Source organism: Amblyomma americanum, chromosome 11 (genome assembly GCF_052857255.1).
Source record: "Amblyomma americanum isolate KBUSLIRL-KWMA chromosome 11, ASM5285725v1, whole genome shotgun sequence".
Classification (NCBI taxonomy): Eukaryota; Metazoa; Arthropoda; class Arachnida; order Ixodida; family Ixodidae; genus Amblyomma; species Amblyomma americanum.
In genome coordinates this window covers 41116051-41185108 of record NC_135507.1, presented here as the reverse complement: position 1 = coordinate 41185108, position 69058 = coordinate 41116051, and the positions used below count along the sequence as shown (strand labels likewise).

Sequence of the window (69058 nt, the reverse complement as noted above, 5' to 3'; positions counted from 1 at the left end):
GCCATTTCCTTCCCCAAACACCAATTTTTATCATTATTATTATTATTATTACGTCGTGGTAGCAGCATGAAGTAGCCGCGTTAGATTTTCGTCCATCAGGGTCGCCGGCTAATTTTGTTTCACCAATTACGTACATTGACACATTGTTGAAAAGAGTGCCCCACAGGAGTAGGTATATCCAAGCAATGACAGAATTTTGTGGCCCGCCTGCTTGACGTGGGGACACCTTTCTTCTAGAACCTGCCACCAGAATTCAGCCGTCATCGCAGATGGCATCATCATCTTCAATCCTTCGTCTTATTTGAGCTCCGGGTGCTCCATTTCGTACGCTCCAACATCATCGGCAGTCTTTCAGGATTGAAAAGCCGCTACTCAGCACATCGACCATGAAAGAAGTGGTTAGAAATACGAAAAATGGCTTGAGGTGTATGAAATCTTGAAACCGCGATTCCAAGTCGCTCTCAATCTGCTCAAGCTTGGCGATATATTCCCTAAGCTTTGCTGCGGTCAGATCAAATTCATGATTAGCACCCAGAATGGTTTCAGTCCCGCAAAGTGGAGCAGTTAACAGTACATTCAAAGATTTAAAGTGCGGCACTATGTCGGCGAGGTAGCCAAAATCGATTAATCTGCGTCACGAAGTGCAGGACATGACTTTGGTTCCTCCCGCAGAACAATTTCAGTCGGCTCCAAAAGACCTAGAAACCTTGACTGCCCGTTGGTTATGAACGGTAGATGTACCGCACAAAAAAATAACATGGCTTTAGGCGAATCATCAAATTTCAGTTCGTAGAAAATATTCCGCAATTCCCCGTGTGTTTTCGCATTTTATCGTATGCAGTTGACAACCAGAAGTACCGCCATCACAACACTTTCTTAGCGGAGGTTCCTCGCTACCAGGTGCTCAAGATATATAATGCAGTGTATTACACAAGAATTCGAACTGCAGCGGTCGCGGCTGCGAAGGCCTAGCAAGCTTGCACTGTTGAAGCAAGCCTGCACTGTTGCAGCGGAACATCGAGCCTTTGCAATGCTGTTAAAAGGCGACGTCTATGTCAACACCAGGAGTGGTTTCCTTGAGGGCAACCATACCCAAAAGTTCTTCCTTCACGCTGTCCTCGGGTGAAACGTAACTAAAGAAAATGGACAGTTTTGGCTTTTCCTGGATATCCGTAGATTCAACGAGTACTAAGCTGAAAGCTTTACAGCTATTTACGCCACCCGTAAGCTTGTTGACGCCTTCAGTTCTGAGCTCGTAAACGCGCCTCTCGACAGAGTGCCTTTAGATTGGGAGCTAGCTGATCAGCGTTTGAAGTTCCTTGCTTTTCAAGACCAACAGTGCCAAGACGTATCAGATGTTTTCTTCACCAATTCCTCTTCAAAATAGCAGCGCTTATCAAGAACGATGTTCAGTGAAATCGCCAGGCTAGCATCGGCTGCTTTTTCCGTTTCCTTGCCGAGGGCCTGCATCAGGGAGTCCTGGTTTCTGAAGTCAGGATTTTAGGGCGAAAGCCTTTAATGGCTCATCGTTGTCCGCGAAACCTGTCAAACTGTGACGTCATCAATGGCATAATTGCTGTAACCAATGTATTCTTAGCAATTATTAACTAATAGGTGTTCATTAATCAGTCAATAAATATTAATGGGTATTTAATTAGTGATTAGTAAAATAACACGCAATTAGAAACTAAATTAAAAGAATAAATAAAAATAAATCTACTAAAAATGACAATTAAACGAATAAAGTTGGAAAACAGAAATGAAAATAAAAAGTAAACGAAAATTTTACAAAACAAAAATATAGAAACAGCATTAAAAAATTCAATGCCTACCAGCGCCGTTTAAAAAAACCCGCGTTCCAGAAAGTTACATGCTTTTCATTACTGCACGAAAGCAGAATTAAGTGCCCTCAGAATATGTTAGCTGCGCCAATTTCGACCTTAAAGTGACGTCAGAGGTTGCGCGCCTTGTAATGTGAAAGCGCAGCATTAGAAATTTTACAGACGGGTTAATCGTTCTCTTGCGTGAAGGCTAAATCTCATTCCCATTCAGGAAGAAAAGTACGGCCTTAATCTTCGTACTCTCATTTGCGTTGGATATAGACGCCATTTTGCTGGGATGGTCAGACGAAATGTAGTATGTAACTTCTTGTCTGTACAGTGAAGCTAAAACTTTGGTGTTGGAGCTGTAGTGGCGCTGTCTATGCGAGATCGCGTCAGATTGCAATGGCTAGAACGGTTGGGCCAAATAGATAATACTAGTTAGAAACTGTAGGCTCGACAGGCATTTCGCGAAGTCTCTGCGATATGGTGTCAGCTCGTAATGGATGGACCGGCGGGACCACAGGGGCAGTATTTGGAAACTAGGAGCAGCACAAACATCATTTCGCGGATTCACTTCGGAAGGAGAAACCTGGATCCCACAAATTTCACCGGTGGCAACGGCTACCCTTGCAGGGCAGTGGTGACATTCGATGGTACCCATAAAAAAGGCGTTGACATGCAACCCTGCAGGTGGCAGTTACATTACTGACTGGTCGCGCGAGGTTGCCTAAGAATCGCAGTTTCCACCGGTGAAAGCACCTGCCAGACCAGGTCAGAGGAGCACCGCTTAACCGCAGCACCACTGCGCAAAAGTGTCTCTGCAGAGCTTTACTTTATATCGACATCACGCTGAACATTTTCGGCAATAAGCGTCTCCAGGTGTCTGAAACACGTGACAGAAGGACCGATGAGGAGGTAGTAGATATTACGTTATAAGAAACAATATCTGCGCAAGAGATGGGTCATATCAGATAAGAATTTTACAGCTGAACTCTCCGAGAACTCGTATTTGCAATTCTTAGATTCGAGTTTGGTGCTTAATGACGAAATTTTTTCGGCTGCATTGTCGTTGCGGCTGCACGCAGGCTGCAGGTGCGTGGATTCGGTTTTCAGCACCGAGATGCAGAAAAGACGTTGTGTAATAGTGTAGAGTAATCGAATACTGTTCCTTCTACCGTGCTTGTAGCACTCTGTCCTGGTATAGTACACATAAAAAAGAAAATGAATGAGATAAGTGAGTGACAGAATTAGAGAGTAAAAAAATAATAAAGAGGATCTGTTAAATTGCGCCGCTCTGATATCCAGAATTTCTTGAATATAAGCTTGATGGTGGATAACATCATCTATCAGGTCATGTGAAACACGCCGTACGTGTTTTATATCAAAAAATTTTATAGTTTTGGTTTAGCTATAGAAGCCTGCGTTGTACATTGAAATTTAGCCCACAAGATGTCAGACCTTAATTATTGAATAAATGAACTAATTGTAATCACGAAACTAATTTTTCAGTTGCCGCTACCCTTCACCTACCCGCACCTGCCACATTTGGTAGGTGATAAATTCGAGAAAGGAATATACCCCTCTCAGCGCTTAGAGAACACGTGGACAGATCGGGTTTTGCTGATTCCCATGAGCGCAGTTCAGTTTTCCCTTAAGGTTGAGTGTGTATGCTTCATGGCCAAATGCAGACAGGAATGGCTAGACCAAATGTATGGCAGCTTTCGGTTATTATTGCATTAAGCCCGTGAGCTCAGGTCTGCATTTTTTCCACCACTATCACGAACTATTCTAACCATCGTAATGACGATGAAGAAATGCACGCATATACTTGAAAAAAGAAAACAGCATCCGGCTAAAAAGCCAGCCTTAAGTGTGCCGCCTACAGATAACAGGAAGTTGATGACGTGTTGTCATCACGCAACATCGTGGAGAGAACACCTGTCGAGCCTTATAAATTCGTCGTCTCGCGGTATTGCTATGCAGTTCTTAGCGTCTGCAAGCTCTTGTCACGCCTGGCAATGAAGACGTCTCATTTTCTGCTAGTCGTCGTCTTGCTTCTTGCCCACCAGCGCCTGCCTGCGTCAGCATCGGGTAACAGACGCTTCAAATGTCCATTCCTGCTTGACAGCAATATCTCTGGAGACTACCTTTGCTTGTCTTGGCTTCGTAGATGTCCACATCATTGTTGCGGGCTGTTCTTAAGGGTCAACGCCTCCCCGGCTATTACGGTGGCATTGAGCAGACCAGCTTTCAGCTCTTGCGTTGTGCCATCCCTCTCTTGCTCGCATCTCTGCCGGAGAAAATTCTTTTTAAGGCATTTCACTCCCTCCTTTACCCTTAACTTACGGCGCATTTAAGATGTCCGCTGATATATGAGACATATACTGCGCCATTTCCTTTCCCCAAAAACCAATTATAATGCAGTTCCACAAAGATTAGCATGCACCCATGTAACTACTTCTTTAAAGCTTGCCAAAATCTTTGTTGTGGCTTCTTATGGGGGTGTAGCCGCGGATATATTGCACCAAAAGCAAGAACACGAATTTTGACAGAATGCTTCGGAAAGACATGAAAAATCTGCTTTTCGGAGAGCACACTGGCGCCTTTGCACACGGGCGCCTTTGCGTTTCGCCTCCATCGAAACGCGGCCGCCGCGGTCGGGTTTGACCCCGGGTACTATTGATCAGTGGTTAGGGCGCCCGGCTACTGATCGGGGGTACCCGGGTTCGAACCCGACCACAGCGGCCGCGTTTCGATTGAGGCTCAACGCAAAGGCGCCCGTGTGCTGTGCGATGTCAGCGCACATTAAAGATCCCCAGGTGGCCGAAATTATTCCAGAGCCCTCCACTCCGGCACCTCTTTCCTCCTTTCTTCTCTCAGTCCCTCCTTTATCCCTTCCCTTACGACGCGGTTCAGGTGTCCTCCGAGATGTGACAGATAATGCCCATCCTTTTTCCACAAAAAATTTTCTAAACCAATTTCATCGGGGTGCAGGGGAGACTTTCAAGGCCAAAGGTGCCAGTCTTACTCTGGACCCTCTCAGATTAATTGCAGAAAATGAATGGCTCTTAATCGCACTGTCCCAAAAATTTGCCTAAATATTCTTCAGAAAAAAAATTTGCATTGATGTGACAAACCTTTGAATTTTCCAGACCAGTAATAAACTAGCTCTCAAAAAATAACTTGAAAAAAGTGCTGAGTACTTTCTGCACATTTTTTCAGAACAATGTAAAAACACTGTATTTTAGCAAAATTCAAGAACTGTCTTTGGGAATTGATTTATGTTTTAGGGCCGTTATTTAACTAGCAAAATGCCATTTTTGGTGTTTTTTTGAGAAAACCGATGCTACAGATGTGAGCAATATAAAACGCATTTTGGAATGTCTGGAACATGTAATATTTGTTTTTTTTTGTTTATGAGGGTTTAACGTCCCAAAGCAACTCGGGCTGTGAGGGACGCCGTATTTAAGGGCTCCGGAAATTTCGACCACCTGAGGTTCTTTAACGTGCACTGACATCGCACAGTACATGGACCTCAAGTATTTCGCCTCCATCGAAATTCATCCGCCGTGGCTGGAATCGAACCCGCGTCTTTCAGATCAGCAGCTGACCACCATAACCACTGGGCCATTGCGGCGTCTATATGCAATATTTGGTGAATACATTTGAACCACAAAAAAACAAGAATACTTGGATAAAAATAAAATCCAAAAGGGTAAAAAAAGTGTCATTATGCGCGGTTTCAATCTTAATATTTACATTGAGCTGTTCCTTGTAAAGGTGTATGATTTCGCACAGCACATATTCATATTGTTACGTGTCGAAGTCTGCTGCGGGAGGGGGGGGTGTAGTAAAGCCACCAAAGGGAGGAGGAGAGACACCTCCAAATCTCCAGGAAACCTCCAGGAATTTTTTTTTCGATGAAAATCGTTGAGCGAATTTAGTGATATTAGCCATCGAATAAACAGCATTCTGTATTTTAGTTGGACGCTTAATTGTGCAATTTAGGGTTGAATATGCTTTAAATCTCTCTCTCTGGAGGGTCGGGATTTTTTTGCATCAACTTATACTCTTCTATCAGAGATGGAATTTTTTGGGGGAGCAGTAAATCTCCCAGACGTTCACAGAAACAAATACTATGGTAGAAAAAGTCGGCTGTGCTTTCTCAAGAAACTAAGAAGGGTACAATTTTGGATAAATTAAAGACATTCAAATACATAAACCATCATTTGTTGGTGCTTTATTTTGGCTGATACTAGAGTGGAATGCTTATAAGTTCTTCAGGAAAGGTATTAAGAGCAGAAAAACAACTTTTTTGCGAATTTTTGTTGAGACCTAGTTTTCACCCGACCGGAAAATTCGGAGCGTGTCAAAAGAGCGAGATATAGCTTTATCATAAATAATGATAATTTCCAACAGTGCGAAAAAGTCCTAAATTTTCTCTAAAAAATTGAGGATAATCGGGCGCAAAATCTGGTGTGTTTGGCGTGCAATGACACAAGAGTGTTTTGTTTAGAGTTCAGTGAAAATTTTGCAGTCAAAATTGATAACTTTGTGTGTGGCTGGACTGCTGGAACTCACCTTTTAGCAACCACCCGGATGGACAGCGGCATCACCCGGAATGGAGTACTTAAGAAGGCAGCTCTGTCCTCACCGCTTCACGGGACACGGGAAGGGTTCTCTCAACACTACGATCAACCGTTTCCCCATAACCCTGCAGGTGGGTACAAACCTTCTTTTGTATGCGAGGAGGAGTAATGACGTATGCTTGGTGCTGTTCCCGTGTCCGCGAGTTTTGAACGAAGTTTTTTTGCGAATGTTTTTCTATAGCCCTCTTGTTGCTAAGCGCCGGTGACATTGAGAGCAACCCCGGGCCCCGAACCCTGCGCTCTGAATCGCTTCTTGACATCGAAACTTTGCCGTCTGATTTCGCGGATCAAATGAAAGAGATTTTCCAGTTGCTTAAAGATGTTCAGACACAGTCTGTGCAAAGCTCTTAAACTCAGACAACTTGTAGCCGCTGTTAAAGCTATTAAAACGAGACAAAAGAACATCGAAACCAAAATCACGGCTATACAGAATCGTCTAGATGTACTAGAAGAAAATTACAAAAAGCTAGAAGTCAGTCATGAAGTTTCCAGGATAGAAACTCAAACTGAAGAACTTTCTGAGATAATCAGCACTTTACAAACACGAATATACGACCACGACGACAGGTCTCGACGGAACAACTTAATATTCTACGGTATTCTTGATTCTGATGAGACATGGCAAGAGACAGAACTGAAACTAGCTTCTGCTCTTAACAAATGTCTAACTGGCCCCCTTCTTCCTTATACGTTCGAACGAGTGCATCGCTTGGGAGTTTTCAGGCCGAATTAATGTCGCCCCGTCGTAGGCAAATTTTTAAATTGGAAAACAAAAGACTCCATTCTCGCTACACGTAACAGTCTGAAGGACACTAATATCACCCTTACTGAAGACGTCTCAGCTGCAAGAATAGTCGCTCGTGGAAAGCTTCTTCAGTTTGCTAAACGCCGACCAGGTGTTCCAAAACACAAATGGCGCTGCAACAAGTTGCATAACAGTGACAGCTGCTACATGCATGACTCGGCCACGGACGCTGTCGTGACCATTGCGATACACAGGGCAGGTTCTGGTTCCTACGCAGCAGGTTGCGAACCGAGGACATCCTAGGCACACGTCAGGGGTAGTGGTCGGGCATCTAAAGCCTTTTTATTCGTTCTTTTCACTAACATCATAAGTGTTCTTAACATATATAACTCGCTTTCATCAGCTATCGACACGTGTTCTGCAAAAATAATTGCTCTAACAGAAACCCGGCTGTCCGCGCATGTCCGTGGTTCTGATATCTTTCTTAACGCTCATCGTTTTGCGTTCTTTCTTTGTGATCGTGGAACACAGAGAGGCGTAGGCATGCTAGTTGGCGATTTCAAACGATATCACTTCATCATTTGCTCATGTTCAGACTGACTTGGAAATGGTATGGGCAGCAATAACGCTTAATTACCAAAAAGCAATAATAGGAGTCTGCTATCGCCCACCATCTTCCTCCCCCACATTCTGCAACGAACTTCACGACGCCATCAATTCTGTCACAACATGTTTTCCAGGCTGTCCGATATTTCAACTAGGTGATATAGATTTTCCCTGCATCACTTGGAGCTCCGACATTCCTAATTTGTCGCCATTCTCGTCTCTAGCTAGTGAATTTTTGGATGTATGCTCAGTTTTCTCATTACAGTGAATTTGCACGCCTAACAGCCAATGATACCAAAACACTAGACTTAATCCTAACTGGTCAACCCGCAATAGTTTCACCTATAAGAAATATGCCTTGCTTTAGCGATCACGCTCTCCTTAACTTTTCCTTGACTTTTCCTTTCCTTGACTTGTCCAGAATCTAACAAAAAGGTAACATTGATAAGCAATTATAAACTGGCCAATTTTGAGGTAATAGACACTGAACTCTCTTTTATTGACATTTTTCTCGGTGGCTTTGACAATCATAATGTTCAATCTGACTGGAACATGTTTTCGTTCAAAATAAACCAGTTCACAGAACGGTTCATTCCTCAATATATATCTCCTTGATATATCAAATCACATCAAGCCCTTATACAATACAAAGAAGCGACTTTATCGCATCGCTAAGCTTTCCTGCACAAGAGAACGTTGGGTTTCGTACTCGGCAGCGTCGAGGCATACGTGTAGGCAGTTAAAGACTCAAAGAAACACTTTCAGTCACAGATTCTTCCGTCTATGCGCAACTCAAATATAAGAAAATTCTAATGTGTTATTAATCCTACGACTGATGAAAATATCGTATTAACCGACTCCTCAGGTGACACCATTCCTTCAGACCTTGTTGCTACAATTCTTAATCATTCAATTGCGGAGAACTTTTCCGTCATACCTGCTGCACATATGCCTACAACTTATAATCACCACTGCGCAACTGTCACCAATATTATTTGATACTTTTGGTGTAATTAATCTTTTTGATAACCTCAATCTTCATTCCGCTCCAGGTTTTGATCTTATTAATGCTATGTTTTTGAAAAGCCCTTCAGTCAATGTTTCCATTATGCTAGCAAAACATTTCCGGCAATCTTATGACCAATCTATCCTACCGAAAGAATGAAAAATTGGGAAGGTGATTCCAGTCTACACGTCGGGTATATAGCAGGAAGTCGGGTGTATAGCGGAACACCTCCCCTCAATTACTGTCCCATCTCTCTAACTAGCACATGTTTCAAAATGTATGAGCACATAATATTCACAAATCTGGTTAATTTCCTTGGATCAAACGCTTTGTTCTCATTGTCACAACACGGTTTTCGAAAATTTTACTCATGCGAAACTCAACTAATATGTTTTACACGTCCATTAAACCGTATCCTTGACCAAATATTACTAGCTGACTACATATTCTAAGATTTTAGTAAAGTTTTCGATAAGATATGTCACAGACTCCTCTTATTGAAACTAAATAACCTTAATATTGATCCTTATCTTCTGGAATGGATTCAGTATTTTATCCTTAATCGCTCACAGTTTGTTACCGCTAATGGTTTTAATTCTGATTTTACTGCTGTACATTCAGACGTTCCTCAAGGCTCAGCCCTTAGGCCTCTTTTGTTCTTAATCTACATCAATGATCTTCCGTCACTTGTTAACTCTCATATCCTTCTTTTTGCGGATGATTGCGTTATTTAACCAAATCACCGATACTAATGACAGCTGTCTACTTCAGTCTTACCTCACCACTGTAGCTAACTGGTGCAAGAAATGGTCAATGCAACTAAGAATTAACAAATGCAAAGTCGTGCGGGTTTCAAGAAAATCTACCGCCCCGCCTTCGCATTACATTGATAACATTTCTTTAAGTCTGTAACATCGTATAAATACCTTGGCGTTCACATCACTGATAACCTAAGCTGGTCTCTTCACATCGAACACGTAATCAACAATTCTAATCGCGTGCTAGGCTACTTATGTCGCGATTTTTTCAACGTGCCTTCTTTGAAACTTTTGCTATATAAAAGACTGATTCGCTCCAAACTAAAGTATGCAACATCAGTCTGGGATCCTACTTATGACATTCATATCACTGCTCTTGAGATGGTTCAGAATAACTTTGTGCTTTGATATTCTCACTAATTACAACCGCACTGCAAGCATAACTACAAAGAAATCTAGTCTTTATCTTCCATTGCTGTCACTTCGTCTCTAAGTGTCTCGTATCGCTTTGTTTCAAAAATTGTACCATCAACCCATAATGCGTGGTCGCCTTATCTCCCAGCAGTTTTATCTATGCCACCGTACTAACCATCCTCATAAATTCGGTTTTGATTCTTGTAATACCAAATATGTTTCTCATTCATTCTTGCCGCGTACCTCACTCGACTGGAATCACTTTCCCGCAGATATTGCCGACCTTAATAATTACGAGATGTTTCGCAAAGCCATAGCTAGCATTGTATACTCAGGTGTTATTTAAATTTGTCTCTGTTCTGTATTTTTCCAACTTTTACTCTTGTTTTTACACTCCCCCTCTGTAATGCCTCTGGCCCTAAGGAGTATAATAAATAAACAAACAAATAAACAAACAAATAAATAAATGCATTAATAAATAACTGATTAAATAAGTGAATAAATAAATAAATTTGATAAATTGGATTTCCTTTAGGCAAACTAGTCTTTTTACAATGCTCTTCATGATTATTGCTGTCCGGCTGCGTTACCACACGCTGATAGTATTTTTCGCGAAGTTTCCTGACGGTACACGAGCCTCATCCCTGTAAATTAGCCGTATTACAATAGCCTATAACTTCCTGGTTTTAGTAGTTTGGCAACGCCTTGTCGTGTATTTCTTTTCTCTTTACAATTCGGCTTCATATTTTGAGCACACTCGCAACTACAAGAATGTGTTTGTTTTCCTTTGCAGTCAACTGCCCAAAGGCTGGTTTTCCCAGTCCAGGGGTCCGGAGTAAAGTACGCTTTTTTATTATATTCCTACTCTACCGCAGCAATCATACTCTGTATTGTCTAAACTGCAAGCGCGCAGCATGCAGAGAACATTTCAGCAGGACTTCTCAAGTATAATACGGTCTTTCATTTTTTAAATTCTTCAAGAAACTCCATTGCCAAAGGTATGCATAATCATACTCCATATCTGTTGCCCTTTCTTTCCGCAGTTCCGTAGACGCGAGAGTTGCTTCAGCGATTCCGTGAGTACAAAATTTGACCGCAATCACTGAGGTCTTAAAAAATTACCGACCGATCACCTTAGTCTCCGTTGCCCACAAGGTCTTTACTAAGGCAATTCCTAATAGAGTCAGGACAACCTTAGACTTTAGTCAACCAAATGATCAGGCAGGCTGTCGTAAAGGCTGCTCGACAATAGAATACATCTACACCATCAATCAGGTGATGCAGAAATGCGCACAATATAACAAATTCCTATATATATAGCCCTTGTAGATTACTACAAAGCATTTGACTCAGTAGAAACCACACCGTGCTACCGCGATGGCTATGTGGTTATGTCGCTGGGCTGCTGTGGTCGCAGCGGTCGAATTTCGATGAAGACGAAATTCTAGGGGCCCGTGTACTGTGCGATGTTAGTGCGCGTTATAGAACCCCAGGTGGTCGAAATTTCTAGAGTTCTTCACTACCCCGCTCCTCATAGCCTGAGACGCTTTGGGACGTTAAACCCACATAAACCAAACCAGAAACCTCAAAGGTCATGCAGGAGCAATAAAATCACGGTGTAGATGAGCCTTATGCAAAAATACTGAGAGATACTTGTACCTCTAACGGCTCCACAGCCATAACAGTCCTTTGTAAAGTCAACGGTACAATTCTAATAAGGAAGGCTGTCAGGCAGCTCGACAAGATCTCGCAAATGCTTTTCACCGCATGTTTACAGGAGGTATTACTAGGATTGGTTTGGGATCAGTTGGGAAAAAGAGCTCATGGGGAGTACCTTAGTAATCTGCCATTCACTGATGACATTGCCTTGATAAGTCACTCAGGGAATAGATTGAAAAGCATGATCAATGACTTAGGCAGAGTAGAGCGCTGTGTTTAAAAATTAATATCCGGAAAAACAAAATAACGTTCAGCTGTCTTGCAAGAGAACGACACTTTACATTTGATAGCGAGGTGCTGAAAGAGGTAAGAGCATACGTCTACTTAAGGCACATGGTGACCACAGATGAGGATCATAAGTGGGCAACAACCAGAATAGTAATAGGGTGGCGCCCATTCGGCCGGTTGTCACATCATGAATGGGAGCTTACCAATATCTGTCAAGAAAACAAACATGCAACATCTATCTCTTAGCGGTAGTCACTTGTGGGGCACAAACGTGGAGGCCAACGAAAAGGCTTCAGCTTAAATTAAGGACAACGCATCGAGTCAAGGAAAAGAAAAAGATTGATGTAACGTTATGGGGCTGGGAGGGGGCAGAGTGGGTCATAGGACAAACATGGGTTGATGAAATCTTGTGGAAGTCAAGAGGAATAATTCGGCTTTTGCAGGGAATGCAATCCTAAAGCAAGATAACAGGTGGTCCTTAAGGGTAAAGGAGTAGATTCCAAGAGAAGACAAGCGTAGCAGGGGGCAGCAGAATGTTACGTGAGCGGAATAGATTAAGAAGTTTAAGGGGATAAGGTTGGAGTAGCTGGCACTTGACAGGGTTATGGGAGAGGCCTTCGTCCAGTCCTGCAGTGGAGGTATTCTGGCTGATGATGATGTCAGTGATTTGTAGACTACTTCTGGGCACTCTTTCTCAAAAAGAGCGAAGCTTGCGAGAAAAAATAGGGCTAGCTTGAAAACAGCAGTTATCCCTTATGTTCTGTAAGGTGCAAGGAAAAAAACTTCTAAGAATTGTTACCGCTGTGTAATGACAGACACTGGGTCCACTTGGGAAGCAGATTCATTCCACACTATAATAAGGTAAAACATTCGAGAACGACGCGCATATGTGTGTACTTATGCAGTACTCTTTTTAGTTCTCTACACAAATCATTTGTGCGTCTAGCGCTCCTATCTAGGCCATCGTACCAGGCTCGCGGCGCTACAATATAAACACAAAAAATACCTAAATGGGAGTAAAACGGAAATAAGCTCTCCTGTGGCGCATTGTATTTTACAAGGGTTCGCTAGACCTTACTCTCTTTTTACTCCTATCTGTTTTGAATGCAACGTCATCTGAGCATCTCCTAAGGCGACGCGTTCCGCAGTAGATACCAGAGGTGTATCAGGCCACACTCCTCTGCTCCACGGTAACCACCCTTCCCATGATTCCTGTGGCAGCCACCTTCTAGTTGCTCATTCCTCTCCCTGACCATACCCTCCGCCGTCCACAGAAGCCACCCTCTGGTTGGCTCCCGTGGTAACCATCCTTTCGTTACTAATTTTTCGGCTCCCACCCTACACCTCTCCTGCCCGTGTGGCCCTCTTCTTGGTGGCTCCTGTGGGAACCAACATCGCTCTATCAGTACCCTCTTCTTTCCACGGTAATCACTAGCTCACCCCGTAACCTTCTGTTATACACTGCTACTACGATGCGAAATCTATGGGATGGGGACTTAACATTGCTCGGTCGAAAACGAATGGCAAATTTTCATTCGAGCCTTGGTTCTGAACAAAGCTGCTCAGGCAGACGTGGTCAATGGGATTGTAGAAGACTTCCTTGTGGCGAAAGGTATAGCGACGCGTATATTTATCCTGTTGCAGTTGGATGTGAACGGAGGCCAATTGGCGGGCCTCCTCAGTATGCTCAGGAAAGTGTTCAGCTTTGAAAGCTAGCGGATGATGAGCTGGGCACGGCAGCATTCCCCCAGCAGCACCAGGAGCATCAAGCCGCAGTCAGTCCGAAAGAAAGTGCACCATATTATTAAGTGGAGTATCGCATTCAACCGGTTTAAGCGAGTGAGACCGCTGCTAATTTTTTCTTCTATTTCCGCATGGGCTGGACATATACAGTTCTTAACGCGTAATCTGCCTTACCTCTTCAACGTAAGTAGTCTGCTTTTTGTTTTTATGAAACATATATTTAGTTTTAATGGCATGAGTTTTGTATGGATATATTTGAGACCGCAAACCGTATATTAATGCCAGAATCAATGGTCCTTGACCAATCCACCCAGGAATCTCCGCTTCAGAAAATGACTATCCCTTTGGTCACTTCTCGAATGCAGACGCGCCGGCGGGAATAGCCAGTAAAACTTTCCGGCATCCGTCAATAATTCGAGAAATATGGAAATTTAGAGGCTTATTTTAGCTTTGACTTTAGTTGGCACAAAAGCTTTCGATAACATTAACCACCGTATCCTTTTCGCAAAACTAGAACCTTATGGCATTCGCGGAGCACCGCTCAACCTGATCATATCATATGTAGGCTCAAGATCTCAGTATGTACAAACTGACTGCTACTGATCTTACATACAAGCCAGAACAAAAGGCGTACCTAAGGTTATTATTCTAGGTCTCTTGCTCCTCGACTTATATAAAATGATATTCCTAATTTGTACGACACAAGCCTTATCTTTAGCTCCGATAACATCCCATCACTTACAGGCACTGAAAACCAAGCTCTATCTGCTTTAGAATCATGTTCACTCAACAATGCTCTCAAAATAAATAAGAAAAAAAAACTGCTGCGTTAGTTTTCTATCCCTAGGGAAAGCACATGCTAAATGCGCCCCCAATTTATTTAGGTCATGATATTATCAGATACTTAGATTGACTCTAATCTCTTGGCATTCTGTTCTGTTTATATCGACAATGACATGGGATGCCCATGTAGGAGCTGTCTCTTTTACCCTTTCTCGATCTATTGGAATTGTCTATCGCCTTAAGCATGTTGTACCCTTGCAGGTCATGATGGATCTGTATTACGCGTTCTTTTGTTCGTCTTTAAGTGACTGTTTTTATGTGTTGGAAAATCCGACTGTGATTAATTTTCACAAATTTTCGATTCTCCAAACAAGAATGCTGTGTGCTGTGGCCAATTTACCTAATGATTAACCGATTACGCCAATTTTCCGCTAGAACAGGATTGTTTCCGTGAGACACTTGTTTGATTACAGGTTTGCATGCTTTTATAAGCGAACAATATCCAAAGATAACACCTACTTTTCCAATCTTGTTACACTTACACGCCGCCAATCTTATGACATTAGAAGCTGTGGCTCGTATGGTTTCATGATGCTCGGGTCTATCTTACCTCGGTTTATAAACACATATTTGTCTAATTAACTTAGTACCATGTCACTCTCTTCAATCCGCAACCGCAATTTGGAATAAGATCGTACTCTGTTATTTTTCTATTTCTACAGTGGCAACAGGTATTATCAATACATGACGCGCTTGTATTAATGTTGCTGTCATGCCGATTTATTTTGTACCGATTGTGGTTTCAATTTTATACTCCTGAATGCTCATACATAAGTGAATGTCTATGCATGTTTTTGTGCATCATGTGGTGCTGCCAACGTTCAGGGTCGGTGAGGCTTGTCAAGCAGTGGTGGAACACTAGATTTCTCTCGCCGTCCCCAGTTTTTTGTATTGCGCGAAAAACTGGAATAAGGAAATGGATTAATGAATGAATCATTGCATGGCGCTCTCTAAGACTTTAATAAAGCTTACAGTGGTTAGCACGGGAGTCAGCTTAGTCTGATCACCTTTGAGCACTAGCCCCCATGGAGTTCCCTATTGCTATTCGATATGTGTATTTTAGAGTTTGTAACTGGTATTATCATATTACTTCAAGACAGCATAATTCAAAGAAACTCTGCACTTTTTGTACCTGAGGTCGTAGCTCTGCTTGGTAGAAGCGCAAACTACCGATAAATTCCTTGAGTTGCTTAAAATTGCCGAATTACGGAACTGTATTCAGCGCTCACCGTTGCGAAGCTGGCTGACAAAAACATGCTCTGAGCTCAACGTATTTATGTCTCGTTCCAAATCCGTATCTGTTTGAAGTCTGGCACTCGGTCTTAGCCCATTGTGTCTATGTATGCAATATAGCCTAGCTCTCAGCAATTTTGTCTTCACTTGCACGAAGAGGCTAGACGGCAAAATTAGACGCGCATTGGTGATGCACCCCTTTACGGTTTCACGGAATAACTCATCAAAATGTACTGTTTTCAGGCTACGTTATATGCTTCGCACTGGGAATCTGGGGAAGCAGCTGCCAGTGTCTTAAAAGACGTTATCTTTAAGTTAGCTAAAGCACGCGACGCTAATGGTGAGTATTTTTGCTGACGCTCTAAAATCTGCACTCGGGCGGCACAAAATAATGGTACATATTGTTGTTTGATGAATAGTACAGATTGAAGGAACGCACTTGATTTTCTAAAATTGACGGAGCAATTTTGTTGAAGGAAGCCAGTAACCAGGACAGCAGTTGTAGAATGTGAGCTTCAACACTTGCTTTGATGACCAGTGGGGTAGGAAAGAGCTATTACAAGACAGCTGTATTTATAGACATTGGTGTACTGACACTGGCGCAATAGCCTTATTTGAAATAAAATTTGTACACGCAAAAAACAAATGTTTCACACAAAGGAATTAACCTTAGTTTTGCAACAAATTCTATCATTTTCTTAAAATAATCGAATGTTATGAACGGCGGAGTCTTTTGTTTTGCGATTTCGCAAAGTTTACTGCTAAAATCACACAGAACAAAAAGAAACAAGTCTGGGCACCTGAATTTTCTTTTTTACTTGGCATATGCAAGTTTTGTGTAGGAAGTAGGACGAATTACGTTCTAGCTTTTAAAAATTAGGAATGCAAAAATTGCAAAAGAAACACAGAAAAGAAAGGAAATTTTCAGGACTATATTGAAACAGACAGAGAACATGATGCCGAAATTGTTTGTTAGAATTAATCAGTGCTTTGTGCTTCCGTCAGAGAAAATTCATAGTTTTAGAGAGTGTTTTTCTATTTACGCTTTGAAATCATCTGGAGATAAAAAAAATGGCCACCTTCCAACTCAACTGAAAAAAAAAATCATCACCGATTTTCATTTCACTTCACCTGTAACATCTTTACTACGGCGGTAAATCTAGATGAACAGTAAAGTGCTGTAATTTATTTAGTTAATTAAAAAATAAACATATGCATGTGGAATTTTGTTTTCTCTATCACCGGGTATCCTCTGTTAAGAGCAGTAGCAATAATGGCGCCGACTTCGAAATGAGTGCATGTGTTTGCATACACTGCAAAGTGCGTACTCGCTCCGGGTCTGGCTAATGGTAGCAAAAATGAATATTCTGTCCTTCCTTACCTTAACGGTATTAGTTATTTTAGTTTAGTTATTTTTCGAATTGCTCATTATGTATTTATTAGTTTTTTTGCTTAAAAGTACATTTTTTTAGCGCTGACGTTTATTGTATTTTTAAGCCTGTCTGTAAATACTTCAAAAAGTGAGAGTTCAAAGCAATGTATTTTCTTATAGTTGCATCATGCCTCATGCCTCAATCCTTCTAAAAAATATCGTGCAGTTTCGGGAAGCAATCCTGTGTGGCCTTTCTTCAAGGTTATTTCAATAAAATTGAGGTGTCTAACCATCGCATTCCGTTTTAAGTTCGCGCCAGGCGTTCGCGGTCGCAACAGAATTCAGTTTATTCTAAAATAATTGTATAATTTTGAAGTTCCAATTCAATGAGAATGCAAGTGACCCCAGCTTGCCGGCATATGCACAGAAGTTTGTTAGTTTAGGAACTAAGGGGATTTTCTGGCTCATTTTGAACAGCTTTCATCTATGCTTTACGAAAAAGTGTTGCAAAAGGACTGCGAAAGTTTTAGCAAACCGTTATATAAAAACGTGATCCAAAGTCAATCTTATTTGGCATATGTTTGGGATATGGCACGTTCATTGCCTGCAGTAGCCAGACTTGTCGATGCTACACGTCGAAGCAAACTGGACCATTTTTTACCTGTCAACGAAGTGTACACAGAAAAACATTCCTGAAAAGTATTGTCGGAAATTGTGCCATTGTGCTTACTAAATGCAAGCACACGCACTTATTTGAAAGCCTAATTTTTGAGCGTTAATATTTGTAAGAAAAATAAACAGGGCGGAGGGTAAGTAATCAAGGCGGAAAGCTGGGCTAGTTGGTGTTTCATCATGAATTAAAAGACTAGCGCAAATAACAAAGACACAGACATAGAAGTAGACAGGACGAGCGCTCGTCCTGTCTACTTCTATGTCTGTGTCTTTGTTATTTGCGCTAGTCTTTTAATTCAGGAGGGTAAGTATCCGAAGGAATGTCGGGTACCTCCCCCTCGGGTACTTCCCCTCTGTCTAATTTTTTTTTCTCATTGTCCATCCTCAGCGGCTAAACAAACGGCGTGTGCAATACTGCACAATGCAAAGAGGCAACATGATTTTAGGCTTTTTTTTTTCCTGCTTCCCCTTTTGTTGCTTCCCCTTTTGCTGGGCCAGGAGAAGCGACAAGTTCCCTCATTTTTCCACGAAGGTAGCTTCACGGCCGCGCATGCTGTAGACCATCTCAGCTCAGCTCTTCACGCCTGTTAATAAGCAAGCAAGCAGTACCTAAAGTAGGGGTCGCATCTGGATGTGTTTATTCCCTGCTCCTTACATGTTCTGCGCACTCGCCATTTTTTTTTTTTGAGCGGCACCAAGTCCCCTTTTTCCTATCCATACTTATTTCTTTATTTTTACTTTTATCTACTTATTTCTGCCCTCTCTATCCGTCTCTCGCTCAGCTGTTCTGTGTCCTAACCCCTATAAAAGGGGATACACCAGCGAAGACAAACCATTCTCGGAAAAACAGCGATCCTCGGATCGAAACGTCGAGTCGCTAAAAGTGTTTCCTTTAACGAAGAGCATACTTCGCTATTTACTATAGCAAGTAAACACGTCATGCTGTCGCAACCTATATATATATATATATATATAAAATTAAGAGTAGAAGCTCACGACGCTTGGTAGAGAAGCATTTTAAATTCAACGTTTCGGCAGGAAGCTGGCCGAAATGTGTTTAGACTGTAGGTATAGATGAGATGTATGCAGAGAGGCAGCGACACGGGGAATGGGGAGAAATGGAGAGAGAAGAAAAGAAAACAAGCAAAAAAGAGAGAAAGAGGTTCTGTTGAATGCGAAGCAGTGAATACATGGAAAAATAAAGTAAAACATTAGAGGGTTGTCTACAAAAGTGTACAAGTGGGCAGACACTATTGCTCGTAAGAAAAGTCAAGATGTTTAAAAACAAATTTGAAAATCAGGAGGGGCAGAAAATACGCTGTGGTGAGAAGACAAGAGGTTAATCGGCATGAAAAGCAAACGACGCAATCTGGGAGTTGTAGCTATATAAAATTTACAGTGTGTATGCACAGAACATGACATTATTCGAAGGTCTGTTTCCTTCTCTTAAGGGTAGCGGCAAGTCAGATATGATAACAGAGCTTGAGTGTATGGTCCATCATCGATCATCCGGCTACTGTGTTGGCGTGATAGGAAATGATTATTAGGTTTCGAGTAGGCTTAGTTGAGCTCTTCTGACCGCTCGCATGATTGTGACGTGCGCAGCAAGGCTAAGCACTGAATTTTTTTAATTTTTGATCACTTTTACCTGGGGCATATCGGATATTATATATACACACGCTGGCAGTGTGGCAGTAATAATGGAAACTGACATTTTCATTTTCTTCATTTTTAGTGGCGCAAGCACTCAAACAGCACTTGGACGGTTTGCCTAAGCCTACAAAAGACTTAAACTGCTCATCTTTACAAATGATTTATATGCCAAAGGAACTAGCTGAGGTAAGCACATAACTGACGTCACAACATTTCGGTCTGTGTATATACGGACCGTCTCAGTGCTAATAAATCAACCTCAACCCAGTCGAAAAACACAACAGAAAAAAATTTCGTCGTCACAAAAAAAAATATTTTTGAGGAAAGCTTTCTAAAAACAGAATAGTTTGAAGTAACGGCAGAAATTGAGGTTGCTACTACAGAAAAGCGCTACAGAAATAAATTGCCCAGAAAAATACTACAAAACAACAGAACATTCTGTCCTTGCGACAAAACTACAAAATATGCTTTCGTATTTTTGACGAGCTTATGTCGTCTTTTTTTCTTCTGGGAGTAATATTTTTATGTACGTCTGGCTTTTCAAACCTCAGTGGGAATTACCGATGTTCCCTTATTCAACGAGTATGCAGTTTTGCAGGGACAGCATAAGAAATGAAACTATATTTCGGAGGAAATCCCGTGGAGTCCTGCACCTTAAAACAAAATATTATTGACGCCATGGCTTTCTTTTTAGGCCATTTTTCAGAAATTTAGCGCCATAAAAGATTTAGTTCCCGCTTTAGTAAGTGTTGGATGTTTGTCATTTTATGATATCAGTTGGAGTGCTTTCACCAGTGAGCCGGCCGCTTTGAGTTATGGTATGCTTGCTTCTAATAATAATAATAATAATTGGTTTTTGGGGAAAGGAAATGGCGCAGTACTCTCTAATCGCTGATGTGGTTTTCAACGAGAAAAAGAGGCAACTTATTACTTATTTAAGGGATTCCCTGAATGCAGTCACTATTGACGTGTAGCAATAAACCCCTGCGCGGAAGATTTTACAACGCTTCCTTTGCGGAATTTTCCCAGATGATTGTTCTTTCGACATCAAAACGCAGTTCCTCTTACCTCTATATGGCTGTTTTTAATAATTTCATTGTAGGTTTTGAAATAGTATTTTTCTTCTCACTCAGCTAGAAAAAGCACTTTACGATTTCACTCCTGTAACTAACTAGATATATTTAGCGGCTTCGGGGTTTGCGCGGCAAACAATGAGAGCCTGCTGAGGCTCGAGTGGTTCGCTCCTGCCTCTCGTTTACGGCGGCTTGCGAACGTTGTTAGGTAGGGCGACGACTTTTTTTTTCACTAGAATTGGTTGGCAAATTGTTAGGCTTAGAGACTTCATTGGCACCTAAGACTGCAACTTGCAGTTCGCAGATCTCGTTGTTGAGACAGATAGTAGGCGAGTCCTACAGCAGAGGACTCCCATCTCCACATAAGTTGAGAGAGCAGAAATGTTGGGTTTCGCAAGAACACTGCACTGCCGAAGATATTTGTGACTCGCAAGTTTTGGGCCTCTTTAACCGAACGCCGCTGTTTAGCAGTCAAGAAGCTTAGGTACGCAGGCAGCGGTAACTATTAAAAATTATAAGCCGAGCGCCATACATCAGAATAAACTTACTTGCACAAATGTGAATATTTTTGGGTGTTTCCCTTAAGAGGACATCAAATCCTGACTGTACGGAACACACTGCCTTTTACGTAATTTTCCTAATAGCTATGCCATTGTGTCAGCTGGCAGGGATGCAGGTGAGTTGGCAAGAAGCTTCTGAATGCAAGAGCTGACCGCTATGACACTATAAACGGTAGTTCGAACAAGCCTATTGATAAATGAATAGACATTTGAATGTTTGAGATTTCAATATCGATGTCGCATAGGGGCTTTACACTGCGTTCATTCTTTAATACTGTATTTAGTCTTAATGCATTACAAACCATATTTCACAGCATTTTAGAATTGAACATAATTTTTTACTATAAATTTACCTCACCTTTACGATTCTTCTCTCTCGTGGCCAGTAGCAAGAGTTTTTTAAAGGCACATAAGGTTTATTTGACGATATTTGCATTTTGTGGCTATTGCGAGGATACCATAACTATGGAATACGCCAAGTTCTCAACTTTCTTACAACCAGTGAAAATGGCCTTAAAGGAGAAAAAACTTAAAGTAAAAAAAAGTATTTTGCTTGATCTCATGCGGGTGCTAATAACTTGGACCGCTTTTCATCGGGCTGCCTCGGGCTGCTGCTTCTGAGGATGCGTCAGCAAATCCGGGACGCGGCGGCCGCGTTTCAACGGCTCCGAAATGCGTAGGACATTCATGTGCTCTTATGTTTGTGTGGTCGATTAAGAACCGTAGGTGGCTCAGGCTAATTGGGAGCCCTTCACTCTAACACGTATTTCTCTCCGTTTCTTTTTTTACTCCATCTGTTCCCTCGCAGAACGCTCCGCTTGTTCACCAAAAATGAGACATATAATTCGTCTTCCCTTTCACTATGTCGGTTAATAACTAGAAAACATTAGATCGCTCATCGACAGAAAAATCAAGGGTCGCTTTAAAAAGGGGAATTACCAAAGTCGTGATTCGTCGAGTTGATGTGACATCGCCAAAGGCAAGAAGACACAAAATACTAACCCTAGAACAGCACCAACAAGAAAAACATAGGTTAGAATTTGAACAGAATTGAAATATAAAGGAAATATTGGAATGGGATTAGAATAGAATTGGAATGTTTTCGCATTACTCGCACGTAAGTTCCTAAGGGGTCTCTGTAACATTTTGTGATTGTCATAATTCGTAATAAATGATAGCAGGTACCAAAACTGCTGAAACAGTTACAATAGTATCTGCTGCAAGCGTGTCTGCTAGGAATACACCTGTATGTGCTTGGCATACTACTGCTTTGTTACTAGACGGGTGCACTAAAAACAGTGCCTCACCTGCCCGCTACATCACTGGTCTCTGATTCAGTCTTTTTTTGTTTACTGCAGTGCATCAAGGAAACAGGATCTTGCTACGTAAGTGTCCGGTGAAATATTCTGTGGCTGTGTCTGAAGTCCAAATTGATTTCGGAGGAATCCGTGGTAGCGCTTAAAAGAAGACGTTTTTTTAAGGATTTGGATATTCAATATTGCGTACTATCAGCGAAATCAATTGATGTTTTTGTGTTTAATAGCTTAAATGACTGCAGTGCAATATTTACGCGATAAGAGAAGAATCCTCACGTTCTTGTAAACTCTACGATAATGTTCAAATTCAATTTGTAATAATATATTTTTGTGTTTACTTCGTGATGAAATTACTGCGAGCATTTTACAGAGTGGGCGAAAATTATATACCGAATATATATCGAGGATGTAAGAACAGAATGAAGGCAATGCGTTACGAGCAAATCTTTCCTTTAAAAGATATTCGGATCCACTGCGCCAGGGTTTATGTTCCTGCGAAAAATCTGATTGGCGTTTTTTGAGTACCCGCCGCGGTGGCTCAGTGGTTAGGGCGCTCGACTACTGATCCGGAGTTCCCGGGTTCGCACCCGACCGCGGCGGCTGCGTTTTTATGGAGGAAAAACGCTAAGGCGCCCGTGTGCTGTGCGATGTCAGTGCACGTTAAAGATCCCCAGGTGGTCAAAATTATTCCGGAGCCCTCCACTACGGCACCTCTCTATTCTTCCTTTCTTCTTTCACTCCCTCCTTTATCCCTTCCCTTACGGCGCGGTTCAGGTGTCCAACGATATATGAGACAGATACTGCGCCATTTCCTCTCCCCAAAAACCAATTATTATTATTATTATTATTTTTTGAGTAACCAATGACTAACGAAGCCCTTTACAAATTCATCAATTTGTTTTTTTGTACGATGCTCGTCACACTAATAACCGAATTTTATTACCAAGTTTGGAATGTTTACATGAGGATAAAACCGCGTATCACTGCGCTCAAATCATAAATGTAAACCTTGCACCTCAGCCACGTGTGAGATTGCGACCGTCCTGAGCAGGCTTTATTGACCCCCGCAGTTTGGGACAAAGATGGTGAGGAGTAGAGACAAATCAAGATGATGATGACACACAATGCTTACAGTAGATTCAAGTCCCGAGTTTCTCCTACCGCCGGTTACGCCTGAACAGCCTTTTTCATGTTTGCCCCGCGTACGCCCGAATAACCTAAGTTTGCAATAAAATGTAATAAACCATTTGTTAAAGAGAAATAATTTTGTAACTGGAAGCTACTCATAACATTAGAGAATGTAATCGTCCATCCATTATAAAACAAACTTTATGTGGAGCATGGCAGTCTCAAGAGAATCGCAAGTTTCACCAAGCATTATTGGCAACAACGAAGCGATACGACCCTTCTTCGATCGCTGCGCGTGAATTCATACTTTTCGCTAACATCAGTAGCCTGTGCAAAACAAGCATGATGCACTTCATTCTGTTATCGACCCGTGTGTCCCTGATATGACTGCAGTAGACGAAACACAGCTTCTGTCTCAGGTAAACAAACGTGAAATATTTTACAATACTTCCCATTTCACAGTTGATTGACATGACTCTCCTCTTTATCTATATAGAGGCACTCGACAAGGAATTTCGATAGCTATTCAGTCGTACCAAACTTTACATCCAACTATCGTCGACTCTTTCCACCTATGCGGTAAAATCTGACACCATTTTTTTTAACGTACATGCTATCGACTGCGTAATGGCTTTTCCTGCTTCTTTTTTGAGCTCCTCGACCTCCATAATACTGACGTCGAGCATAAAGCTGCGCTGTGACTATTCATTCTCGGATACACCACGTTTTGCATTATTGTGCTGTGCATTTTCCTTCAGAATGTAAAAAAATGAACTTTTGCTTCCCATTCGTTACATCTGTGTTCAGTTTCACTTTTATTTTTCTTCCAGGAACGAATGGCCGCCACCTTTTCGGTAAGTACAGAAGAATATAGGTGGTTCGCTCCTGTAAGTGAAAGAACACCGTTAATAACGTCACCACCATATCATTATTACAAAGAAAGAAGAAATGTTATCCTGAGAAGTGTTCAAGAGAACTGTAAGACATTGGTACGCAAAAAAGAAAAACAAGCAAACGGCTGTTTACCTAAATTAGGTTTCATGGTGTCAAGTTTAACATTCAGTTTACGTAGTAGATGTTTAATCTCAGCACATACAAATGTTTCGTGGCCTGTCTATGCACAGATTGATTTCTGTCCTCCAAGCATCACGAGAAATGTCACTTAACGTTGATATCAATTGCGATACGCTGAAAAACAAGTTTAAAGAAAAGCATCTGATACAGCAGTGATGGTCTGTGCCACAGGCTCGGAAGCAACGTTAATTCCGAAAGGAAATAAAATTTAGACCAATAAAACACCCTGACACACCGTGCTAATTAATTTTTTTTTTCACGTTCACTCCTCAAATTCCTATGAAAAGAAAATATTCTCTGAGTGGAATTCTACATGAAAGCCAACCGAAGCATACCGAGCAAACAAAACATGAACACTTCTTTTATAACTTCTTTTCTTGATTTGTCACGTGATTTATTACCACAAAGCGTTTTGCAAACTTAACAAAAAAGATAGAGACGTGCTCAAACTGTGATTTTCTTCCCGTTCTTGGGAAATGCTACCAGCTTATTTTGCCGTTTATCTGGATTTTGCCGTTTACGTTTTACTTAATCTAACACCAGGCGAGAGAGAAGATGGGCAGTAAAAAGCAATTAAAGCGAAACAAGTGGGTTGCAGGGAACAACATGAGTGAAGGATTGGCGTAGGAGTGCAGGTTAGGTAGTCCTAGTAAGGACATGAAAACCACGTAAGCAGCGTCAAGAGTAACCTCATAACCCCGCTAGCGTGCTTATTACTATTGTATTTTCTTTAATTACTTTTGTCGGTGTTAGTTTCGGAAAAAGCCTGAATTTCTACTCCATGCCGAAGCATTAACAATTGATTTTTTAATTACATTGCTTCAAATGCCAAATTAAACGGGGGATAAACGAAGGAGCAGATTTCTGGCCTCGTGATTCTCTCTGATTGATCTGAAATTGTACCTGAGGTCATTTCGCCCCATAAACAGCGAACAAAAGTTAACGACACACGCACAGGTCTCCGGGCAAGGCGAAGCTAAGCGGCATTCTCTTTGTTCATGCGGCTGGAGAAGTGTTCCATACAGCTGATCATACTCGAGCTGTAGGATTGGTACTAAAGCGTGAGAAAGGGTTTTGATATGTTACGATGTTTTGCTAAATGCAGAAGTTGAGCATTGCATTTGAGCGCACTTACACTCGCTTCAGATGAATACGTCCAGTAGATTAACCTGCCGAGTCGTTTAGCGTGGCTTGTAAAATATTAGAAGGGTAGCTTAGATGGGTGTCAGAAGCTGTGTATCACTATCACTGTTCGGGTGAAACACATTTTGACCCCGTAACACTGTATACTAAAGCTTACAACAAATGTACTTATCATTCTTCATTACATTTTATCTTTGTTACCTTTATTTGTTCGTTTTTCTTGCTCTTACAGCTTATGCTTACTTATTTTTCTGAATTGTATAACCAGGAACATGACGCTTTTAGGTTGAATTTCAGTTTTTGTTCTTTTCGCATGATTTATAGCCACGCCCTTCTGAAGAGCTTTGTGCCTGAGGGTATAAAATATGAATAAATAAATAAATATATAAACAAATTAGCTAGTAATATCACTTAAATAGGCTGTGCTATGGCGCCGTGCTTGCGGAAAAAAACACTTTCTTATGGGCTGCATTTTTGATCTCGTACTCTGCCACATGCTTCAGCGCACACTTAAAAAAATTTTGAAACACAGGCTTTTGGCCCAAAAATATCACTGTGCTGAGTAGCGTTGCCTGTGTTTGCGGACAACAGAAAACGGGTGAATCTTCTTAGCGAGTAAACGGGCCAACTAATTTTTAATAATAACTTTGTAAATAGTCGAGCTAGGCCGTAGTTGAAATTTGAGATTTATAGCTGACCGTTAGTAATAATCACATGAGTTTCAAGAATCTCGAAAACGCAATTACCCTTGACGCTGCGGCTCGGCAAAATTTTGCTTTTTCGACTAGTTACATGCACTACAGCTAGGGGTTGTTTGCCAGCATATTTTCGAAAAGCATGCATCTTCGCACGATGCAGCCAGATTTTGTCGAGTCACTGCGGCGAGTGCAATCACGTTTTCGAAATACTAAAAACTGATATGGCTAATACTAGCTACCGGATACAAATCTATAATTGCAACCAGTTGGCGATCTGTGATAGTTAAAAAGTTTGTTATAATAAATTAGTTTACCAGTTTACTATTTGAGACCATTCACAGACTTTTTTTTTGTCCGCTATGAAGCAAAAGTCATATTGTTACCACAAAAAGCCTATTTTTGAAAATTTCTGTAAGTATTCGCTAAAACTTCTCGTAGATTCGTGTTTTACTAATTACTAATTTCTTTTCTTCACCCTTTCCTCCTTCCCCCCTCCCCTTTGCTGATTATCTTCAGATGGACTTGAGCCATATCTGGGCGACATTTGTATGCCCTGTAATATATGATTTTTAGGGTTCTAACGGAAGTGTTACGCTGAGCGCAACATTCTTTCGGATTTCATGTTTCACAAATTACCCGATAAGTTGACGTCAGGAACCTACTATATTTTTGGCAGCTGATGACATATTTCGGGATCACTAGTGCCATGGTTACCACGTCAGCGTTTGCTTACAGCTTGAGTGATTGTTGTTATAAAGGAATGCTTGTTTCCACCTTTGAGCAGGTTTTGAGCAACTGTGAGCAGGCTTCACATTTTCTACAAAGGAGCGATGCTTCGTCTTTCGGAGTGTCTTGTCGACAAAGGCACAAAGCCTACTGACTGGATCGACGATACAGAGAAGGTCAATACAAAGACGGTCATGACCTGTCTAATGCTGTCGTCCTTCGCAGACATGGCTCGCAAAACAGAGCCAGAAAAATTCACGCAAGAATTGGACCTTCTTGGCAAGCTGAAATGTAAGGACTTGTGGGCGTCGATGGAAACATTTAAAATAGAGCAATTCTCCTTTTGGGTTGCCAGTTAACAGCAAATGATCTGGTTGGTCCTATAATCCACCACTCGCATCATCTGGCAGCGCATCCCGCGTCTGCTGAACCCCATCTGCTGAACTGCAAAACGCACTTTTTAAGACGAAAGCCGTTAATGGCTCATGTTGTCCGTTCGTAGAGGGTGTCGCACTTTTAACTCGGGAACTAAAAAGATAGCAGAAAAAAAACGGTTGCTTCAGATAGAGGAGGAAAAAATGAACCTAGAAGCCAAGGTTGATGACTTTAGAATAATTAGTTAATTGTAGTAAAAAATGTCGAAATAGCGCGGAAGTCGATGCAACCACGGGAACGCTGTGACGTCACATCCAGGAGAAGTCGTCACGGCATAGTGAAAATTGTCAAAGAATGGTCGGAAAAATGCCGGATTTGTGTCAGATTAGATGGAAAATTGTGTATTAAAGCGTAATTATTACTTAAGATCCCCGAAAGATGTATAATTTGGGCATCAATATAGCCACGGGAATGGTGTCACGTCACATCCACCAGACGTCGTCACGGCATTGTGAAAATTGGCAACTAAAGTGTTGAGAGGCGAAAGTAGACCATTCTGTGACAAAGTGTCTGGTAATTTTTTGTTTCAATTCCTCGTCTATTCGTGACTGAGCAGCGCTTATCATTATGTGACCCATGAGTGATCAGTAAACGACGCATCCTCAAGGGAATGAATGCAATATTCGGTTGAAAAGAACGATTGAAATTCATTTCATAACTGTCATTACCTACTGATAAACATCGCTTCATTTCACTTTATTACAAAATACGGCTATTCTCTGGTAATTAGCATCTTGAGCGGGCCTTTATATCGATACTGATTTTGCACCTGTTTGGTTTTTGTTCCCTTGGTGTCAAAACTGCCGCAAGGACGAAAGGAATTTACATGTTCTTATTTGTGGCTTTTTCCTCGTTTGTAGCGAAATTCAGTACTGCGTACGATACAATAAGTAAATCGAACAGTTGAACTAACTTAACGTGATCAAATGAGCACACACTCTAGGGTGGTTATCATTACCATTTCTGCCATTTGACAATGCACTGACGCTTTGAGATGAAGTCTGGCGAACGTCATTTGCATAAAGAAGCCTGAAGGTTAAGTTGTCGAAGAAAATAAAAATTCATATCTACACTTTTTTATACACCTACTGCACCAATGTTTACATATGGCTTGATATGAAATGCGTGGGAACGCTAAAAAGAATAACGTCAAGACCATTACATTCGAGACCTGTGCCTCTTCCTTGTAAACTCGTCGCTTCACTCATTAGACGATTTTATCAACTTGTTCTCTAGACTACACCACCTTCTTTGATTTACTGATCCACGAGGCAGTTTACTTGAGTTTTATTTTGCAGTATTATATCTCTCTGGGGAGGCTATCTGGATTGCATAAAATAGTGGCTGGAGGGCTGGGAAAAAATGAGTGTCAAGTTTATTACACGTAAACGAAAGTTGAACCTAAAAGTAGGAGATCCTTGCCCTCATTGCGGAGTATCAAGCAGTATCAATCATTAGCTTTGTGATAGGCAGTGCGAAAAGTTTATACTAATTTAAATAATATTAATTGCTCGCCATCAGCTGCGTCATCACAGTAATAGCGCCACGGTGCTTTTGGCATAGGGAATCGTTTTGATGGCGCCGGCATCTTTTGCTCTATACACTTTAGATGTCGTTATGGAAATGACAACGGTATTGGCGATGACGGCGCTGCCTTTCTGAGAATCGGACGCTAGTAATCATTGATATGTGTGCTGTTTGCTACTATGCAAGTCCTAGCTGTATGTGACATGCGGTAGTTTTCTAACGTAGTCTAAAGTTAAGGCTTATTTTTTCAAAAATGCTTCTCATACTATAAATGAGGTGCAAATCTATGAGGTCTGACCACGGTTTTCAAGAGATTTTCGCAATTTAAATGGTTTCTTATGTTTGGAGTAGATGGGTGCGCCTAAGTATGCATTTGCTCTAAACGCGCTTCCCAATTCAATCCCTACAGGCAACGAAGTACTGGACGCGTACTGGAAGGAGATGGAAGACTGTGATCACGACAGAGACTGTTGATCTACGCTCGCAGTAACAATCAACACACTGCGTAGCATTCTGTTACACCGGTTGGTGCAACCGCGTTTGATTTTGAAAGAGTAAAGACATTTGAATAATGAAAAACAGGTGAAAATGACTTTTTGACATTTGAATATAGGTCTTCCTACAGCAATATTCACCTCCTGTATATTTGAGCAATAAAAAGGCACCTTTTCGGCGCTCATTTCACAGAAAGCTAGATGAAATGGACCGGAATTAGGAAGAACATAAATTGAATGAAAGGAGTTGAGGAATGGCTTATGTCATAAGCGACGGATCAAGGTGTTTAAATAGGCCGTTTCTAACATCTCAGCCGGTTTAGACTCTCCTGCACAGCACGGAAAATTCACAAATAAGAGTTTAATTTAGATTTCTCTCTTCTCTTCAGGCTTAGAAAAAATAAAGTGCCAAGACTGACAAATTATAAAAATATATGCGAACAAAGGTTGAATAAAGAAAAAGAAACAATATTGAGGTAACAGACGTTTAGGGGGCTGTCAACACAGCCATAAAATAATGCCACAGAACTAGAGGTAACGGCGTGACAAGCACGTAGTGCTATATTTCCAACACATACTCCGAATAGGCGTCCCTGTGAGATGGCTTGAACATAAAAATAATACTGTTTGCCTTCGATCTCTTGGCCTTCGTTCCATTAAATTAATCTATCAATATTCGCATTCCTCAATATGCAGCCGCCGCGGTGGCTCAGTGGTTACGGCGCTGGGCTGCTGGCCCGGAAGACGCGGGTTCGGTCCCGGCCGCGGCGGTCGAATTTCGATGGAGGCGAAATTCTAGAGACCCGTGTACTGTGCGATGTCCGTGCACGTTAAAGAACCCCAGGTGGTCGAAAGTTCCGAAGACCTTCACTACGGCGTCCCTCATAGCCTGAGTCGCTTTGGGACGTTAAACCCCCATAAACCAAACCCCATAAACCATTCGTCAATACGCGCTAAACAGTCACAATTTAGATGTGCGTCGCGTGCTAACCTTCTCTGCCGCAAAGGTTGGCAGCGCAAAAACATAACATTTACATCTGCGCAGTAAGTATTAAAACAATGAAAAGAGAAGAAATGATACAGGCACTTTTACTGGCGTCGGATTGCGCATTATCAGTGGCGCGTGCAGGCAGAAAAGGGAATGTCGGCAGAAGCGAAAGGAAAAGTTTCGATTAAACGTTTGTTATAGTCGCGGCGTGCGCCTAATTGATGCGACGCCTTTGTGAAATCCATGTACTGAGCTAAGAAAGTAACGTGGAAGAAATATAGTCCATCCAGTCATATACGCTTTCACTTTTCTACGTCACTGCCATTTGCACTCAGTCACCATGTCGGTGACTAGTCGTGTGAAACCATAGGGCATTCAGAACAGTAGGTGTATGTTGAAGAGAAAGTGCTGGTTATTCTTGTAGGTCAATATGATTTCAATATTAAAAGCACGAGACCCATCTTTAAAAGTGGCCGCCTGAAGTGATGAGTTCCACAAAATACGAGATGCCACATAGCAGCTGTGCCGCGCAATAGCGCACTGAATCGGCTCGCGATGAGTTTTTCATCAGCTGAACGCCTCGTGTGTTGCGAATACATGCAACATCATGTGCTTTTCGGTGCAATAAGCGTGGAAGCCTCGTTCACCACTCATTCGGGATATGGCGAGCTGAGGCGGCATCACGGATTCTGTAACTGTGGCGGCGACACCATACTGCAGAGGCTTTAAGCCTCGGGGAACGCATCGCAACCAGCCATGTGCATACCACATCATCAGCTTTTGAGTGACAGCAACGCTTACCCACGAAGTAGCGATTTACATTTAGAACAACTAGGAGGAGTACATTGCGTCATGCTGGGTGTGACATCGAGTATAATTGAACTGGGTCGTGAAGGTTGAGCTAGGTTGAGCCATGTGCCGGCGGCGTTAAATGTGAAGTGCCATTAAGAATTTGGTGGGAAATAATAAAATAAAAGAAATAACTACAGCATAGTTTTCGGTACATGGCCTAAAACCACCTTCTATTGACAGCAATTTATAAGCATTTCAGTCGCAAAAAATTGCTAGGAAATTGCAATGCTTTTCATATAAGCAAAATATTAAAGATACGAGCGTGATTAGGACACTACACTTTCGATGTAGACGTTGCCAATTTCTTACTGATTTGAGGGCTGCTGCTCTTAACACCGCCAATATTAAGTACTGGGTTGCTTAATGCTGCCTTCGGAGAAGTATTATTTCACAAACCGCCGGGGACGTGTGCGGGGAAAACTTTGCCATACCTACAGCCCTGATTTGGATTTTAAACTGGCGGCAGCAAAATACAAATATTCGGCGTTTGCGGATGCTTTAAATCACTGGGTCGTCCGCTTCTTTGTTAAGTTCAGTTGTTTGTTTGGTTCTTAGTCTTTTTTCCACAGTCACAAATTATCATTTTATGACTTTCTTCTCTGTGTACATTTCATCTTTACTTTTCCTTCGGGAAGGTCTTCACAATCACTGGGGCTGTGGCGAGGGCTAATATGTCGGTTTACCTGCCGTAATTAAAAATTTTAAGATACGTCGATAGTGAGCATTATACTCTAGGAAGGAAAATAGTAGCGCCGAAAAAAACATACACAGCAGAAGAACGACGTAGGACGAGAACGAGTTGCCCTACGTCGTTCTTCTGCTGTGTGTGTGTGTTTTTTTCCGCGCTACTATTTTCCATCCTCGAGTACAATGAACCTTCTAGCCCCAAATAGAAGTTCTTCTAAATGAACATTATAGTTGGGTCGTTTTTCGCAATCATCATGCAGGATGTGAAAACAGAAGTTTATATGAAAGGTATATTTTGAGGAGAAATACAAACTTAAGTATAGATGTCCGAATATATAGTATCGGTAAGTAAAAGGATAACTATTTAAAATGTCTTAGTAAGCAGTATTAAATAAAGTTTGAAAATGTGGTTGGGTTTTAACCTAGCCAAACTGAGGACACGTTAGAAAGGGTGTGTTTAGCCTGGTTCGCTTATGGTTTTGCTTTGCTGGGTCGCCCGCACGCCTGGTGGCGATATTAGATTCAGGTTAAGCTCTGATCGAGGTTACACAGATCTGATTTGTTCATGCCGCAGATGGAAGTTGATGAAGACGCGTACATTGCACATCCTCGCGACGATATGGAATGTACTGCGCGAGAATGTGTTGACGTTTAACGCTTGGCTTGATCGGCCGCGTCGACAGCACAGTGCCCTCGTGCAGCGGCCAACGACACTGATCTGTCCGCGCCGCCGCGGGTTTGAAACCCTGTCGCGGCAGTATGCCCTGTTGATATGCTAGGTTTCTCCATGGTCACTTCCAAGGTCAAGCTTCACACAAACTTGATCAGCCGGTTAAACCTCGTGGAGCAGTGCTTCCGCACTGGAACCAGATGCTTCTAGGCAACAAAGCGCTGGCGCTACTAACAACTTAATCATCACTGCAGCCTATCGGCCACACGTTTACCTAAAAGCCTTGCACGCTGTGCTCTGGATTTCGTCATCATATCTTTTAACCAGCTCGCATTGAAGCGGGTATGTTTGTAGCGGCGGCTGAGGTGAATATTGCTCGAAAGTAAGTAAAGGACGCTGTAAGTCTCTCACTTCACAGTCTGCACCTCAAACGCACTGTACACCTGACCTGAAGGTCGACGACAGCTAGGTCGCCGACCTTCAGTTGAGTTGACCTTTAGTTGAGGTGACGCTATTAAAATCGCAAGAAAGACATGTCTGCTGACCGTTACTCGAACTAGTTGGCCTCCAGTGGTGGGAATTTGTGGGCCGTCCAAAATGACCGACACTTTCTTGAGCTGAGCCGCAAACGGTACACTTGTGACGGAGTATTACGGTTCTGTGTGCAGCGCAGGATTGTATAGTTTATGGTTTATGAGGGTTTAACGTCCCAAAGCGACTCAGGTTATGTGAGAAGCCGTAGTGAAGGGCTCCGGAAATTTCGACCACCGGGGGTTCTTTAACCTGCACTGACATCGCACAGTACACGGGCCTCTAGAATTTCGCCTCCATCGAAACTCGACCGCCACGGCCGGGATCGAACCCGTGTCTTTCGGGCAGACAGCCGAGCGCCATAACCACTGAGCCACCGCGGCAGCTCACAGGATTGTATAATTTTACTCTTTTGGTTATGTAACAATGTAAATTCATTCCGTAGCCGCCGCGGTGGCTGAGTGGTTATGGCGCTCGGCTGCCGGCCCGAAAGACGCGGGTTCGATCCCGGCCGCGGCGGTCGAATTTCGATGGAGGCGAAATTCTAGAGGCCCGTGTGATGTGCGATGTCAATGCACGTAAAAGAACCCCAGGTGGTCGAAATCTCCGGAGCCCTTCACTACGGCGTCCCTCATAGCCTCAGTCGCTTTGGGACGTTAAATCCCCCCTAAACCATAAACCATAATAAATTCATTCCTGCTTGGGCCAAGCAATGGCCTGCAGTATTCTGAAATAATAATAATAATAATAATAATAATAATAATAATAATAATAATAATAATAATAATAATAATAATAATAATAATAATAATAATAATAATAATAATAATAATAATAATAATAATAATAATAATAATAATAATAATAATAATAATAATAATAATAATAATAATCAATCTATCAATCAATCTTTATTTTTTTCGGTGCCCAGGAACAACCCAAAGGTCTTGGTGCTGGTACACCATTCACACGCACAAAATGTACATTTATTTCACTACAAAGGAACACACTCAGGGGAGGTAATGCAGCAGTCAAGGCGATAGAAGAAAAAGACACATAAACTAGGCGTGACAGCAAGCATGAAGCAAAAAAGCGAAAACAAGGAAACAGCGAGAACAGCGGTAAATGAAAACAGCTAGAACAGGCAACAGACATATAAATAACTAATAAAACAATAAACAAAGAGAATGAACACAAGAACGACCGATAACAGCTAAGTACAGCATATATCAAAATACAAACAAGAATAAAGCCAATACTAATATGAACGAATAAGAGATCTCTGAAATACAAGCTAGAAATACAATCATACACAATAAGAAATGTAATTAGTGAACGCGTTACAGACAATCAGGCGTGAGTACACAGTATTAAAGAAATAATATTATTGAAAACAAGTACACGTGATGTACAATTAAGGAGAGAAAAAAACAATATAATACCGGTGCAAACGCACAAGTGTAGTAAAGACAAAATGCATGAAAGGGGAAGTTATGTATGAGAAAAAGAGTGCTCAAAGTGGAACGTCACGGACATTCAATATAAAGGAAGGGAGAGAATTTTCGAATATATCAAGGTGAGGACAAAGAGAATTAAACAACTTTTGCATTCTGTCCAGAGGGGAGAGGGAGTGCAGGAGCGTAGAAACTTGAAATGGTCTGAATTCCCTTATGCTCTTTCGCGGTACACGCAAAAGGATACGCGCTAGGAGCTGAGGGCATAGAATGTGACCATGAAGAAGTTTATACAAGAAAATTATATCTGCCCTCACGCGACGGCAGCTAAGAGAAGGAAGCTGCAGTGAGTTACTCCGTCTGGGATGAGAGCTAGAAGTTTTGCAAGAAAACCGATGTTCAAATATGCGTAAAAACTTTAGCTGAACTCTGTCGATTTTTTCACAGTTCGACTGGCAAGTGCCGCTCCAAACAACAGACGCATATTCCAAAAGCGGCAAGCATATGGAGAGGTAGAGCTTTAAGAAAGGGAGTTGGGATCGAAACTCTCTCGAAAGCCTGCAGATGAAGCCGAGTGTACGCATAGCCCGTAGAGCAATGCGTTTTGTATGAGAGGAGAAGCTGAGGCCACGGTCGAAAAGTACGCCGAGGTCATTAATTTCATCAACCCTGGGCAGCGGCCTACCATTCACAGAATAAGAGTAGAGAAGACTGTGCGTTTTACGCGTAAATGAGACAACCTTGGTTTTAGATGAATTGAGAGTGAGCCCATTCTTCAAGCACCAATCAGAGAAGGCGGATATGTCCGATTGCAATGACAAGCAATCATGAAGAGTATGTATTGCCTTGAACATTTTTATATCGTCCGCATAAAGGAGAAACGAGGAGTTTTTGACCACGGAGGAAACGTCATTGATAAAAACAGAGAACAGAAGCGGGCCTAATACCGAGCCCTGAGGAACTCCGCTGGTTGGAGTGTAAACAAATGAGGTCTGTCCATTTACACTGACAAAGCAGGACCGATCAAGAAGATAGTTGCGTAAGAGGGCTACAATTGAAACGTCGATCTCAAGCAGCAGAAGCTTTTGAAGAAGTAATGAGTGAGTAACAACGTCGAAAGCTTTGCTCAAATCACAGTACACAGCGTCTACCTGACTCCTCTGAAGGACTTCAGCTGATGTATACGTCATAAAAGTCACAAGGTTAGTTGTAGTAGAACGACCTTTTATGAAACCATGCTGATTATGTATGATTAAATGTTTGAGGTGGAAGGAAAGTACTTTGTGCAAAGCTAGTTCAAAAAGCTTAGAGGTTGCACAAAGAAGAGAAATGGGGCGGTAGTTCGAAACATCAGATTTGTTTCCTGATTTGAAGACAGGGAAAACACGCGCCGTTTTCCACACGCGGGGAAAGGCAGAATTTTTCAAACAGTTATTAAATATCGTGGTTAAAACAGGGACGAAGGTACTATTGAAGGCTTTTATTATGGCGGCTGGAATGCCATCAGGTCCAGGGGACAAAGATGGTTTCAAACACTTAAGACTCTCACTTACTAACTTCTCGTCAAGAAGAACGGAATTAGGTGCGCCAGCTGGAAGGCATACGGAATCGCAACGTGGAGATTTGTACACGGAGGAAAAGTGTTGAGCAAAGCCGTCAGCGACGTTCCGAATTTCATTCCCATGAGAGTCAACTAAGTGAATATGACTATCAGATTTATTCGAGCGTTTGCAAACGTATCTCCAGAATTCAGTAGGACGATTAGAGGCACTATTCTCTAAATATTCAAGATAGGACTCATGATCACGCTTGTACAGGCGTTTGCAAAGGGAACGCAAGCGGCGAAATTCATCTGCCCATGTATCCAGCCCAGGGCGTTTCGCTTTATGGTGGGCCCGCTCCTTAAGTTTCAGCGCTGTTCTAAGTTCCTTGGAAAACCAGAACGGAAACTTGCTACGAGTAGGAGTGCGCACAGGTATGTACTGGCGCATACCATTGAGAACTATTTCAGTGAAGCGACTGACTTGTTCGTCAACATCGCTGATTTTGTTTAAGACGGACCAGTCGACAGAAGAGAAAAAACCGAAGAGACCAACATAGTCGCCAAGTGCATAAGCGAAACGGGGGGAATTCCCTTCACGATTTGAATTAGCAGAAGGTGGGAAAGAAACCGATGCCGTTATTAGAATTGCAGGATGAAATTTGTCACAGCGAGTAAGTGAGATGTCAGATGTCGAGACACGAACATTTTCAAAATTAGATAAACAAATGTCAACAACATTACCACAACAGTTTTCAATTAAATTGTGTTGCTGCAAGGTGTTAAAAGCTATGAAATCTAATAGCCGGTTGCACTTACTAACTACATAATGATTGTTGTGTGAATATGTAAAGGTATTCCAGTTAATACCTGGAGTATTAAAATCCCCTAAAATGAGCAGTTTGTGCTTGCTATGAGAAGTGATAACATATTCAATAGAATGTAGTACATCATCGTAGGCAGGAGGAGGCAGATTAGGGGAAATATAGAAAGCTGCCAATAAGAGTTTTTGATGTCGAGTTAAAGTTAGCTCTAACCAGATAGATTCTTCGATGGTTTCCAGGTCGGAACGCCGAACGCACTGCACGGAACTGTCAAAAGCAATGAGCACTCCTCCTCCCTTTTGTTTAGAAGCTGATTCAGGGCGGTCAATTCGAAAAACAGAATAGTTATTAGGAAAGAAGTCACCTGAGTTAACTTCGCTAGACAGCCAGGTCTCAGTAATTACAACAGCCGAATAACAAGAGGCTAAAACATTGGAAAAAAATACAGGTCCCTTAGTCCGAAGACCTCGGGCATTTGGTAATATATATCCAAGTTAGGGTTGACTGCAATCAACCGTCAGCTCGGAAGGATGTAACATACCATCCAGGAGTTTTCCACGAAAAGCCTTGAAGATGCAGCCCGTAGGCCACATCGAAGGGTCAACAAGTTGATCGTAGAATTCCGCGCTGACTGTGAGGTAGAAGGACGAGTAGGAGTCATATTTCGTTTTCAACCGCCGGCAGGAAAGGGGGGTGACGTTCACGGACTTCAGATGGTTCGTTAAATCAGCCGACGTTGTCTCGGGGCACAGCTTGGAGACGAAAATAGCCTTCGGGCGCTTCTGAGGTCTGGCGACGTTCAGACTGGATGAGCTCGACGAGCCAGTGATGGCTGGGCTACGGTGCTTCTTCTGCGCCTCAGGCGAATTAACTATAAGTGGGGGAACAGATACAGATGTCGGGAAGGTGGCCAAATCAACGGGTGCCATCCCACTGTGAATAAAAATAATAATAATCAATCAATCAATCAATCAATCAATATTTATTTTTCGGTGCCCAGGAACAACCCAAAGGTCTTGGTGCTGGTACACCATTCACACGCACAAAATGTAAATTTATTTCACTACAAAGGAAGACACACAGGGAAGGTAATGCAGCAGTCAAGGCGATAGAAAAAAAAAAAGACATATAAACTAGGCGTGACAGCAAGCATGAAGCAAAAAAGCGAAAACAGCGGTAAATGAAAACAGCTAGAACAGGCAACAGACATATAAATAACTAATGAAACAATAAACAAAGAGAATGAACGACCGATAACAGCCAAGTACAGCATATAGCAAAATACAAACAAGAATAAAGCCAATACTAATATGAACGAATATGAAACCTCTGAAATACAAGCTAGAAATACAATCATACACAATAAGAAACGTAATTAGTGAACGCGTTACAGACAATCAGGCGTGAGTATACAGTATTAAAGAAATAATATTAATGAAAACAAGTACACGTGATGAACAATTAAGGAGAGAAAAAACAATATAATACCGGTGCAAACGCACAAGTGTAGTAAAGACAAAATGCATGAAAGGGGAAGTTATGTATGAGAAAAAGAGTGCTCAAAGTGGAACGTCACGGACATCCAATATAAAGGAAGGGAGAGAATTTTCGAATATATCTGGGTGAGGACAAAGAGAATTAAACAACTTCTGCATTCTGTACAGAGGGGAGAGGGAGTGCAGGAGCGCAGAAACTTGGAATGGTCTGAATTCCCTTATGCTCTTTCGCGGTACACGCAAAAGGATACGCGCTAGGAGCTGAGGGCATAGAATGTGACCATGAAGAAGTTTATACAAGAAAATTATATCTGCCCTCACGCGACGGCAGCTAAGAGAAGGAAGCTGCAGTGAGTTACTCCGTCTGGGACGAGAGCTGGAAGTTTTGCAAGAAAACCGATGTTGAAATATGCGTAAAAACTTTAGCTGAACTCTGTCGATTTTTTCACAGTTCGACTGGCAAGTGCCGTTCCAAACAACAGACGCATATTCCAAAAGCGGCAAGCATATGGAGAGGTAGAGCTTTATGAAAGGAAGTGGGGATCGAAACTCTCTCGAAAGCCTGCAGATGAAGCCGAGTGTACGCATAGCCCGTAGAGCAATGCGTTTTGTATGAGAGGAGAAGCTGAGGCTACGGTCGAAAAGTACGCCGAGGTCATTAATTTCATCAACCCTGGGCAGCGGCCTACCATTCACAGAATAAGAGTAGAGAAGACTGTGCGTTTTACGCGTAAATGAAACAACCTTGGTTTTAGATGAATTGAGAGTGAGCCCATTCTTCAAGCACCAATCAGAGAAGGCGGATATGCCAGATTGCAATGACAAGCAATCGTGAAGAGTATGTATTGCCTTGAACATTTTTATATCGTCCGCATAAAGGAGAAATGAGGAGTTTTTGACCACGGAGGAAACGTCATTGATAAAAACAGAGAACAGAAGCGGGCCTAATACCGAGCCCTGAGGAACTCCGCTGGTTGGAGTGTAAACAAATGAGGTCTGTCCATTTACACTGACAAAGCAGGACCGATCAAGAAGATAGTTGCGTAGGAGGGCTACAATTGAAACGTCGATCTCAAACAGCAGAAGCTTTTGAAGAAGTAATGAGTGAGTAACAACGTCGAAAGCTTTGCTCAAATCACAGTACACAGCGTCTACCTGACTCCTCTGAAGGACTTCAGCTGATGTATACGTCATAAAGGTCGCAAGGTTAGTTGTAGTAGAACGACCTTTTATGAAACCATGCTGATTATGAATGATTACATTTTTGAGGTGGAAGGAAAGTACTTTGTGCAAAGCTAATTCAAAAAGCTTAGAGGTTGCACAAAGAAGAGAAATGGGGCGGTAGTTCGAAACATCAGATTTGTTTCCTGATTTGAAGACAGGGAAAACACGCGCCGTTTTCCACACGCGGGGAAAGGCAGAATTTTTCAAACAGTTATTAAATATCGTGGTTAAAACAGGGACGAAGGTACTATTGAAGGCTTTTATTATGGCGGCTGGAATGCCATCAGGTCCAGGGGATAAAAATGGTTTCAAACACTTAAGACTCTCACTTACTAACTTCTCGTCAAGAAGAACGGAATTATGTGCGCCAGCTGGAAGGCACACGGAGTCGAAAAGTGGAGATTTGTACACGGAGGAAAAGTGTTGAGCAAAGCCGTCAGCGACATTCCGAATTTCATTCCCATGAGAGTCAACTAAGTGAATATGACTATCAGATTTATTCGAACGCTTGCGAACGTATCGCCAGAATTCAGTAGGACGATTAGAGGCACTATTCTCTAAATAATCAAGATAGGACTCATGATCCCGCTTGTACAGGCGTTTGCAAAGGGAACGCAAGCGGCGAAATTCATCTGCCCATGTATCCAGCCCAGGGCGTTTCGCTTTATGGTGGGCCCGCTCCTTAAGTTTCAGCGCTGTTCTAAGTTCCTTGGAAAACCAGAACGGAAACTTGCTGCGAGTAGGAGTGTGCATAGGTATGTACTGGCGCATACCATTGAGAACTATTTCAGTGAAGCGACTGACTTGTTCGTCAACATCGCTGATTTCGCTTAAAACAGACCAGTCGACAGAAGAGAAGAAACCGAAGAGACCAACATAGTCGCCAAGTGCGTAAGCGAAACGGGGGGAATTCCCCGCACGATTTGAATTAGCAGAAGGTGGGACAGAAACCGAAGCCGTTATTAGAATTGGAGGATGAAATTTGTCACAGCGAGTAAGTGAGATGTCAGATGACGAGACTCGAACATTTTCAAAATTAGATAAACAAATGTCAAGAACATTACCACAACAGTTTTCAATTATATTGTGTTGCTGCAAGGTGTTGAAAGCTATGAAATCTAAAAGCCGGTTGCACTTACTAACTACATAATGATTGTTGTGTGAATATGTAAAGGTATTCCAGTTAATACCTGGAGTAATAAAATCCCCTAAAATGAGCAGTTTGTGCTTGCTATGAGAAGTGATAACATATTCAATAGAATGTAGTACATCATCGTAGGCAGGAGGAGGCAGATTAGGGGAAATATAGAAAGCTGCCAATAAGAGTTTTTGATGTCGAGTTAAAGTGAGCTCTAACCAGACAGATTCTTCGATGGTTTCCAGGTCGGAACGCCGAACGCACTGCACGGAACTGTCAATAGCAATGAGCACTCCCCCTCCCTTTTGTTTAGAAGCTGATTCAGGGCGGTCACTTCGAAAAACAGAATAGTTATTAGGAAAGAAATCACCTGAGTTAACTTCGCTAGACAGCCAGGTCTCAGTAATTACAACCGCCGAGTAACAAGAGGCTAATGCATTAGAAAAAAATACAGGTCCCTTAGTCCGAAGACCTCGGGCATTTTGATAATATATATCCAAGTTAGGGTTGACTGCGATCAACCGTCAGCTCGGAAGGATGCAACATACCATCCAGGAGCTTTCCACGAAAAGCCTTGAAGATGCAGCCCGTAGGCCACATCGAAGGGTCAACAAGCTGATCGTAAAATTCCGCGCTGACTGTGAGGTGGAAGGACGAGTAGGAGTCATATTTCGTTTTCAACTGCCGGCAGGTTAGGGGGGTGACGTTCACGCACTTCAGATGGTTCGTCAGATCAGCCGACGTTGTCTCAGGGCACAGCTTGGAGACGAAAATAGCCTTCGGGCGCTTCTGAGGTCTGGCGACGTTCAGACTGGATGAGCTCGACGAGCCAGTGATGGCTGGGCTTCGGTGCTTCTTCTGCGCCTCAGGCGAATTAACTACAAGTGGGGGGACAGATACAGATGTCGGGCAGGTGGCCAAATCAACAGGTGCCATCCCACAGTGAAGGGCAGCAGAGTAGCTCTTGGATGGCTGGAACATACGGGAAGGACTGCTCGCGGACAGGGGCTCGACGAAAGGCGGATCACGCTGCGATGAAGCAGGGCGCCTCGCAAGCTCCTCGCGTAAGCTGCGAACATCAGCCCGCAGAGAGGCAACGACCTCAGCCTGGAGAGTGAGCGCCCGCGAGTTGTCACCACGAAGGCGCTCATTCTCCTCCCGCAGTTGGGCGACCTCGTCGCTCAGAAACGAGATTCCCTCAAGTGCGTCGAGGAGGAGAGCCCGAAGGGAGGCAAGCGCACCGTCAGGTTCGCCCGTCGGGGAGGAAGCGAGGGAACCGGTCGGGTCGGTCGGGTGATGGGGCTGGTGGGCCGTGGAAGAAAGGAATGCAGCCGCTGACTTGCCACCGTCGCTAGGCTTAGCACCGCCGCAAGACGACAAACACAGATTGCACATGAATGGTCGCGAGCCGGACTTCAAAAGCTGCAGCTCGTCGTCACTCCAAGTGACACACTTCGCGTGTACACGTTTGTTGCAGTCGGCACAACGAAAAAACTGCTGCTTACCAAAAAACGGACGGGAGCACAGCACACATGCGTCCTTACTGGGCGCCATGTTGGGGAATAATAATAATAATAATAATAATAATAATAATAATAATAATAATAATAATAATAATAATAATAATAATAATAATAATAATAATAATAATAATAATAATAATAATAATAATAATAATAATAATAATCAATCAATCTTTATTTTTCGGTGCCCAGGAACAACCCAAAGGTCTTGGTGCTGGTACACCATTCACACGCACAAAATGTAAATTTGTCTTCCACAAAGGAAGAGACTCACGGGAGGTAATGCAGCAGTCAAGGCGATAGAAAAAAAGACATAAACTAGGCGTGACAGCAAGCATGAAGCAAAAAAGGGAAAACAAGAAAACAGCGAGAACAGCGGTAAATGAAAACAGCTAGAACAGGCAACAGACATATAAACAACTAATGAAACAATAAACAAAGAGAATGAACGACCGATAACAGCCAAGTACAGCATATAGCAAAATACAAACAAGAATAAAGCCAATACTAATATGAACGAATAAGAAACCTCTGAAATACAAGCTAGAAATACAATCATACACAATAAGAAATGTAATTAGTGAACGCGTTACAGACAATCAGGCGTGAGTACACAGTATTAAAGAAATAACATTAATGAAAACAAGTAGACGTGACGAACAATTAAGGATAAAAAAAAACAATATAATACCAGTGCAAACGCACAAGTGTAGTAAAGTCAAAATGCATGAAAGGGGAAGTTATGTATGAAAAAAAGAGTGCTCAAAGTGGAACGTCACGGACATCCAATATAAAAGAAGGGAGAGAATTTTCGAATATATCAAGGTGAGGACAAAGAGAATTGAACAACTTTTGCATTCTGTCCAGAGGGGAGAGGTAGTGCAGGAGCGCAGAAACTTGGAATGGTCTGAATTCCCTTATGCTCTTTCGCGGTACACGCAAAAGGATACGCGCTAGGAGCTGAGGGCATAGAATGTGACCATGAAGAAGTTTATACAAGAAAATTATATCTGCCCTCACGCGACGGCAGCTAAGAGAAGGAAGCTGCAGTGAGTTACTCCGCCTGGGACGAGAGCTGGAAGTTTTGCAAGAAAACCGATGTTGAAATATGCGTAAAAACTTTAGCTGAACTCTGTCGATTTTTTCACAGTTTGACTGGCAAGTGCCGTTCCAAACAACAGACGCATATTCCAAAAGCCGCAAGCATATGGAGAGGTAGAGCTTTAAGAAAGGAAGTGGGGCTCGAAACTCTCTCGAAAGCCTGCAGATGAAGCCAAGTGTACGCATAGCCCGCAGAGCAATGCGTTTTGTATGAGAGGAGAAGCTGAGGCTGCGGTCGAAAAGTACGCCGAGGTCATTAATTTCATCAACCCTCGGCAGCAGCCTACCATTCACCGAATAAGAGTAGAGAAGACTGTGCGTTTTACGCGTAATTGAGACAACCTTGGTTTTAGATGAATTGAGAGTGAGCCCATTCTTCAAGCACCGATCAGTGAAGGCGGATATGTCCGATTGCAATGACAAGCAATCGTGAAGAATATGTATTGCCTTGAACATTTTTATATCGTCCGCATAAAGGAGAAATGAGGAGTTTTTGACAACGGAGGAAACGTCATTGATAAAAACAGAGAACAGAAGCGGGCCTAATACCGAGCCCTGAGGAACTCCGCTGGTTGGAGTGTAAACAAATGAGGTTTGTTCATTTATACTTACAAAGCAGGACCGATCAAGAAGATAGTTGCGTAGGAGGGCTACAATTGAAACGTCGATCTCAAACAGCAGAAGCTTTTGAAGAAGTAATGAGTGAGTAACCACGTCGAAAGCTTTGCTCAAATCACAGTACACAGCGTCTACCTGACCCCTCTGAAGGACTTCAGCTGATGTATACGTCATAAAAGTCACAAGGTTAGTTGTAGTAGAACGACCTTTTATGAAACCATGCTGATTATGTATGATTAAATGTTTGAGGTGGAAGGAAAGTACTTTGTGCAAAGCTAGTTCAAAAAGCTTAGAGGTTGCACAAAGAAGAGAAATGGGGCGGTAGTTCGAAACATCAGATTTGTTTCCTGATTTGAAGACAGGGAAAACACGCGCCGTTTTCCACACGCGGGGAAAGGCAGAATTTTTCAAACAGTTATTAAATATCGTGGTTGAAACAGGGACGAAGGTACTACTGAAGGCTTTTATTATGGCGGCTGGAATGCCATCAGGTCCAGGGGACAAAGATGGTTTCAAACACTTAAGACTCTCACTCACTTACTTCTCGTCAAGAAGAACGGAATTAGGTGCGCCAGCTGGAAGGCATACGGAATCGCAACGTGGAGATTTGTACACGGAGGGAAAGTGTTGAGCAAAGCCGTCAGCGACATTCCGAATTTCATTTCAATAATAATAATAATAATAATAATAATAATAATAATAATAATAATAATAATAATAATAATAATAATAATAATAATAATAATAATAATAATAATAATAATAATAATAATAATAATAATAATAATAGTCAATCAATCAATCAATCTTTATTTTTTCGGTGCCCAGGAACAACCCAAAGGTCTTGGTGCTGGTACACCATTCACACGCACAAAATGTACATTTATTTCACTACAAAGGAAGACAGTCAGGGGAGGTAATGCAGCAGTCAAGGCGATAGAAAAAAAAGACACATAAACTAGGCGCGACAGCAAGCATGAAACAAAAAAGCGAGAACAAGGATGATGATTATGATGATGATGATGATGATGATGATGATGACGACGACGACGACGACGATGATGATGATGATGATGAAGAAAATAATAATAAATCAGTTATCCGGCCACCATGGCTAGCCACTTCAAGGTCACAGATTCACTTCTTTGTAGTGTATGTTGACCTTGGTGTCCGGCGGCACAGTCATTGGGAAGTCGGGTCACGTCATCGTCGAGGTTTTCTTTGTATCGGGCGTCTTCATGCGGCGTTTAAACTGAGCCACTGCCTGATGTTTCAGCTGTACTTTACGAAGTACAATGGAATAGAATTTTATTAGAATATCGTAATAGAGTTACGTGGAATAAATTAGAAATAGAATTAGAATAGCGTTGACGTGCTACAGCATTCCTCGCACGTATGTTTCTGAAGTGCCCAAGGTGTTTCTTTTATTCTCACAGCCCAAACAACTCCATTCTCGGCGTAACGCACGGCTCAACAAACATAGTCGCACAGAGATCTCCCAGCAAATCGAGATACAACAAACGCATCCCCTATCCTTTCCAGCTTCCTGGTCCCTTCTTTAACTGCGTAAGGCAGGAATTCGTCATCAAGACCTACAACAGTACAGTGTTTAGACGACAAAGGATGCCTCTACGCCTTCGAAGTACACTTCGTTGTTTTGAGGAAAATATGGCCTGGTCAAGCTTTTTTCTTCCGCTTTGAATAATTTAGTCTCAATGCCGTCTACCGCCTCTTGCTCAAATTATTGCTTGCCGAATTGCAGTGCTAAGAGCTTCATATGGCAATGAGTGCGAAAGTGAATGAAGAAGAAACAAAAGCTAATATTTTGTCGTAATCGCCTCTGAAAATTTCGTTGTTTATGCCACCACGCCTTGGCCAACTCCCCATGTGGGGATGTGCCCTGTTCTCAGAAACGTGAAGGGAGTCACCGTTTTGCTTCCTCAATTTTCATTCCGATTTTTCTAGATCTCTCAAAATTCTTGATTTATTTTCACAGACTCCTGTATTTATATTTGAGCCACTTGAGGTAAACCTGGATGACCCCACAGGGGGGCGTCTGCTACATGCAGACGTTGGTGATTGGTGACACCACAGGTTCCTGAGCATCCGCAGGGACATCCCCGCAAGGGGATGATGGTGAACTGTGCACCCCCACAGACCCGAGCACCCGCGCTTAGCCGTGCGTGGCATTGCCGTGTCCGGGGAAAAGGGGATCCTGGCGGTTGAGCCGATGCCCAGCGCTTGGACCTTTAAGGCCTCTCGGCAGAGGCAACACACCACTTTCGCCCCAGCTTCCTGTAGACGGCACCTCCGGCCTGACCCGACCGGGGGAAATCGGCAGTCACCTTTTCCTGTCCTCCTTTCCATCTTTTACTTTCCTATCTTCTTTCTGACTACTGTCCTGTCTGCTCCTCGTTTCCCGGTTTTTTTTTCCTTTCTTCATGGGTGGCTAGGGCTAGCCTTGTGTGGCTAACTACCATGGGTTTCGTCATATTTGGTTGAGGTGTACAGCTGGCGCGGTCAGGACTTGCGTGCAAGCGCCTGTCCCGTCCCCTTGTTGGGCTCCGTGGTGGGTGGCTGGCACCATGGCCGAAGAACATTTTTTTCTTTCCATGGCAGCCTCCTTACATTCAAATGATCGCCCTCTGAAAAAGGGGCGGACCGATGTCACATCCTGGTTTTCAACAAAAAGAAGACAACTTTTCCAAAGTACCACATCGTCAACAGTAAAGAAACAGAAAAGCCAGCCAGACAAATATCCCCGTTCCTTGTTTCAAGAGTTCTTACAGATTCCTTGCGCCCTCAGTACAAAGTCACAAAGTTGGCTAGAGGTGACCTCCTGATCGAACTGCTCGACATTACTGAAATATCATAGCTTGCAAACGTTGAAACTTTTGGCGATATTCCTGTCTCTGTCACACCACACAGATCATTGAACACAGTACGTGGTGTCATCTCAGACAGTGACTTGCTACACCTAACAGAGGAAGAGATGCTTGAAGGACTTTCTCCACAAAATGTAACCAATGTCCATAGAATTACAATCCGCAGAGACAACAAAAAGATTCCAACAATACACCTAGCCCTGACGTTTGCCTCTGCACCCTACGCGACTGAATCGAGGTAGGCTATGCAAAAATCTCCGTTCGCCCATATATACCCAACCCTAGACGCTGTTTCAAATGCCAGAAATTCGGCCACGGCTCCCAAAGCTGCCGCGGCCGTAACACTTCTTCTAAATGTCCCTCAAATAACCACCAATCAGACGACTGCGATCCCGCGCCACGCTGTGCAAACTGCGAAAGCGACCACTCCGGTTATTCATGGTCTTGTCCTGCCTAAAAGAAAATAGGAAATAATTACATTAAATACAAAAGATAATATCACATTTAAAGAGGTAAGAAGGCGTTATGCAATGTCACAAGGCACTTTCTCCTTCTCACCATAGCCGCCGCGGTGACTGAGTGGTTATGGCGCGCGGCTGCTGGCCAGAAAGACGCGGGCTCGATCCCGGCCGCGGCGGTCGAATTTCGATGGAGGCGAATATCTAGAGGCCCGTGTACTGTGCGATGTCAGTGCACGTTAGAGAACCCCAGGTGGTCGAAATTTCCGGAGTCCTTCACTGCGGTGTCTTTTAGCCTTAGTTGCTTTGGGACGTTAAACCCCATAAAACAAACCAAACCTTCTCACCCCACACAAACTTCGCCGATGTGGTGCGCTGGCGTGGCGCACGACACCAGTCTCAGGCACCTGCCAAGCTCACACATAGTGAGGCTGAGGCAGGGCCATCCGCGCCTCCGGCAGATGCAGCGAGGGCTGCAATGGCACCCCTGAAAAAGGGCCCGCCGGCCACCAAGTCGGCAGCCCGTAAGGCTTCCACTGTTCGGGAGAAGCCCACGACCTCCCTGTCCGCGGGTTACCCGCGGAACTCCAACGCCTCCAGTGAGGCGATGGACAGAAGTCAGAGCTCGCCTCTGCTGCTGCGGATGCGGAGCTCTCTTGATCGCAAAAAAGAAAAAAAAAACCCTTAATAACAGGCCTTCAACAAGAAGGGACCTAATGTCTGATTACACCCCCCCCCCCCCCCAATAATCATGGCGTTCCTTGTCTACTGTAACTGCAGTGGAATTCTAAATAACTATAGTGATGCAACAGATATCTTAAATTCTCTATCTCCAGTAGCACTGTGTCTGCAGCAGACCAACTTGGGACCTTCTCATAAAAATTTTGAAAACAAACTATAATGTCTTTCGCCGTGACCGGGAGCAGGCAAATAGGCTCTCTTTAGGCGTTGCTATTGTAGTTAAGAGCGGCGTTGCAACCCATGAAATAAAGCTTCAGACAAATTAGAAAGCCGTTGGAGTCACCGTTCTTAGCTTTAAAACAATTACGGTATGCTCAATATACCTTCCACGACATCTCGCTGTAGCGCTACAAGGTCTAGAGGTAATTCTTAGGCAGCCAGCAGTGCCATGCCTGGTAGTCGGGAATTTTAACGCGCTCTCCTCGTTTTGGGGGAGTGAACACACACTAGAGGTCGGATTTTAGAAGATTTTATTCTGAGCAACAACGTCTGCCTGCCCAATACAGGCGAACCCACATATTGTTCTTCATCCTCAGGAAAGATGAGTTGCATAGAGTTGTCTTTTAGCTCTTCAATCGTTTTTTAACGATTTTAGTGGAATGTTCTTAGCAACCGATGCGGAAGTGATCACCTTCCAGGGGTAATTAACTTTTCATCGACATCATCAATCATTCCAACTAAACCACGCCGTTTGAAGCTGCACTTAGCTGACTGGCCACCGTTTCGAGAAGGGGGCTCTCCGGAGAGAATATTTTCGTATGATCTAAGCATTGACGAACTAAATGAAATTTTTACAACATGTACCACTGCGGCTGTGCATCTAGCTGTTCGACAGTCGTCAGGAGTAGTACGCCATAACCACAAGAGTTGGTATAACCAAGATTGCAGAGAAGCAAAAAAGAAACAGACTAAATTCTGGATAAACTTTCGCAGGTATCCAACGGCCGAGAACCTTATAAGCTTTAAAAAGGCACGCGCAAGAGCACGACATATCCGTCGCAATGCTAAAAAAAACTTCATGGAGAAACTATGTGTCGTTTATAAATACTTCAAAAAAATGTGGAAGCAAAATCCGCAAACTTAATGGAAGCTTTTCTCCTTTCGCAATTCCTTTCCTAACTCCTTCGGATAGACAAACAAGCATTAGTGAGCAGGCCGACAAACTAGGGGAACATTTTGCCACAGTTTCTAGCTCCTCACACTACATACAATCTTTTTTAAAGTACAAGAACACAATTGAAAAATGATTGCCGACAAGTGGCAGTGCAAATAAACATTACAACAAATTAATTACACTACAAGAAATCCGTACAGTACTGTCCGCCGGCCAACAGACAGCACCAGGCACAGATGAAATCTATTATGAAATGCTTGCTCAGCTCTCCGAAGGTGCTGTAGAAGCTGTTCTGAAATTGTTCAATAAAATATGGCAGCCTGGAAAAATGCCAGAGGCGCGCAAAAAGGCCGTGGTTGTGTCATTACTGAAATCTGGAAAACCACCAACTTCGGATGGTAGTTACAGTTCAATAGCACTTACGTGTTGTCTTGCTAAAAGTTTTGAAAGGGTGCTAAATATTAGGTTAACGTTCATCCTTGAGTCGCGCAAACTTCTTGATATCCGCCAATGTGGATTTAAAAGAGCATGCTGTACAAATAACCATCCCGTCCTTCATGAAAATACAGCCTGTGAGGCATTGAAACAGCACTGTCTGGCAGTATTTTTTTACTTGGAAAAACCTTATGATAGCACCTGGAGGTTTGGGATTCCTCGTGACCTCGCGGATCCAGGTATCTGTGGCAGGTTGCCGAACGGTTTGAAAGACTTTCTTTCTGACCATTCATTCCGTGTACATCTAGGTTGCACGGTCGCGAAAAAAATTCATCCAAGAAAATGGCGTACCGCAGGGGTGTATTCTAAGTACCACATTCTTTATCGTAAAAATGAACTCAATATCGCAAATATTTCCAAAGTCCATCATGTATTCCGTATATGTTGACGAACTTCAAATTTTATGCACATCTTCCAGCTTATCAACGTGCAAAAGACAGATATAGCTTACACTGTACAAACTAGCGACTTGGGCAGACCAAAATGGATTTAAGCTCTCTCTGCAAAAACAGTTGCTGTTCTTTTTTCGCTGAAAAGAGGCATGCAGATTGATCCCACCCTGCACTTGAATGAAATTGTTCTGCAAGTAATTAAAACAAGAGTATAAATTCCTAGGCATAACTTTTGACAGAGAGCTCACACTCTTACCCCACATAAACACCCCCATAAGAATCTTACCGATCTCTAAATATATAAAGATACTCTCACGGAAACACTAGGGGTCCGATAGGTTATGCCTTTTACAGATCTACCGCTCCGTAGTACGGTCCACTTTGGACTATGGATGCATTGCGTATGGGTCTAAAAAAACTGGCTCCCGTACAAAACCTGGGTCTCCGTATATCAACTGGTGCATACAGAACATCCCCTATTACAGTCTATATGTAGAAAAAAATGAATCATCTCTTGCAAACAGAAGAACAATGCTTACGTGTGCATATGTCCGAAAATAAGATTCTTACCAAAACACCTTCGTTACCCCATAGTTACCAATAAACGACAATCAATCAAACCTTTCTTATTACGCTTTGAAGATGCATGTCATCAACTGGGGATACTAGAGGCTCTGCCTAAAATTGCCCCGAGACAGGATCTATTGCCGCCATGGCATTGCCTTCCCGCTGCGTGTAACTTCACGCTAACAGAGTTTCGTAAAAAACAAACACCACATGAACACCTACTACAAGAATACTTGGCTTTGAAAGAGAAATATTCAAGGTACATGGAGTTTAACACGGATGGCTCTAAAACAGCGATGTACGTTGGAATTGCCGTAGTACAGGGGAAATGGGAAAAAATAGCAAGATTGCCCAGTTATGTATCAATTTTTACTGCCGAATGTTATGCAATGTGTATCGCTCTGGACAAATACATGAGAACATCGAAAACAGTACACTATACACCGATTGCCTGAGTTTACTCACTGCGCTGCAGTCAAGAAATGCGGTTGAACCCTTAGTAGGCTGCATCATACACAACATAGAAAAAGTCAACACAAGGATATATGATAAGGTTCTGCTGAGTTCCGAGGCACGTCGGCACAGAGGGTAACGAGAGAACAGACTCAGCAGCAGTACGAGCTGAAAATGGTGAAATCAAAAATGGGAACATACCTTTTAAAGACTGCATGAAGCTGATACTTAAAAAATTAAAGAACAAATGGCAGAAAGAGTGGCATAATGAACTGAACAACAAACTACACTTCATAAAACCCACCTTGGGGAAATGGAAGTCATGGAGACACCAGGAACGTTTCACTGAAGTAATCTTATGTCGCCTTCGCATAGGACACACACACCTGACCCAAGACTACTTACTTACAAAAGAAGACAAACCTTTTTGTGAAAGATGCCTAGACCAGCTCGCACTAAACCATATCTTTAAAACCTAGAAAAATAAGAGACAAGTATTTTAGTGATTTTTATAATCAATACATTCCATTTCACCCGGCGCTTCTCCCGAGTAATAATGCAATTGTTGACATTTCTTGTTTTTATTTTTTTACGAGAGGGTGGTTGTTTTAATAAACTATGAATGCTTCGCTTTTCTTTGATTTACCTCAGCCACTTTCTCATTACTGAGAAGGCTGAGGCGTCTATTTCATTAGAAGGGGCATCGACATCCTTGCCGAGCTAAGGATGGATGGCGTCTGAGGTTACCTGACTTTCTTTAAAGCATTTATCATTAACCATTTCAAAAATTTTTCTGCCCTGTACCTTCACTAGGCGGTATGAAATAACATTTTAGGATGTTTACACAACCGTTTTGTTTATATATATAAAATACCGCACAATACAATTTTCTATACCTTGCGTTTCGCGCATGATGGTCTTAGCCGCCTATGTGCCATAAAACCCAACACAGCACAATACATAAACCTGGATGAGTTTTCTCCTGTGTGGATCTGTACCAAACCCTTGCCAATCCCCCAACGGGGGTATGTGCAACCACGTTTGAGGCAACAACAACAACAAGCGATGCCACTACACATAGGCCAATCCCCCATGCGTGTGTGTGCCTTGTTTGAAGAAGAAGAAAGGATACAGTGCACGGAGCACCTGGGGTGAAGAAGAAGAAGAAGGAGGCTCTCGCATCGAGAAGACGAAATCCAGGCCACGCGAATAACGAGAGGGATCAATTTCCAAGCAACAGTTGCCAGGCCTGCCACGTAGACGACCGAGACTGGCCGACCTGATGGCGACCACACGAACGAGGCCGCCTGTGCCTACTCAGGACGAAGAGCTGGAGCTGTACTGGGAGCCTCGGTACCACTCCTACTTTTACGCCGGCGTCATGACGCCACCCACGCGACAGCTGTTCAATTTCCGGGGCAAACCCATCATGCGCCCCACCGATACGCACACCTGGACAGCTGTCCATGTGGAGCCGGCGGTAGCTCTGCCTCGACACCCAGCTGCACCGTCGCCCCGACCTGTCATCATCCATGAAGACGGGCATGTAAGCATGTCACTCCTTTTTCGGTATCGCTGAAGCAGGCACTGAAATTGACTTGACGGCTGTCTTTGCTGCAGATCGAATGCGTGGAGCAGAGAGAAAGGGAGAGAGAGCTTAAAAGAACTACTATTTGGGCTAGATGGTTCATTTCGACCCAGAAAGGAAAACAGTAGCGCCGAAAAAACACACACACATAGAAGAACGACCCAAACACGGCGCACAGTGCAAGGTGTGTCACCGTGCGGCTGAACATTCGGCGGGGGAAAATTGCAATCGTTGCAGAAAGTGCGAACCACGACTTAATGATATAAAGATTCTGGGCAGGAGCGCTGATAGTAAGGCACGAGAGGTTTTAGGGGCGTACCACATCAGAAAAACAGGGAAAAGGGGTGTCAGCGATACATCTGTGAACCTTGTTAAAGCTTAGATTTCATACCTTGAACGCTTTTGTTGATTGCATCTGAGATTTCTGTCTGCGCATGCCTAGATTTTCTTTATATTTGCTCGCTTTTCAAAGAATAAAATAGATAGAGAGAAAGTTTTATTTAAGTAATTCGCAGGAGCCGGTAGGTCGGGGCCTCTATTCCAAAGCTCCGCTGGCGCCACCTGACTTGCGGACTAGCTGGACTATCCAGGCTTGCCGGTCCAGGTTGTCGCTGGTCAGGGCCTCCTCCCACTGCTCGCGTGTCGGGCGTGGCACAATTATTTTGTTCTCTTTTTTGTCCTGGCATTCCCAAGATGTAGGGTAAAGCGTGGGGCTTGTTTTGCACCAAGGACAGTAACTTGGGTATTGTGTGGGTTTGATCATGTGTAAAATGTGAAGACTTGGATATGTGTTTGTATTCTCCAGTCAATGCCAACTGAGGAGGACAGTTGTTTCTGTGGCGGTGAGAAATGTCGTCTTTCTAGCCTAAGGTGTTCTAGCCTGTCACCATACGACCGTAGCTAGGAGACCGTATGGCGGAGACCGCGTGGCGAAGAGAATTTTTCCGACAACTTATTCTTGACTGTTCACGATCTTCTATGTAAACGCTACGTATAACCGAATAGGAGCGTGCTGTGAGTTAACATATAATTCTACTAATGGTAATAGAGACTTGCATCTCTACCGATCTGTTTTGAGGCTTTGTTGTGATTGTGGTACTCAACCGCTCTTAGGGAGAATTTAAAGGGTTATAATAATAACATGAAGTTAAAAAAGGACAGTGGTTCCTGGCGGCGTTCTACAAGGCCGTTTATCCAAGCAGCACAGGGAATCAGCCCAATATGGGGAATGTAATGGCAAGGGCTGATCCTACAAAGGACCAATGTGAAGCCATTTATTTCCAATATTGGGCCAATTACCCTTGCTGCATGGGTAAATGTTGGTCGACAGTGCGCGTCAGCATTCTTATTCCATCTTATGACGAAAAATATGGATGGCTTAATGGAGTTCGATTTGCAGACTTTCAACATACGCTTATTACTTCCCACGTTGCTTACAAACGCATAAGTAAATGCGGAAAGAATAGCATCGAAGCTTGTCGAGGGCATATTATTCCAGCCCCGGTAGAACTTTTGGAAGCTACAATTCATAATTTCTAAATGCCCAGTGCAGTAAAAATTGGCAGTGGCTTAACTTGCTAACCCTAGAATACAGCGAAAAGTTTCTGCACACTTGATTACTCATCGCGTGGCTTCACATCACCCCGTCGGATGCTCTTAAGGTCAAATGTCAAAGGCAAACAGCGAGGTCGACTCAAGGTCAGAAATCAAAGGTCTACCAAAGGTCATGGGTAAAAGTCAGGGGTGAAGGGTTCGACAGCATAACTGAAGGCTGTGCTGAAGGTTGTTAGGTCGTTGTGCTGCCTGCCCGAAGACTGCTTTACCTAGCGTAGGGCAGCTCCTAACTTCAAAAACCTATCACGGCGACTCAAAGAATTTGGCTTTCGCGTGGAGTTTCAGCGCCCGGGACGGCCGCATTTCAGTTAAGGCGAATGGTAAAAAAAAACAATATGCGATGCGATGTCAGCGCACGTTAAAGATCCCCTGGTGGTAGGCATCGTTTGATCCCTTCACTGCGGCTTTGCCGATAGCCCATATGTACTTCAAAAATTTTAACTCCGGTTACAAATACTACTATGATGACCAATTAACGAAGAAAGAGGCTCAAAGGTACAATGCGCCAAAAGGTAAAGTTATATAGTGGTGGCGCATTTATTGGAAATTGGTTGTGTAAAGAAACATCTTCGGAAATCTTTCCTGGCCTGGTGTTCTTTCATCACGGTCTCCTATCTCTGTCTTTAGAATCTGAAAAAACATGTTGCCCCAAGATATATTCTTTCTGAAGAAATTTCAAATTTTTCGTGATGTTTGTTTTGATATATACTACATATTTTCTTTGACTTACTTTGATATTTTCATTTCCTAACCGCGGACGCCATGTTGTAGTGGATCATTTTGGCATGTAATTGTGTTTATTCGAGCTGCACTTCCAATCATTGCCTCCTTCATCGCTTGAGTTTAAAAAATATTGATAGGTTATATATTGATAGGAAGTTATATCATTACTCCAACTTTACACAGTTGTAGCGAAACAAACGTAATTTTTATATTGAAAGTACAGGTACCCTCTCACACTACTGTACACGCCATGACATTAATTCGTGCTCACCCCTGAGACATCAAGCAGCTTGATAAAGACAGGACCTACAGCACGGTGAATGAAATTTTTGTTATAGGCTGGAAAACGTTTTTGATGCGTCATGCAATATCGACCTATGACTCACTAGGCGGGAGTAATTTTATTGTCTGCTTTTTAGTTTGGCTTCGGAAAAATCCAGAAAGAGAAGCATGAGCTCCGACACCGCCAACAAATGGCTGTTTCTACGGGCGATATCTGTACTAGAGTAGTATTTGTCTAGGATATGGTTGATTGATGAATGCGTGCAGTAATTTGAGTTTCTTTTCAGTTCTTCGAAACAGGCTTGCGCTAACATCACAAATAACCTGCGTCTTGGCGAATATTGTGGACCCTAATATGCCTGAGGTATTGGGCGCGTTGTAAGAGCGCAGGCTAGCATTACCGTGTCAGAATAACGTTTATTAGGAGGAATGAATAAAAAATTATAACCACATATTTTAAACAAGCATTTTCTCGCGCTTCATATAGGCTACTTCCCACGCTTTCCTATAAGCTTCTGGCAACAAATTGGGACAACTGACTGAAAACATATCTGGATAGTTGCCTCTATTGTTTATGTTTATGTTTATATGAGAAAAAAGTTTGAAACAAATGGCTGGCGCGATGAATCGCTTCCATAGTCTGCAACTTCTTCGAACACAGTAGCTCTTTTTGAAGGCCTAGTATATTCGTTGGTATTTCGCTTTCCTTGCGGTGCTGTCCTTTGATTTTAGGTGCTTACTCGCGCCTAATATATACGTGCATATGCTGTACCCACGACACAGCTAGTTAAATCTGAGTTTTCATTGGACTTATTGGTGTATTAAGCCACCCAGTATGCAATCATCGCTGCCGGGTTAGGGCGGTAATGGTGAAATAGGGTATTCAGAATTGTCCGCATTGTGGAAGCAATTTCCGCAGCAGCAACACTGCTTTAGTTTGCGATTTATAATGTACGGTAGAATATAGTAGAATTCCTTCTTTTACTTTTTTACATGCCGTGTTATAGGCTCTGCTCGCTCTTCCGATGTCTTTGTTCTATGCGCTTTGAAAGTAAAAAAATAAAATGGTTTTGGGGAAAGAAAATGGCGCAGTATCTGTCTCACGTATCGGTGGTCACATGAACCGCGCCGTAAGGGAAGGGATAGAGTAGGGAGTGAAAGAAGAAAAAAAGAAAGAGGTGCCGAAGTAGAGGGCTCCAGAATAATTTCGACTACCTGGGGATTACCGTACATTGACATCGCACAGCACACGGCCGCCTTTCCGTTTTTCCTCCATAAAAACGCAGCCGCCGCGGTCGGGTTCGAGCCCGGGAGCGTTTCGCCTGCATCGAAACTCGGCCGCCGTAGTGAAAGTAAACTGAATGATATTTACATTCGTGAACGTGCTGGATGCTCAAACACTCGCGCAGGGCCGACGGAGAGAAAGCGGCAAAGGACGCCAGATTTCGTGGAACTTTCTGGACCACCCAGTCAACCGGGACGGAGCCACAGAAACAATGAGCGTCGTCACTAACAAGGGACCAGTTTACACGGCGTTGGGCGGAGGCGTGTGCTGCGCCGTGCTGTTTGTGGTGACGGTGCTTATCTCCGTGTACATCTTGCTCAGAATCTTTGCTGAAGAAGACCGACGCCGCACAACCGAAAGGCGAACGCCAACTCTTGACATCACCACTGAGGAGGAGGACGCTATTCTCACGGTATCTGTCCCTGAGCGCCCTCTGTCCTCGTCATTTGCGACAGCCGCGTCCCCTACTACGGCGTCAAAGACAACAGGTCGACTCCTGGGAGAAGTGGCCAACGACACCTTCTCCGCAACTAACATGTACGGCGCGGAAAGTGGTGCTAACGTGACTCGCGCAATCCGCGGACTTTGAATTGCCAGGATCTACTGATTTCCGAAGAGCATTTCGCCAGCGTTTGGACTCGGAAGCATTGGTAGTGCGGCAGCGTTCAATATCTTCGCATTCACGCAGTTGCCTTGCAATTAGACCGTACTGCCAGTGCCTGAGAAAAAAAAAATATTTTGGCGTGTGATGTCGCTGCAAGAAAAGTAGTCGGCAAAGAAAAACAACAATGAATCCGAGCTGAGCCGACAAGTTTAAACGAAAGTGAGATTACGCCGTGAATAATAAGGTTCTACTGTTTTTGTATCGATAGCTACATTACGGTAGCATTTCGGCCTTCAGCGTCGCGGCGCCGTGGTGGTGGCGGCGCCGCCACCCTGTGATGCGCCGCCACCCCGTGGCTCTGCCGCCACGCTGTCACGTGGTGCGAAGCAGCTGCCAGTGGCGCGGCGCCGCGGCTGATCACGCGGTTCGTCACGTGGTTGGTCACTTGATCAGTCACGTGGTGCGGAGCAGCTGCTGCATCCGGCGGCGCGGCGCACCGGCGAAACCGAGCTGCCACAGCTGTGCGCATGCGCCGTGTCAAGTGGGACGAATATGAAGAAGGAACGCCCAGCGAAACGGAACGGCGAGACTGACTTTGCAATTTAACTGAGCAAGTTCCACTCGGCCAGCTGTAGCTATCACGTCACTCCAGTTTTAACGAGAGCTAAATCCCCGCCAATTTTTGAGTTAACAACGTCCAGTTATCATTGGAGGTAGCAGTTATTATGGGACGAACACTTTCAAGCTGTGCTCTTTTAGACTTGCAGGTTCTTGACCCCCGTCATCGTGTCCAAAGCTAAGATCATTCTTTCAATGCGCTTGGTCGTGACAAATGAAAAAAAAAATAGGCGACACTTAAGATCCGCCTTAAGGATTTGATGCGATAGTGTTAATGAATTGTTGCCCATATGCGGGGAATAGGCCATTCTCAACTTTATATAGATTTTCTGGGTAACGGAGCATTTAACGCTATTGCGTGAAAATGACGGTCGATCTGCGTTGCATGGAATCGGTCACACACTACATTCATGGACACCTGGGAGTCCTCATACCACTTCTGGCGCAGTGGTGCAGCGTTTAAGCCATGCGCCACTGCTCTGCAATGGCAACTCCTGCCATCCGTAGGGCTTGTTAGACCCAGGTTCCTCTCGCCGAATAACCTCTCGCGAAAAATCATTAATTGAACTGCCACCTGCCACGGTGGGCAGTTTGCTCACAATCCAATTGGCAAGTTGCCAAGGGCATATGTGCCGGCTCATCAAGGCCGGATCGAAAACGGTACAAAGTGAGAGACAAGGGCTTTTCGGTTGAGTGAGCGTACTGAAAATCTAGTATCAGTTGTAGGAGATGTTTAGACTGGTCGGAGCGACAGGCACTTGCTAGCTTATGTCGGGAGCGATTTTCAGTTGAATTCTCCACCGTTGATCTGTAAGTTAGAGATGTGAACTTGGCAGGTCACTGCAAGACACTACACAATTTCGCAGTAGCTCAATCTTTAGAGATCTGGCCGCCCGCAATACGAGAAACGTCCCATGTATTATCTGTATCATCATGACTCGTTCATTGCCCCCAAAGATTTGTCACCGAACCTTGTTATATATATATATATATATATATATATATATATATATATATATATATATATATATATATATATATATATATAGTAACCTTGTGTCAATAATTGTAGCCGTGCAATATGAAAAGAATGCCCGTGACAATGGAAAAATAAAACAAACGTAAAATAACAATGTTTACAACATTTGATTGGGAACTAAATAATTTTTTGGGGTGTGGAGACTTTTTTACTCCATTTACATCATGAATGACACAACTGAAGTACACACAAGATGTCTTATTAAATTATCGGTCTTTTTCTAGCGGACACGCAAAATACGATTTTGCTCGGGTCAGAACCTCCTCATTAGTGCTAGGTAGAAAACGGCGATGAGTCGGCAGTGCCGAAGGACGGAGCGCTCGCGCAAGAAAATGCTGCGTAGAAGGCGACCGCAAGGAGAGCTTGCACTAGGCACATACACGCCTCAGGCCAATCCCCCGCGTTGGGTATGTGCCATTAAGCCCCAGGACATCATCACCATCGTCATCGTCACGTGCACGCAAGAGACGATTCTGACTGGCTCTGAACATCCGGATTAGGACTTGCGCTCTAAGAACAAGTGACATTAAGGTCTAGCGTCCATGAGGTCACCAGTGTTACAGACCTTCGTATGGCTGGCTGAAGCAAGACGTGCGGTTGGTCGCCTTTCTGCCGACGATGCGAGGTGAAAAACCACCGCAACATTGGAAGGTCGCACACTGAAGGGTGGTCGTGTGGGTGTATAATATTTGTTATGTATTATTTTTCAAGAAAGCAAATGGGGTATAACAAATCAGACATTCTTCGTGCTAACTGTACACTCCGAAAGCTGTTGTCGCCTTTTTAGTGATTAGCACTGGATTGGGCGTAGAAACGCTTCCGTCGGTGCTGCGTAAAGTCTTCAAGGCAGCTGGGGTCATAGACTTGAATCCCCTTTTCGCCGCAAGCTTAGTCGCAGACGTTCTGGGACGTCTGACCGGGACCGTCATTCAAGCTTTGTTCTCGCAGCTGCAATTCGCAATACACTGGTTTATTCTTTACAGGTAAAGCACTGCATGACCTCGCACAATCAGCAAATATCTGTTTAAGCGAACTATCCACATGGTTGCAAAAAATAACAAACTTCAGTTGAATCCACTAAAAACGATGTACGCGGTATTTAAGCCAATCAATAAACATAAAAATGATAAAATTGCAATACAGAGGAGAATACTTAGAACAAGTAATTGTGCTAAAGTTTCTTGGGGTATAGTTTAGGGAAGACTTCTCTTGGATCCTCATGTCAGTCACCTGCTCACCGAACTTGCGAAGTCTGTTTCATGTATTCGAAAAAAAGCATCTCTTCTACCTCTATGGCTAGATCATTCAATATATTACTCCCTGTTCTATTCTAAGCTTTTGTATGGCGTTCTAGTCTGGGGAACGACGATAAAAGGGAACTATAATAGGCTACAATTGCTGTAAAAACGTACGCTCTGCATTTTTGTGAGCCACACCGGCCCTAATATATTAATGCACCGAAGTTTTCCCACATTTGACATTTTACCACCAAATAAATTATATTTATCAATACTAGTGCTGCTAGCGAAGCCCTGAATTAAGGACCCGACCATGAGCTCAAGCAACTTCCCTTTTGCTTAATAGTTTTCCTGCTTCTCATTAAAAACAAGAAAGGCTTAGCTACAAACACGTCGCACATCGTCAGCCAAGTAGAAGAAACCTAACGAAGGATGTAGTCTCCTTAATATATCTGTGGCCATCCACATTTAATATTGTTTTATTACAACCCAGACATGTTGATGTTTGCAGTAAATTTTTTGCGAGGTGCAAACTTAGCAGTGTGAATTAGAATTACAAATAAAAAACACCTTAATTACAGAAGGTTTAAAACTTAAGACAGGTATAATGCCCTAACAAGAACAAGACTAACCCAAACAAGACGAGTACGACGCACCCGAAATAGTTCGCGGTCGAACGGGATGGCAGATCAATCAGGGGATAGTTGTGTAATAAGAAAGTAAATAGAGGGATAACTTTTTAAGATATAATAAAAACAGATTAATAAACTAATTATTGCGTCAGTTGTCAGACGGGATTCCTGATGAACGGTCGTGAACAATAATATTGAAAGATGAGTTCAAGAATTCCAGCATTTAGGAAGACTGCGCTTAGAAAGATAACATGAATACGGGAAAATGTAAGCATGAGCGGCGTTACAAATGGTATTAAATATGAAGTTATTGCGCAGGTAATGTGGAGTGGCATCAGGGTGCTTCACTGAAAATGATTTTTGAGAAACCGAAAGGGCGCAGTAACTTCCTCACATCGCTCGATTGACACCCAAAACAAAGGGATAAAGGAGGGAATGAAAGAAGAAAGTAAGAAAGAGGTGCCGCAGTGGAGGGCTCATGAATAATTTGCATCACCTGGGGATCTCTAACGTGCGCTAACATTGCACAGCACACGGGCTCCTTTATCGTTTTGCCTCCATCGAAAGGCGGCCACCGCGGCCAGAGTCGAACCCGGGTACTCCGGATCAGTAGCCGAGCGCCCTAACCAGTGAGCCATCGCGGCGGGTGCGGTGATGTTTGGTTTCTAGAGTTTGCCCCGCCGCGTGGCTCAGTGGTATACGACGTATACATCAGCTGAAGTCCTTCAGAGGAGTCAGGTAGACGCTGTGTACTGTGATTTGAGCAAAGCTTTCGACGTTGTTACTCACTCATTACTTCTTCAAAAGCTTCTGCTGTTTGAGATCGACGTTTCAATTGTAGCCCTCCTACGCAACTATCTTCTTGATCGGTCCTGCTTTGTCAGTGTAAATGGACAGACCTCATTTGTTTACACTCCAACCAGCGGAGTTCCTCAGGGCTCGGTATTAGGCCCGCTTCTGTTCTGTTTTTATCAATGACGTTTCCTCCGTGGTCAAAAACTCCTCATTTCTCCTTTATGCGGACGATATAAAAATGTTCAAGGCAATACATACTCTTCACGATTGCTTGTCATTGCAATCTGACATATCCGCCTTCTCTGATTGGTGCTTGAAGAATGGGCTCACTCTCAATTCATCTAAAACCAAGGTTGTCTCATTTACGCGTAAAACGCACAGTCTTCTCTACTCTTATTCTGTGAATGGTAGGCCGCTGCCCAGGGTTGATGAAATTAATGACCTCGGCGTACTTTTCGACCGTAGCCTCAGCTTCTCCTCTCATACAAAACGCATTGCTCTACGGGCTATGCGTACACTCGGCTTCATCTGCAGGCTTTCGAGAGAGTTTCGATCCCCACTTCCTTTCTTAAAGGTCTACCTCTCCATATGCTTGCCGCTTTTGGAATATGCGTCTGTTGTTTGGAACGGCACTTGCCAGTCGAACTGTGAAAAAATCGACAGAGTTCAGCTAAAGTTTTTACGCATATTTCAACATCGGTTTTCTTGCAAAACTTCCAGCTCTCGTCCCAGACGGAGTAACTCACTGCAGCTTCCTTCTCTTAGCTGCCGTCGCGTGAGGGCAGATATAATTTTCTTGTATAAACTTCTTCATAGTCACATTCTATGCCCTCAGCTCCTAGCGCGTATCCTTTTGCGTGTACCGCGAAAGAGCATAAGGGAATTCAGACCATTCCAAGTTTCTGCGCTCCTGCACTCCCTCTCCCCTCTGGACAGAATGCAAAAGTTGTTTAATTCTCTTTGTCCTCACCTAGATATATTCGAAAATTCTCTCCCTTCCTTTATATTGGATGTCCGTGACGTTCCACTTTGAGCACTCTTTTTCTCATACATAACTTCCCCTTTCATGCATTTTGTCTTTACTACACTTGTGCGTTTGCACCGGTATTATATTGTTTTTTCTCTCCTTAATTGTTCATCACGTGTACTTGTTTTCATTAATATTATTTCTTTAATACTGTATACTCACGCCTGATTGTCTGTAATGCGTTCACTAATTACGTTTCTGATTGTGTATGATTGTATTTCTAGCTTGTATTTCAGAGGTTTCATATTCGTTCATATTGGTATTGGCTTTATTCTTGTTTGTATTTTGCTATATGCTGTACTTGGCTGTTATCGGTCATTCATTCTCTGTTTATTGTTTCATTAGTTATTTATATGTCTGTTGCCTGTTCTAGCTGTTTTCATTTACCGCTGTTCTCGCTGTTTTCTTGTTTTCGCTTTTTTGCTTCATGCTTGCTGTCACGCCTAGTTTATATGTCTTTTTTTTTCTATCGCCTTGACTGCTGCATTACCTCCCCTGAGTGTCTTCCTTTGTAGTGAAATAAATTTACATTTTGTGCGTGTGAATGGTGTACCAGCACCAAGACCTTTGGGTTGTTCCTGGGCACCGAAAAATAAAGATTGATTGATTGATTGATTTATTGATTGATTGATTATTAGAGTTCGCCTATTCGCTTCGTTAGAGGTGAATACCTACCCCCCCGCTTCTCGATTGCATGACAGCTACTTCGTTTTCTGTTGCTGTGCCGACGTAACCATCCTGTGCACTTCGGCAGCTACACTGATTTGAGGTGTTACTAGCGCCTACTGGCGCACGGTATCGTAGCCGGCCTCACACACGGCAGTCGCTGCAAATGCACTCCCAGGTGAAATGATTTGCGGTCCCAGGGGATTCGATAGACTGTTTCCACTTCAAAATGCATCATTGTGAACTGAAAGCACAAGCTAGTTTTAAAGAGTATACTGCCAATTAAAAAAAAACGTGGCAGAAGTAAATTGTAGTGCAGATGCAAGCGGAGTTAAAAAATCTTTTGCGCGTGTTAAAGCATATTCGTGGCATTACATATAAGTGCGAGTCAATCATTTTTATTGCATTTTTTCCTACATCTAGCCACCCAGGAAAAAATTTATTACTTGCTTAATCAAAAACAAGGCTCTAGCACTAATTAGTGTTTCGTGGAAATATTTTTAGGCTATTTTTATTGGAAAAATATTAAAATTTTTGATTTCAAAATATTCTTTGCTTCGTGCAGCACGGTTTCAGACAGAATAAGTTTTGAAGCGCAGCGAATTCGCTTTATAAAAGACTTCTGTTGAGCATAGATCCTTCATTGCGTACTTATTTCTTAACTCCCCCAAAGTGTCATTAGCTTAAATAAAGCCATTGTTCGCTCTATTTACATATAAGATTCCAATTATCGCTGAGATTAACTGAAAATTTTAATCAGAAAGTCTTTTCACCGGAAATAGGGACTTAAGACGTTGAGGTGGTATTTAATTTTACATGCTGCCAGGCTTTTTTCTTCTGGGTCTCTTCGAATTTTAGTCAATAAAATGACTTGCCTGACACCCCAGCGGTGGGTCTGTAAAATCTGTGCTAAATTAGAATACACTAATTCTACCTCACTCCTTAACCACCAGCAATAAATGTAATCAGATATCGTCCCATACACGCGCATCTTCAAGGGTCATTCTCATGCTATCGGTTTGTGTATACTAGAAGTTACCATAACATTTATTTCCGAGCTGTTTACAGCCAGTCATATTTTTTGAAATTAAATATAAAACTTATTTACCGAAGCTTACCGTGTGCTCGGTTTTGGTGGTTTAAAATTTGAAAGATATCTTGGTAATTTATTATTTCGCAGATTAATTCAGAAGCCTCTTTGAAACAGTAACTTCAACGTGGATTAGACAAGTGTTGTGTCGGATGTCAGGAAATAATTGCTTACAAAACATCCCAAATGTTCTCTTACCCGCACTAAATTTATTACTCGTTTGTACTCCATGTTATGTTCATGACCAAACTATCTCTGTAATTCGACAAAATTCATACCATAGAAAACTGCCCAATAATGATTTGTGAAACAGTGTTCCATTTAAAAGGATATTGCAGCCGTTTATGACTACATAAGGTGCAAGGAAGATGGTGTGTTGCGTTGAAACTCCTCGCTGTTATGCTTCCTAGGCCTCCAGCGTTCGTTCATTGCCAACACTACGAAAGATGCCGGTTTAAAATCAAGCATTGCTGTTATTACCTTACCGGCGCTATATATTATTAGGTGAAATTTATTGTGCTGTCCGGCAAGTTAAATATGAACTGCTTGACCATTACTCGATAATAAATATGAGATACTTTCGATAAGAAAAAAGCAATGTTATCAAGGTAAGGTTTTGAGAGTTGAAGAAGCCTTCTGATAGTATGCAAGGTGACATACTGCTTCAAAACTGCCAAGGAGCACTACTGAGGGGCATTTTGCTCCGGATAACAATCTACCTAGAGAGCTACTAGGAGGGATATAAAGTAAAAAACACAACTTCTCGTTAGCTTCAGGCAAAAACAAAGAAATCCAAAGAAATCAGAATTAGGTAAACTGTTTTTCATAAAGATTACATGTAAACAATAGGGACGTTTATTCAATGCTGTGTAGTGATCATAACGGAAGAAAAACACACATGGTAAATGAAGAGATGCAATCGTCGTCTTTACATGTTTATTTGGAAATGCAGGGCGGACTACTCAAATCAATGAAAATTATCTACAATACTTCTGCGCATAATAATTGCCACTGTTGTTGAAATAGGTACTGCGCTGCTGTAAATATGTGGGAAAAGAGAGCATGTTATCACAACTCTATTGATAAAACGTATGTTGCACGTAAACAATTCTTATTGAAATAAACTGATGGGACTAACTCAATTCATGACAGAAGCGCGATACGGTTAAGTAGCAATACGCTTACCCAGCTCTCATTGTGTGGGAAATCAACACCAGTCAGAAAGACAGAATTAAGTGCCAGTCAGAAAGTAACACTGATTCCGCTGTGGCGCAGTAATGGTGAGCACTTATAAATGAAATTTGATAGTCAGGAGTAATGATATTTATATGACTCATACCTAATTTGTATTTCTTGCTATTTAACGTTAAGAGATCGGAAGCGGGCAGAGTGGGTAAGGGAACAAACGCAGGTTATGACATCCTAGTCGAAATCAAGAGGAAGAAATGGGCTTGGGCAAGGCATGTAATGCGTAGGAACCGCTGGTCCTTAAGGGTAACGGAGTGGATTCCAAGATAAAGTAAGCGTAGCAGGGGGCGCCAGAAGGTTAGATGGGCGGATGACATTAAGAAGTTTGCAGACAAGGGGTGGATGCAGCTGGCAAAGGACATGGTTAATTGAAGAGACATGGGAGAGGCCTTTGCCCTGCAGTGGGCGTAGTAAGGCTGATGATGATGATGATGATTTCACGCAAGCCACCACCAATGACTAACGTGACAGTGTACTATGCCGACGTACAGTAATCGAATTCCACTATAACTCTAATTTCACAATATCAGTTCACTGTAACAAGCTCCAAGTCTATAGGAACTGTTGCTGTCTCCAACACCATGAATCGAAGTAATATGTTTCGATGGCTTCACAGTTTAGTGTGGGGGGGGGGTTATAGTCCCAAATCAACTCAGGCTGTGACGAACGCCATAGTGATGGGCTCCGGAAATTTCGGCCACCTGGGTAGACTACGTTGCAATGCATAGATACTGCAATCACCATACCGTTAACATCTGAAGCCATCAGGCCGCCGCGGTGGCTCAGTGGCTATGGCGCTTGGCTGTTGACCCGAGAGACGGGGGTTCGATCTCGGCCGCGGGGGCTGAATTTCTATGTAGGCGTAATTCTCGAGGCCCGTGTATTGTGCGATGTCAGTGCCCGTCAAAGATCCCCAGGTGGTCGAAATTTTCGGCGCTCTTCACTCCGGCGTGGCTCATAGTTTGAGTCGATTCGGGACGTTAAACATTGATAAACCCAAACCAATAGCTCTAGACTAGTTTTGTTGGAAAAATTTTTTCGTTATAATTTTTCTTCATTTCCCGTACGTGACCTCTACAGATGAAGATCTCATACGCACCCTTGCTTCTGATTTCGAACCTTCGACTAAATGAGCCGTTCCGCGGCCACTATTGACTAGGACGTGATGAATTGTCTGCGTAGCGGGGTGGCCAATAACAGTACCGCAATACGACACGCCCACTCACGTGAGTGATAACATTTTCCTGATCCGATAGAAAAGTTTTCATTTGCTGTCGCATTCTTTGCAGAAACCGACCGTCGGGTATTTCGACCGCCGGAAGCCTTGGGAGGAGTAAATCAGAAACGGACAAGCACAAGTGCCATCGTTTTCAAAATTTGTGGCCTTTTGAGGAAAGGATAAGGCGCAGTAACTATGTCGCATCTTGGTAGACACCTCCTCCAAGAAAGGAAGAAAGGTGCGTAGTGGAGGGATCCGGAATAATTTCGACCACGTGGGGATCTTTAACGTGCACTGACATCGCACAGCATGTCAGTGCACGTTAAAGATCCCCAGGTGGTCCAAATTATTTCGGAGCCCCCACTAAGGCACCTCTTTCTTCTTTTATTCTTTCACTCCCTCCTTTGTCCCTTCCCATACGGCGCGGTTCAGGTGTCCGACGATATATGAGACAGATGCTGCGCCATTTCCTTTCCCAAAAAAAAACCAATTACTCAACCACGCGGTGCGGAAAGGGATAAAGGAGTGAGTAAAAGAAGAGAGAAAGAGATGCCATAGCAGAGAGCTCCGGAATTATTTCGATAATCTGCGGATCTTTACCCTGCAATGACATCGCACTGCAAACGGGCGGCTTTTGTATTTTTTTTGCCATGCAAGCAACGCGCAAGCAGAGCTGTCTGGGCAAGAGGACACCAACCTGGCTGTAGCGTCTAGAAAGTGATTAGTGGCTTTTTAGGGAAAAAATGAGGAAGTCCAGTCACAATGAAGTTGTGGAGAGGAGGAGAGTGGGGATGAGAATGTGGAAAGGAGGAATGCAGATGTGGGGATTGGTGCTGGCCATATGCATGGGTTTCGCTCAGATCACCGCTGGCTTAGAACCGGCTGTATCCTAATGAATTTCTTGTGATAGACACATGTGGATGTCGTGCCGAACTGAATTTCTTGTATTCAAGACACGAAGAAAGACTGTGCGTTTTAGACTACAATAAGAAAGTGGATTTCTGCAGCCCCATCAATTGTAAAGCATTCAAGTTGCAATTAATACGTTCGCAAAGCTGCGATGGTTGCCTTGAGCTTTAAACATGCACCAAACGGTAAAAGTGATGCATACCGCACCTCTGGAAGAGTATTTTTTGGCAAAATGTTTTTGAATAAGTAGACAACACACGCTCCTTTGATTTCCCAAACTTAATACTTAATTTTCTTGGTGTGAGCGCCTTCAGTTGCCGGATAGAAATCGGTCCCGTAATTGGATCCCTTGGCTAACACGTGCCGTTCTAAAGAAATCAGATTGATCACCTTTCATAATTTTTTTCCCGTGAATTTTCGCTTTCGGGTAATTATGGCTAATCCTTAATTGCGGAGCCACAGAACGTCCTCAAGCGTGCCTTCCACACTACGCAGATGATGTACATATGCAACTCCAGTGACAGCTCCTGACATTACGTACGCATGTAATATCATCATGGCAACACATTTTTGCAGCGGTGCACATTGCAATGTGCGCTGATATGTATAATGTACATGAGTCGAGGTGTCAGTAATAAAGCGCTAAATGCTTCTTACAGATTCAAATTACGTAATAGCGGTCGCAACTGAGAAATTATTAGCGAAGGAATAAAATTTTACGAACTGGGCCCTAATTTATCTTCGTAATCAGCACTAATTAGCGGTGAAGTGATAGAACCTCTTTGGAATGTTTCATGCTAATATATTACTGCTAAGAGAGCCCTCGAAAACATTTAAAAGCCGAAGTGCTACCTTGCTCATAAATATACTTCTTGCCCTGTAGATAGCGCTAGCTCTGAATATCCCAAAAGAGTCGAAATGAGGCTGTCTTCAGCATCATCTCTGCTACTGCTCCTGTTTGCATGGTAACACCTTTTGATTATGCTTCTGAACGAACTTTCGCTGACTATCATTAGCGACTGTGGATGTTATAGGAATTCTTAATTTGGCAGTATAGGAATTTTGCGGTTCAGATATCCCAGTAATTGCGAC

At 42.9% G+C, this 69058-nt stretch overlaps 2 protein-coding genes across 2 annotated transcripts; both read left to right on the top strand.

Moving 5' to 3' along the window:
- The first annotated feature begins 10795 nt into the window (after nucleotides 1-10795).
- Nucleotides 10796-29639, top strand: LOC144110400 (uncharacterized). The gene is made up of 8 exons (XM_077643253.1): nucleotides 10796-10841; nucleotides 11045-11077; nucleotides 16011-16107; nucleotides 19547-19650; nucleotides 22456-22482; nucleotides 24372-24395; nucleotides 27305-27473; nucleotides 29554-29639. The coding sequence occupies exons 4-8, from the start codon at nucleotides 19621-19623 to the stop codon at nucleotides 29616-29618; spliced, it is 315 nt and encodes a 104-aa protein (XP_077499379.1). The 5' UTR covers nucleotides 10796-10841; nucleotides 11045-11077; nucleotides 16011-16107; nucleotides 19547-19620; the 3' UTR covers nucleotides 29619-29639.
- A 22933-nt stretch (nucleotides 29640-52572) lies between these two features.
- On the top strand, nucleotides 52573-57580 carry LOC144111137 (uncharacterized). Its single transcript, XM_077644292.1, has 2 exons — nucleotides 52573-52935; nucleotides 57006-57580. The coding sequence occupies exons 1-2, from the start codon at nucleotides 52672-52674 to the stop codon at nucleotides 57468-57470; spliced, it is 729 nt and encodes a 242-aa protein (XP_077500418.1). The 5' UTR covers nucleotides 52573-52671; the 3' UTR covers nucleotides 57471-57580.
- Nucleotides 57581-69058: the final 11478 nt, after the last annotated feature.

What these genes read in the sequence shown, in the direction of transcription:
- LOC144111137 (XM_077644292.1), top strand. Translation starts at nt 52,672, where the DNA reads ATGGCGACCACACGAACGAGGCCGCCTGTGCCTACTCAGGACGAAGAG. An exon ending in TCATCCATGAAGACGGGCAT is followed by an intron (nt 52,936 to 57,005) that starts GTAAGCATGTCA and finishes ACACTCGCGCAG; the next exon opens with GGCCGACGGAGAGAAAGCGG.
- LOC144110400 (XM_077643253.1), top strand. Translation starts at nt 19,621, where the DNA reads ATGATTTATATGCCAAAGGAACTAGCTGAG. An exon ending in TGCCAAAGGAACTAGCTGAG is followed by an intron (nt 19,651 to 22,455) that starts GTAAGCACATAA and finishes TGTTTACTGCAG; the next exon opens with TGCATCAAGGAAACAGGATC. An exon ending in GAATGGCCGCCACCTTTTCG is followed by an intron (nt 24,396 to 27,304) that starts GTAAGTACAGAA and finishes CGTCTTTCGGAG; the next exon opens with TGTCTTGTCGACAAAGGCAC.